Here is a 71,601-nt window from a genome sequence, read left to right on the forward strand (position 1 = left end):
CTAATAGTCGCACTTTCTCGACTCAACAAAGTACTCATCGATGACAGTAGTGGTCTCAACGTACTTTTCGCCAAAACCTTGAGGAAGATGAGCCTCGACGTTACGAATATGCTCACCCCGACAAACTCTCCGTTCTATGGGATCATCCCAGGCAATGCGGTCGTACCCCTTGGTCAAGTGGTTTTGCCAGTTACCTTCGGGACCAAAGAACACTACCGAAGAAAGTACATCCGGTTTAAGGTAGCTGATTTCGGAACTTCGTATCACACTATCCTTTGAAGACCTGCATTGGCCAAGTTCATGGCCATCCCGCATTATGTGTACCTAGTACTCAAAATGCCAGGACCCAAGGGAGTACTTTCCCTGCGCGGAGACTTGAAAAGATCCTATGACTGCGACACAGAAGCTGTGGAGTTGGCAGCAACTACTCAAGTGCCAAATTCCATGATGCAAGTCTTCGCCACCTTCAAGAAACTGTCTTCAACAGAACTCGAGATTCCAGAGAAGAAGTCGGGGACAACCAAGGTCAAGCCGACAAGTGAAGTCGATATCAAATCCATTAACCTTAAAATTGGTGATAGCTCCAATACAGCCCAGGGTTGGATCCCAAATAGGAAGCCGCGCTCGTCAGCTTCCTTCGAGCCAACCGAAACAAACTACTCAAGCGGCAAGATAAATTTCAGTGGACCGAGGAGGTAGATCAAGCCCTTCAACAGTTGAAGGACTTCCTATCAAAGCCACCAGTTCTCATGGTGCCTAATCCCAATGAAACCTTGCTACTCTACATCACCACGACTATAAATATCGTTAGCACGGCGATCGTGGTCGAAAGACCAGAACTAGGCCATGTATACAAAGTACACATGCCCATCTACTTCGTCAGTGAGGTGTTGTCGGAATCCAAATCTAGGTACCCGCCAGTTCAAAAGCTGTTATACGCAATATTACTCACCTCGCGGAAACTATGACACTACTTCTAGGAACATAACATCTCCATCGTCACGGACTTCCCCTTGGGAGAAATTCTCCACAATCGAGACGCAACAGGAAAAATCTCGAAGTGGGTAGTAGAACTTGGAGCCTTGTCCCTGGAATTCAAGTTAAGGACTGCCATCAAGTCGCAAGCACTAATCAATTTCATGGCAGAGTGCATGGGAAAACCAAGTACCAACACCGGCAGAACGCCCAGAGCAATAAGTCATGTACTTTGATGGGTCAATTAAGCTCGAGGACGCCGGTGCAGGAGTACTCTTAATCTTTCTTAAAGGTGAACAACTCAAATATGTCTTGCAAATCTTTTAGTAGGTGTCCAATAATGAAGCTAATACGAAGCGCTTCTGCATGAGCTCCGCCTGGTAGTCTCGCTGGGAATCAAGCGATTGTTAGTCTACGACGACTTACTAGTAGTCATCAATCAAGTTAACAACGAGTGGGATCGCCACAAGGACAACATGGATGCGTACTGCCTGGAAGTACGTAACCTAGAAAGCAAGTTCTCTAGTTTGGAGTTCCATCATGTGGCTTGTGATAACAACATAGCCGCATACGTCTTATCCAAGCTCGGATCTGCTCGTGCTCAAGTTCCAGCTGGGGTCTTTGTACATGAACTACACAAGCCATACATAGCAGAGCCGGCACCTCCAAAAACCACCGATCGAGGTCATGATGCACAAGACCAGAAGGTTATCATGATTGACGTAGATTGGAGAACCCCGTTCATTGACTACATCAAGGAGCACAAGTTACCTCCAAACAAGTCTAAAGCAGAGCAAGTCTCACGGTGTGGAAAGAACTACATTTTAGTTGGGGACAAGCTCTACAGACGAGGTGCATCATCAGGAGTACTCATGAAGTGCGTCTCACGGCAAGATGGCAAGGACATACTGGAGGAAATCCATAAAGGCATCTATGGCAACCACACATCCTCAAGAACGATCATGGGCAAGGCTTTCAAAGCAGGATTCTATTAGCCTACAGTTCTCGCTGACATCAAAGAACTAGTCCGCGATACCAAGGGTGTCAATTCTTCGCCAAGCAACAACACGTCCCTACCTACAAGTTGATAACCATACCAGTCTCTTGACCCTTCGCATGCTAGGGGCTAGACATGATTGACCCTCTGTCTACGGCGCCTGGGGGTTTCAACCAAGTACTCGTGATGATCGACAAGTTCACCAAGTGGATTGAGGTGAAGCCAGTAACCTGCCCCAAGGCAGACAGAGTACTCAACTTCCTCGATGAGATTGTCCATCGCTACGGCTTCCCCAACTGCATCATCACAGACTTGGGTTCGAATTTCAACAACCACGAGTTCTGGGAGTACTGTGAGAACAGCGGGATCGACGTCCGGTACATCTCTATCGCTCATCTGCGGGCCAACGGCCAGGTTGAGCACACCAACGGGATGTTACTGGAAGCTCTCAAGAAAAGACTACACGACATTGGAAACACCAAAGGGGGCAAGTGGCTCAAGAAGCTACCCAATGTCCTCTAAGGGCTTCGCACCTAGCCGTGCAAGCTTACAGGGTACTCACCCTATTTCCTGGTCTACGGATCAGAAGTCGTCCTCCTCGTCGACATTATGTGGAAATCTCTAGTAGTCGAGCAGTACGAGGAGGGTGCGGTAGAAGATACAAGGCGTCTAGACTTAGACAACCTCAAAGAAGCTCGCTGTGCAGCACTTGTCCAGTCAACAAGATACCTTGAAAGAATTCGCCACTATCATGATCGCAACGTCAAACAACGTTCGTTCAATAGAGGTGACATAATCCTTAAGCGTATTCAAGACACTAGGGGGCTGCACAAGGTGAATTCGCCATGGGAGGACCCTTTTATCATCTCCAAGGTCACGTGACCTAGGTCGTACAGGCTACAAACTCTCTCTGGTGAAGAAGTCAACAACTCGTGGAACATCAAATACTTATGTCGATTCTACCCATAGTTAATATATTCATGTAAATTAGCCATCGGTCTTAGTTGTATAATTACAATTCAATAAAGCAAATTTATTTTCGTCGTAAAATGACTACTTCTGCCTAATTATGACTTGCAAAAGGTAAGTTTTCTGAGCTATTCAGCTCCCCGGGTACTATCACCCAACTCGCGACTTGTATTTACAAATCTGCATAAAAGATATTTTCTTATTATCCAACTCGTTTAACAAAATTATCCATATGTGGCTTGTAATAATAAATCTGCACACATATTTTTCGAGTTATTCAACTGGTTGGGTAGCAGCAACTTGCAAAAAGCAAACCTGCGCATAAGATAGTCAGCTCCTTTGGATAAGTCTGTTCATCAACGGAGTTACTCGTACTATCCGATTTCTTATCTAGACTAGTTTGTCTAGCTGTAGCTTATAATAATACATCTGTAATCTCATGCCTTGGAAGCACAGTACTCGAGCAACCCAGATACGTTGTAAGGGTAGGCTCCACCAGACGAAACCCTACCCCTCGGCTCTCTTCCCCTCGTCACTCCCTCTCTCCCCGCAGATCCACCCGCACCTGGTCGACTACGGCGACTACGGCGCCAACCCCCATCCCCGCCCCCTCCGGCGTCCTCCTCCCCTTCCTCCTCGGCGTCGTCGACCCCGGCATGCTTCTCCTCGCCCACCGCCGCCACCCGCAATGGGACATTGGCTTCCGCATTGACCTCGGCTAGTCCGCGAGGGACGACAAGGACCAGGTTGTCAGCCCCAGCTCATGGTCGCGCTGCCCCCGCCCCACGACGCCGTCTCCGTCGACTTGACCCCGATGGACGGCGGGGAGGAAGTGGTGCGGATCGAGATGCGGGTGGTTCGGAGGCGAGAGGCACTGCGGTCGGTGCGCGTGTCGCGCACCCCCGGGTCCGTGCTGGGGAGGGCGACGGCGGCCGCGCCCGCGCCCGCGCCAGCCGTGGACAGACCTACCGCCGCCGGCGAGTCCGTTTTTCTCTCCCTAGCTTCCACCGACGACCTCTTCCTCATGGAGAAGTAGGCGGCCGGGGACGTCCTGGTGGTCGCCATCATGAGCGCCGCGGGGCCCATCCTTCCTACCTACGTCCGCATTGGTTGGTCCAACGGCTGGCCGAGATGCAGTCTCGGCAGGGCTGATGGTATTGGTTGCAATCACAGTTTCTTTGTAATTACCATTCTTAGCAGTCGGATTTGATCACGGTGTCTATTATTGGTTGCCTTGTGGTCATATGTGAATCTGTTATATCTGAGAATGACAATTGCAATTTTGCCTGCACATTCTAATGCGGATGTTTCAAGCTCAGCTATCAGTGAATTTGTAGATTTCCATAACTTGAGTAACGTAGAAAGTGCATCCTGCATACAAATAGAGTATATGTATCTGACTTGCCATGGATCCATATACTTCCATAGCCCTGCAGAGCTTGTGTGTGTCCATTACCATTGACCTGCAGACTGTCTCTATATATGTGAAGTGTAGTATCATGGCCTGAATTTTGATGTGAAAATCGCGTTGTGTCCTTGAACTTGTGTCCTTTTCTGTCTGAAACTTTGGATGCTGCTGAACTTAGACTCAACATGTGTAATGTATTTTCTGTCCACTTGGGTTCTTTCTTCCTTCTGTGATTGGAAGTGCTGCTTGAATACCTGCTGCCTTTAACATTGAATACCTTCTGCCCTGAATTGCATCATTGAATATTGTGTGATTGCTCATTTGCAGGAAGCCGCTGCCTTGCATAGGCCCCAAACAGTCCGACCACAAGCAAACCCTGGACATTCATGTTAAATTAGCACTTGTGTACTTGAGGTACTGAAATGTCTGATTTCTCGACCACTACAAATTAGTACATGTGTAGTCGACCACTACAAATTAGTACATGCGTAATCGACCACTACAAATGTACAATTTGTTGCCAGTCTACTTGTACAGATGTTTTGCTCCTGCCAAATGTTACTTTATCTAAATTGACGCTTTTCTTTTCCACTGTTTTCGTTGTGTTCTCAGATTTGATATAGTTATATTACTCTGTTCAACATGCATTTGAGTAGATGCTGGCAGATGTCATGGACGGCTATATTTGTTTTCCATATGCATGCTTTAGAGAAGATTTCACAATTAAAGTTTATTGTCAGAGTCCTTTGTCATTTTACAGTTCAGTAGTGAGCCGTTCAGTCTATCAGTTAGCTTCAGGCTGATTTGGACTGGGTCACTTGTTCTCCAGATCGTGTCTCCCATCATTCTAAATACAACTATGCACTAACGAATACATTGATGTCTAATGTCTTGAATGCTCTTCACCTTGTCATTTTCTGTTGATTGAATTGCTACCTACACATATCAATCTGTCTATCATTTCCATAAAAAAATTATTCTGTTTAAAGCATTGCCCAGGTCAGTATAAAGCATTATGTTTAAAGCATTGTTGAGACCTAATTAATTTCAAGCTGCTAGAGTTTGGTGTTTAGCCTAATACAGTCATACTTCACACTTGAAATTGTTTCTAAATTCAGTGACCATGGTGAATTCTTACCCTGGTTTCAAATGATGGGATTTTTCTGGTCTCGTCGATTACTTTCTTACCCTGGTTGCTTTCTAGGTGCTTTGTTATCCTAGCTGACAACACTTAAACTTTATTTTTGAAGGTTTAATTTTACTCTGTATAATCAAGGTGCACTTTGATTGCCAATACTCTTACAAGTTTCTTATAGCTCTGATTCTGAAATGTGTTCAAGTGAAACATATCTGTAGCATTACACATGTTTGTCATAAGAATGCTATTACAACATAGAGAAATATTTTGTTTTGTGTGATTTGGACTGATTTTGCTTCCTAGAATTGATAGGTGTGATGGCTCGAGGGATGTTTGCGGGATAATTATAATTACCAAAATATTGTGTTGAATGTTTATGATGCAAGCATTGTAGTACTTTCAATTGCAAATACTGATAATATTTTCTGACGTGTGCTTTTCAGGTTGAGGACTAGATGCAGCAAGGAACAATCAGTTAGAAGAGATTGGTTGAGGATAAGATGCTAGACAGAAACAAGCAGAAGGAAGAAGAGATTTTTGTTGATCATAGCTTCTTTTTGGTACCTTTCTAATTCATAATGAAATGTATATGGTCTCTTGTTTGGTGTGCTTTGTAGCAATGTTCTAGCGTTCTCTGTGTGTCTGGTAGCTCAAAAGAGATTTTGCTGCCTATTTTCATTTTAGAATATTTTAATATATATTTACTTTGGGCTGTTAATGGTTTGGGCCATACGATCTGTTAAAATGGGCTAGAATTGGATGGCCTGTAAATTTATGGGCCACACAAAGATTCAGCATATTGGGTTGTTCCTAAAAATGGACCACGTGAAAAAAAAATCTAACATGGGCTAAGCCCATAAATAAATGGGCCTGCAACTACGTTGGCAACCATGTCAGTAGCCACGTTAGTAGTCACATCGCATTGATTTACCTAGTAGTGATGTGGCCATTCAATCCGTGATGATTATTTTCGTCACTAATTTTGGGCTTGGAATCCGTGATGATTATTTTCGTCACTAATTTTGGGCTTGGTTGGGTTGCGCGGGCTCAAGGTTAGTTTATGATGGTATAGAAACATCACAGATTGAGTCAATCTATGATGATTTTGTAGAAATGCCACACATGTTAATCTGTGATGCTCAATTCATGACGTTATGAAAAATCGTCGCAGATGTTGTTTTATGATGATTTTTTGATGATTTGTGATGAAATTTGTCTGTCATAGATTACAGGATTTCTTGTAGTGTTATTTAAGGTATGGTACCGCTATTTATGTTCATGAACAACTTAGATGCTATAGCCTCATTTAGCTCCGCTATTAGCTATTTTAGAGTGCTGCCTCTAAACCTTTTAGCCCACTATTTAAAACATTGGTTGAAACTATATTTTGCTAGGACCTTCATATACTGTATTTTGGTAAAGATCATCGCTATTTTTAAAAAATATATTCAATCGGTTGAGTTTATGCACAATGGATGCCTATTTGCAATAGAATTAAATAAGTGCGTGGGTATTTACAATAAAATGATTTACGAGGGCTAATGTTAAACTTGAAGTAGCTTACGTGAATGTTTATGTAATTTTATCAAAGTGATTGGACCTGCGCTTCTGACTTGTTTTGTGGAACCCCAACGGTTTTACGGCCACAGTCGGTCTGCACGGTTTCCACCCAGTCCCTGTGCATTTTTAACACGCGGCTCGTAGGATCCGTTCGGTACCACTAGGGAGCGTTGTGGAGGGGAACGTAGTAGTACATGCCAGCTATCAGGCGCACGGCCCTCGGAGTCGGACCTGACCATCGGTCGGGCACGGCAGCCATGGCAGCCTCACCGTACCGTACATGCTCCTCCTCCTCCACCCACAGGCTCGCTCTGCAGGGGGACCCCGCGCGGCGGATGAGCTCATGATCAAGAGCACCCGAGCGCGCGCGGTCCCCGGCGCCCGCCCCCGCGGCCAACCACGAGTCGACAGGGGCAGCGATGCGACCCGTACGCACGTACGTGGCCGGCTGGCCGGCGGCCTCTGCCATTAGCTCTCACTCCCTGGTCCGGCTCCGAGCCGAGTACCACGGCTCCACTGCGGGAACGCGCGGCGGGCAGCCGGGCACACCCGTCGTCGCGCGATCGGGGCGATGGGATCACGCTGCGCCAACTTATAGTACGGGCGTCGTGGTCCGGCCGGCCTGGCGCGCGCACCGGCCGGCGGGCGGTGGTCAGGCCCCCTCTGGCGCACGGCAACTCTGCTCCCGCCGGCCGGCCACCAGGCTCGCGCTCGCGCTCGCGCCTGGGTGCACGCACGGACGGCCTTGCAACCTTCGGTGCCCGGCGCGTGCCACCACCTCTTACGCTAGCTGATTCTGAAAAAGTAGTACCAATCCATGAGAAAGGTCGTAGTGCCTGCGTGCGTGCCAGCAGCATCAAGCTACCAACCAGACACAAATTTTGTGCTACAAAGTGCCTCAGGAATTCCATTCAAGCTCCGTTTGGATGTCGACATGCTTCCATACCAAATTAGCCCTGGTATTCAAATAGGCACAATTCAAATTCTACTGTCTGCATGACCATTGCATTGACTTATGGAATCTTATGAACCATTAGCTCGCCGCTCGGTGAGAAAGAGAAGGGGACGTTGCTGCCCTCGCCGTCCTCGATGTCGGCTCACCTCCCTGAGCAGAAGAAGGTAGGGGAAGAGACGGCGCGGCTCGTCAGCGGAGGGAGGCATGGGGCCGGCGCGACGTGCTGGCGGAGGGAGGACGGGGTGGCAGGCCTCACCAACGGAGGAAGAACGTGGACGGTGGGGCTCGCCGGCGGAGGAAGGACGAGGTGGTGCGTGGCTCACCGATGGAGAAAGGATGGGGGTGACGTGGCAAGACGATGGAGCGAGGTGCGGCACGGTATCGCGTAGAAGGGGATTGGAAGGGACGCGCGAGCGGATGATTCCCTCCAATACGAAGGGGGTTGGCTCGGTATCGGGAGCGAGGGGTTGATGGGGTGATGAATGCCGGTTGGTATTGAGGTTAGTTTCCAATTCTGAATTTCAGGCTATCCAAATATCAATTCCGAATTCTGAGGTCGAATATCTATATCCAAACATAGTGTCAGATTTGACTATTTGAGCAGCAGAGCATGCTATAATCTATCGTTACCTTGAATTTGAACTTGAATAAACATCTCCACAACACATGATGTACGTGAATATTTGTGTGAAGTGTATATAAATGGATTGGGTATACAATAATTTTACCTACCTTTAAATTTACATGTTGAACAACAATTCTCACCTCGTTCCCACCCTAACATCAACTCTCACCTCACCTCCATGCCATAACGGTGAGGGTGGAAGAGCTAGCGCTCAAGAGCAGATGAAAGCTACATTGTACTAAGCATGGATTTGTATTTTGCTTGGCCGAAAGATGCAAACAATTCTGCAATCTCTGGCCTCCTCGTCGTTCTCGACCTTGTCACGTGGTACCACTGAGAAGGAACCGGCCGGCCATTTCCAGAATCACAACGGCTCCACCCTTCATGCAGGAGCAGGACGCCACGGAGCAAGCGACGACGCAGTTGGCTGTTTTCCATGTAAGGAATCTCTCTGCTTGCTCCGGCGGGCGGCGGGCCTGACCTCGAAGGACGTGGTTTGGCTTGTGCTGCGCTCCTGCATCTGCAATTCTGTATGCGTTAATGTTACTCCTTTCCAAGCCAAGCACAGTGACACGATGAGTCGATGACTTTTCTCGTGCTGTACAGTGGTAACTGGTAAGCCCTGCCCAGGCTCCTCGTCCACGAGTGTCGTCCTGCACACACGCCGGAGACGATCACTATTCGCTGCACAAGTGTGGGGTGCCGTGGACTGCTCGTCAGATGTCCTGAATTCCCCTGCTGTTGTGTCTGAACGCCTGTAAATTGAAACATCGTCTGCTCACTCCATTTTAAATTATATACCATGCAAGACACAATCTTGTTTGACCAAAAAAAAAAGGCACAATCTTGTTACCGCGGGAAGGATACGTGTTATTCTACTGGATTTTGAAATTAGACTTATTTCATGAATCCTGGTAAATTTACAGTGGTTGCCGGCAGTCATGATGAGTGGACTAAAAAGACACTGGTACTGGTACATGTACTCCATAAATCTAGCTAGCAAGCATTAAACGTACCATGTAATTACTATGCCTGTGTTATTCCATACGTAAATTACTATTCGTTTTAGTTTTTCTAAACACATAGTTTTTATTCCGTATCTAAACATACATACATCTAGTTCCATAATAAAAACTATGTATCTTGAAAAGTCAAAACGAATACTCCCTCTGTCTGTAATACAGCTCGTTTAGATTTTTTCAAAGTCAAACTTTTTCAACTTTAACCGTAAATAGCGAAATAATCATAGAGACTACTAACATAAAAATGATGATAGTAGATTTATCATGAAACCAACTATCACAATATAATATGTAATCTTCTCAATTTAAAATAAATTATTTTTAAAATATTGTTGATCAAAATTAAAAGGATTTGATTTAAAAAAAATAAATGTAACTATATTCTAATACGGAGAGAGTAGTAATTTGGATGGAGGAAGTACAAGATAGCTCTAGCGTGATCGAACCAATGCAAGACGTAACCTTATGCATTTTCTTTGATTACTTGTGCCCATATGAATGAAAGATGATGTAACGTAGGAATACCCACCATGGGGCATGTAAGGCCTACAGTTACCCCAAACTTCCAACTTTAGCACTATGCAAAAAGAAGATTCCTCATCACATCAAACTTGCGGTACATGTATGGAGTACTAAATGTAGACGAAATCAAAAACTAATTGCATAGTTTTGTTGTACTTTGCGAGACGAATCTTTTGAGCCTAATTAGTCAATGTTTGGACAATAATTCACAACTACAAACGAAATACTACACTTGCGCATTTATGGCAAAATCCAACTTTGACAATCCCAAATTGGGAACTAAACAAGGTCTAAAAGGAGAAGAACCGACAAGATCTGACAGCTCAGCACTACATCACAGTTCTAATAGACATCACTTAAAAAAATGTACTCTCTTCGTCCCCATATAAGGATTTGAACAGTAAATAGTAATAGGGGTGTTTGTTCTTTAGTCCCTCCTAAAATTCCTATCACATCAAATGTTTGATACTAATTAGAAGTATTAAACATAGATTAATTACAAAATTAATTGCACAGACGAAGACTAATTTGTGAGATGAATCTATTAAGCCTAATTAGTCCATGATTTGACAATGTGATGCTACAGTAAACATGTGCTAATGATAGATTAGTTAGGCTTAATAGATTCGTCTCGTGAATTAGCCTCCATCTGTGTAATTAGTTTTATAATTAGCTCATGTTTAATCCTCCTAATTAGCCTTCGAATATTCTGACATGAATTTTAGTCCGGACTAAAGATCCAAAATACCCCAAAGTATCCATAGGAAATGGCATTATTGTACCTGTCTAAGGAAAATAGAGAGTCCAAAGCGCTTCAGCAGTTCACTCATATCCCTTCGGTGCTTTAAATATTTTTTTTTACAAATAGAACCCACATGTACTCATGCATACGCTGGACTGATGATCACTTCATGCGTTTAATTTGGGATATTTTTGAGCCTTAGAAATGCAGTCAAATGCAGTTCCCGAATATTAAAAGAATATTTAAGTTTTGCCACATTTCGACTGTATCAAGAAACCACATGAACCTTAGAAAATGTAATGTCCAAGGAGATATCGACAGATAGTGCTATATGCAAAACGGCCAGGTTAAAAAGAAAATCTATAGAGTATATTTATAATTAGAGATGACAAATACTTTGAAATGTAATGGTCAAATAATGTATTGACTGATAGTGCTATATCCAAAGGGCCAGGTAGAAAAGGAAATGGATAGAGTATATTATAATTTTATGTTACTCCCCTTCCGTTTCAAAAAAAAAATGTTACTCCCCTTCACTTACAAATAAATTAAATTAAGCAATGTTTAGATATCAATGCGGCCTCTAAATAAAACATATTTACTATTGCTTTTGGCAAAACATATTTATAAAGGAAAAAGTAGTATATTATTACAATGTTACAATTAGTGACACATAATAAAGTAATTTATAACCAGACTTTACAATAATTAACTTAAAAGATAAATATAAAATGAGAAAAAAAGCTGTGTGACCGGAGCACTATATATATCCCTTCTAGTGCCAAATAAATCTAGCATAAGCCTTCTCTTTCCATTCCATTTAATCTAACATGTCAAAAGCTATCGTTGTTAGTCAAAGATGAGATTTGACAGAAACGAAGAAAGGTAAGTTTTAAAATGCCCTTCCGACCTATGGCGACGAGTTGCGGCACGGACCGAATTGAACGACATGGCCGAGGCCGACGTGCCGCAAGAAACGCAGATCGATACCGCAAGCGGCGGCAGGCAAACCAACGGCCGAAACGTCATCGGCCCAGGCCGAGAGGACGATGCCCCTGCCCCCCTCGCCGTCCTTGGAGCACTGCCTGCTTTCTGCGCCCGGGGGGATGGATCAATGGATGGATGGGCTTGTTACTGCTCCCCTGGCAACCTGATTAGCACGCCGTCACTGCATTAGCACTGCTCCAAGCTCTCGCTGATCCTGATCACTGCTCTCGGCGTGCTTAATAAATAAAATAATCCCGGAGCGGCCTCACTCCCCTCAAGCTCAGCTGCGGAGCTGCTCAGCTTTAGCTTAAGCGAGCCCAGGTAGAACTAGTACAAGGCCCCGTCCCATCTACCAGGCCGTCGTCACCCACCCTCCACTCTCTTGGTTCTTCCTCCTCCTGCTCCAACTACGGCCGCCGCCGATGCTCACCGGATCCAAGAAGAACGGCCGACCGATCGATCGACTCGCCTCCCTGCCAATTGCTTGCTCCTCCGTGCATGTGCCTTCTGCATCTGTTGTCATCTGGTTGTTACAGGAGAAGACACAGGCGTGAGTGAGATTAAGAGGCCCTGAAGAGATTGACAGAAGAGAGCGAGCACCCGGCGCGGCGGCCGGCATGGAGCGCATGCCGTCCCCGCCGCGTGCTCGCTCCTCTTTCTGTCAGCCTCTCTCTCGTCCTGGCCGGGCCGAGGCTCCCTCTGATCTGGGCCGCCATGCCACGCCACGCTGGCGAGGAGGCGACAGAAGAATTGGGGCGCGGTGGATGGATCGGGAACCGTGCCGCCACGCAGAGATGGATGGGGGCGACACGCATGCTGCGCGAGGACGACGGCTTTCGCAGGCTGCGCCAGGCGGCAAGGACATGTCACTTCAATTATCTTCTAGAGATACGCATGGATTTCGAGTATTTTTTGCTCTCGATTTGATCCCTTTCGGTCAGGCTGCTGTCGCGGGGCTACTACCGAGGAAGAGGATGAGGATGCTCCTGCTGATGCTGCTGATACCGATGGCACGGCCACGGCGCGGAGATGGGTTCAAAGAGTACTTTGCTTCCATGCCTCGCACTGCTCGCAGGCGGCGAGCTTGTTCGTGGTGGGTTTTGCAGTACACTGAAAAATGATTGGTAGTTTCGCCGTCTGATTTTCTGAGGATTTTCCTTCTCTCTCCCACTCTCCAGACTTGCTGCCTGCCTTGGGAGCTGAATCGGGGATGCTGACAGTACACTGCGGCACTGTAAGGATTTAACAGAACAAAGACTACTGCAAAACTGCATCGTCTCTCCCTCTCTCTCCCTTCCCTTTCCCATGGTGCAGCTAGAGCTAGCTCATCTTCTCTCATGGGCACTGTAGCCATTATTCATGCGCTGTCTCTTCTCTTTCTTTGCTGAGGCTGCTCTTGTTGTCCTGGAGTTCTTGGGGTCCTCCTGCGGCCATGGCGATGCAGGTGGCTCATGGCTGTGCACCTGTGCTGCTGCTGAGCTCCTGTGTTGGTTCAAAAATGGGGCATGGAGGGCACCATGTGATGATCCATATTTGGCAAAGACCGTGGACTCTCACATTGCTTTTTGCCAGATCTGGTTTGCATCAAGGTACGTTCTTGTATCTCTCTCACACACAAGTCACGCATTTGGCCTTTCATGGTTTTTGGCTGGCCCCCTTCTTCATTCTTCATGATTTTTCATCTCCTCTTTCTACTCTATCATCATATCCTCGTCTCCCTTCCTGATCTCTTGGAGACACGCAGGGAGAGAATGGAGACCACGCTGCTGGTCTTTACAGGGTTGCTGGTGAAGATGGTTGGTAAGAACCACTTCACTTTTGTTTCATTGGTTTCATGGCTTCAGGGTGGACTGCTTTATCATGCATTATCTAGTGGTCCTCCATAGGACTGTATGAGTGACCCATTTGCTGTTGCTGTTTTCTTTCCTTTCGTTCTTTCAGGATGTGGGCGTCATGAATTCATGGGCAACACAATTTGCAATTTTTTCTTATGACCAAGGTATGTACAGACCTTTTTCTTATGACCAATGTGCATCCACCATGTTGAATTTGGATGCACATTTATGGGTTCTATTGATATTGGATCTTTCAAAGTTTTGATATGTTCCAATGTTTCGTTTAAAAGTTTATGTGCTACTGTGAAAACTAGCTAGGAGTTGATTTGTTGGAAATTTGGAATGCAAAGACCATTTCATGAGATAAGAGCCCACATTTTCTTTGCATCCCTTGCTGAGTACACAAACTGGATGGGCTGGGTTAGAAGTTACTGTCATCTCAGGGAACCTGTTAAGTCAAAACGAGGTGTATGGTTTTTTAGTTGTGTTATTAGTTAACCATATCTTAAGAAATCAAGATGATGGGAGCATGTAATCAAGGTTAAGTGACGATAACTTAATCTTTGTCCTAGCTAGTGGAGCACCTTTTTGTATTGCCTTTCTCCACTCCAAGAGAGAGGATACGTCGTATATGCAGAGAATGAACCATCATATGAGTTACATCTTAATTGAAGTGTGCAGCAGTTTGTTTGCGATTGCAAGTGTGTGGAATTGGTTTGGATAGATGATTAAAAATTGAAAGTTAGACCATGCAAGCTCATTTATAGTTTTATGTTTTTTTTTGTCGTAGCATGCCGGTGTTGATTTAAGCCAAGCCATTTATTTAACCTCAGATAAGAAAGAAAGGCAGACTTCTTCTGATGAGAGAAAAAAAAACATGGAGAGGAAAAACTGTCATGTAACCATACATGCACTCTTAGTTTCTTATTTTTGAAAGAAATGTTCTCTTTAATTACTCTCTTTGTAATATTTTTCTATTATTTTTTTAAATTTTGTCTGTGTGTAGTGTATACTATGATGCTGCTTGCTATGCATGCATGTTTTCTACATTGAACCCAGCAACATATGATGAACCAATACCACCGTATGTAAGCATACAGTTGCACACCTGTCTAAAATTTACCGACTATGGTTGCACAAATAAAATGCTTCTGTTCATCTTGGTTTTCTTGCTGTTCTGTTAGCTTACTTACTGACTGCACCGGTGAAAAGACGATATCTCAGATTAAAATTTGTGATATAGTATGGTATCTATGCTCTACATATGTAACCTCACTTAAAAATACCATGGTGAGTGTGCAAATATGAGTCGCAATAGATTTATATGGGGGGTAAGGTGTATTTTCCTTTACTTGAATGGCTGACTTGCTTTACTAGTTAATAAAATATATAGAAACATCACACTGATTACATTATTGTTACTTTGTAGCGACTCGTGTATCGTTGAACTGAATTTGACTGTTGAATTGGATGCACCATCTAGCAAGTGCATTCCTTCAATTTTCAAGCATGTATCCAAATTGTATACGATAGATCATGGCTAGGAATCCTAGCTACAAAGATTCTCATGAGTTGGAAAGGGGAACTCCGGTGAGGAGTAGGTCAAACTAGTAATTTATATTTGAGGGCCTTTGGACAAAAATGTGATGCTTCCTCCTAGAAGGGTGCTTTATATTTATAAGTAAGTGGTTATTGAAATTAAATCATTGCTTTAGGTGGGACAACCATATGAGGAGTATGTCATGATTGTTATCTCTAGGTTTGATTGCAATGAAAATCCTCTAGCATTGATGTATTTAACTGGTTGAAGTTGGGTCTCACCTCTCTCGTGATTAATCCGGTGAAGAAATCAAAAAAACTCATTGCACGTTCCATAAGGTGTTTAAAATAGGATTTCTAAAACTAAGTTGATCAGCCCATATAGAAAGCATGTCCAATTTATTTCTAAATGTGCTCTAGGGTTTTCTAGGTTTCTGCTCTATGGGAAGATTCATTTTTTACTAGGAACCAGACATCAATTCTAAGAGAGGCAAATTGCAATGTTGAAAGTGAATTAAATGAATATGTCATATAAAAGGGTGTACGGAGATGCAAACTTGACTAATCAACTTTTTCCCAAGGTATTAGAGGGTCACCGCTCTTTATTCGTGGATCATCTATGAGCAAAAGCTTTTGCAAGATCAATGATATCGACTAGAGGGGGGTGAATAGGCGAGTTTTCAACTAAAATCACAACACTAAATAGTTGCAGTTAGTATCAAAAAATAAATTTACTAATGCTTCACTAGATAAGCTAGGTGAAGGTTTTTGCTACCTAGGGTGTCAAGATACAATTCAATCTCTAGGAATGTAAATTGCTCTGAGTAAATTGCATAAATGTAAATTTGAGCTCAAGGAGAAACGAAACATGAGAGACAAATTTTATCCCATGGTATCGAGTGATTTAAAGGTCACCCCTAGTCCATGCTGAGGTGGATTCAATGCAAGGTAGCAAATCGCGGGCTATCGTATTTAGTGGTGTCCATCTCTAGCTGCTATGGCAGCTATAGCGCCGGTAAGCAATTTAGCGCTTCAATTAAACCTGCAGCTTACAGCACAAAACATCCTCTACTGTGTGGGACCCACCTGCCACTACCCATCCTTATCTTACCTACCTCCTCCTTCAGCTAGCTCGGTCCTCTGTGTAGCCGCTAATGCTGCTTGTACCACCAATGGGTCACCATCTACCCGCGCTTGGGTGACTCTAAGCTCGAAGGCAACCCTCGTGCCGGGATTGTGGCTGTAGCTCGTCTCCCCAGTTGGAGCTCGCTATGGGAGCGCACCAGGAGCTTGCCGCTCCACCTACCTCGAACAACGCCGAGCATCGTCGCCTTGACCGCTGCCGTCGGCACCCGTGCTCACCACTCCCTGCCTCTCCTCATAGCAAGCTGCCTTTGCTTACCTCCCCTTCCATTTGAGCACTGAAGCATAATTTGGGCCTGCTCGATGAGTAGAACAAAATGGCGGGGCTAAAATCCTATCGCCGCTACAGCAATTAGCGTCGCTAAATCCCGCTAAAGCGCACATAGCTGCGATAGCGGAAGAATATGCCATTGTGTAGCGGGGGTGGCCTCCAGAAGCTATAGCTATAGCCCTCTATTTTCTACATTGATTCAATGTGCCAACAGCTTGTTTGTATGTCACCGTTTAATCTTGAGCTAGCTTTAGAGCCTTTCCATGCCACACGTCCACTAGGGTTTCTCACCACTCTGGTGAGGTGAGTACTACACCTCTCACAAGCACAAGGACTCCAAGTCATCTAGATGGTAGCAACCTCAAAGAGTGACAAGCTAATGATGCTTGCATTTCTTGAAGTCTCATTAATACTACAAAACTCAAAACCCTTGATGCAATGCACCAGAATGTTCTCACTCTCACAAGAATAATACAATATCTAAGCAAACTATGGGTAAGGAGGAAGACCAAAGGCTCAAGTATGCCAAGAAGCTTTTCAAGTGGCCAAGGGGCATCCCACATGCATGGTGGGGAGGTCTGTATAGAGCTCCCCTTGGATTCTAGCCGTTATAGTGACAAACTCGTGAACATAGCGTTTTCTTGGTCTAACTACAGCTTATTCTAAATGTTGAAGCGCATACTTTGTTTAACCGCCACCTCTAGTGGTTTAACCACCGTTCATTGTTCAAGTCGATGTTGTCGGTTTACCCACTACCTTGGCCGTGGTTTAACCGCCATTGCCGCCAATTAAACTGCATCACAAAGTCGACACTCACTAGAGCCTCTAAACGTCTTTGAGTTGAGGCAAGTTAAGTTGCGCCTATGGTCGGTTTTAATCGCCACATGTATTTTTGTCATCATATTCAGTGTTTACTCATCATCTCTCTTGAACTAATAAGTTATACCTTGCTCCCTCCGTCCTGAAATACAAGGCATACTAGAGATTTTAGGACATTAGTAGGAGTAGCAAAAGATGCATGTACCCCTGAGTTAATGGTAGTTGCAAATAACAAGAAACTTATTTTTAAGTAATAATCCACAAATCAGTCGCCCTTATCTTATTAATTATAGAAAGAATTAAATGTCAATCATCCAAATGTGCCTACAATGCCTTGTATTTGAGGACAAATTTTGAACGCTTGGATGCCTTATATTACAGGACGGAGGGAGTATATATACAATGCAAGTTTGAAGAAAGTAGGAACTATAGAATCATAAATGAATGAACACCAATCCCCTATTAATATTACCGATCATTCCTCATCCTCTAATTATCTCATGACATATAAAACTAAAAGCTGTATATACCTTTGCCTTGAGCTCATGTACGGTATTAAAAGTCGTACATCAAGTTTTCATCCTTGTAGCTCAAATTTAGTCTCCGGGACTAACCTATCTGTCAGTGTTTTATACCCGGCAACCTACCGAGGGGTATCCCGACCCGAGGTAGTAGATTGGTTGGTGGGGGATCGCCGGACCTGGAACTCGATGGTAAAAACGAGGACACAAAACATAGATTTATACAAGTTCGGGCCGTCAGAGTAGCGTAATACCCTACATCCTGTTTGGGGTGTTGTATACTGCGCTTGGGTGTTGTTTGGTGTTGAGGATTTGATCCTCTGTTTTGGTTCTATGAGGTCTTCGCCTACCAATCTAGGGACCTCTGCGTTCCTTTATATACTCCATGGGGTGGGATTACTAGTCAGTTAGAAGGAGGAGTCCCAGTAGGATTACAGGAGAATCCTAGGAGAGTCTGTCTTCTTCCTTCCTTGCGGGGACCAGGGATCTATCCCCGACACTATTTCAATTCTTAAATAGAATTGTTTGTCCACATAAAGAATTGTCATTAATACCAAGAACCCAAATTAGGAGCCTAGACACTTCAACTTATTTTTCCGACCATATGCCACTCAACTCACTCTAGAAATCTACTCCAAACTACTCATAAAATGGCTTTGCAGATGCTTTATAATCTGCTTTGGTGGATCACAAGATCAACGCTGATAAGCCATCCATGTTTTGCCGAGTAACAAAGAGTAACTCAGTTTGTCTAGCTGGCTGATCACCTTTGTTGGATGTGAATTAACACTAATCAATTCTTAATCTTTTACTAACTACCTTGGCCTTCGATTATCTCTACTTGGGTGGCAAGAGCTCTCAAATATATGTAGGAGATTCCCTCTAGCCCCAACAACCTTCAAATGATCGGATGTCAGGGTATATATCTTCTCTGTACCATATCATTACGTTGCCCACCAGAACATTGGTGAACCTCGACCCTTTCTAAGGGTCATAAATTCAACTATTTGGGCCTATAATAAAGAACCTCACTGTACTATATCTAGGTTTCCAGCTGCATCGTTGCCACTCTTAGATGTGCTTTGGTTAGATTGCTAATGCACTGTACCATCCTACCATATGATATGGTGACTTGAGCTAGTAAGGAACCTAACTTGCAAACTTTCTCTTTCTAGTCAAATGATGCTCCTATGTATAACACGGTTACCCTACATATGATCTGGTGGCCCTAAAAAATTGTCTATGCCTTCAATCTACTTGCATTTTATCATAACCTGTTACGTTGTGTGCTTATCCATACAGTGTCATATGCTTGAATTTTCTTTCATTCTAGGACTAATTCCTCCATCCACCACACATGCATGAACTGTCGGTCACTCTTGTAGAATCAATGTCCTTTTCCACTTACATTTTCTGGAGATCTCTATGTTCATATACATTCTTGAAGACCATTTGCATGTTAAAGTGTATTATCGATTTCGTGGCAATTTCACCTTACTGGACGTTTTCTGTTCAAGACAGTTGTTCTTGACTCTTTATTTGCACATATACACGAATATACATCTTCAACCACAGGCAGACTTGTTCTTGCATCATTTCAAAATTGTGGCCAATTTTCCTAGGACATTGCAGGATTACATCATGAATCTTGAAATGGGTCATTTGTTCTGGGGTTCCTTTGTGCAATTTTTCTCATATTATTCACATTTCACTATCAAATTTTGAGAAAAAAAAATAGAGGAACATTTTCCTACTTTTTCATGAATCTGAAACCATTGCACATTTTTTTTAAAAAAAACATTGAACAAATGTCATTATGCATATATGCTCATACTTACATTACATACTTACGCACATGTTTATGTGAATTATTACGCTTGTCTAGAAAAGTCATTAAGATCCTATTGACGACCTTTCAGGATTACCCTTCAATGGTTGTACTACCCCAGCTGGTATCTGCAGATTACATTGACACGGTTGTACCATCGCAAGATTGAATTACAATTGAAAGAAAGCTGAGACTTGAATTAATGATTTAACTCCACAATACTGTTGTTAATGTTTGTATTAGGTTATTTTCATTTAAATTTTGAACTTTGGGGGGTCGGCCTTTGTGGTAGTATGATTGGCTTTAACAAGTCTAAAAGAATATAAATTTGCCACAGTTTTCTAAATGAAACAGAGTTATTTATTTTGAGTGATTAGGAAGTTCTTTTCCTGAGAACATGAGTGGTTAAACACTTAAAGCTGCCTTTTGCCAGGCTGGAAAACTAATATATACAGCCAAATGCATTATGAGTGCAAGTAATAGGTACAGTAGTGAGCGGGACAGAATGAGGCTAGCCATAAGTCATGCATCTTTGAAGTACCTTCTAGAATATATTTCAGATGAATGGCTTTCTTGCCACAAGATGACAAGAATGACTACATTCTGGCGTGTGGCATGTTTTCAAGCATACCGTAACAGCTGCTTGTTTTTTTCTGGAAACAAAATAAATGAATCATTACTACAATGTCCCTGTCCTTTCTGCTTTCATACAAAAAAAAATCAAGAAATATGTTGCAACTTTAATTAGAGATACAAATGAAGTACAAAATAAATTACTCATCACTATGATATGCCTGTCCTTTCCATTTCCTAGAAAAACTTGAATTAATATGCATGAAATAAAACTCTTCTAGTGCTACTTTATACATTTTAATGAAAGTGCAGAATGCAGAATGCATGCATTGTTTTATGAACGATAGGCGTTTTAATATTGTTGTGTAGAAGAAGCCCAGATACTTGTGATTTTTACCGCCTCACATGGCAGTGAACTTACAACCAATTTTCAGCAGAATTGTCTGTTTGTTGTTCCTACTCTTAAGCATGTATTTCATTAAGAGAAAAATAGTTTACAAACGACCACATCGCTGAATCAAGATGAACTTGATTGGCTGAATTACATAAAGGCTACTATCGCGGTATAGCTCATGACCCAGGACCTACTATGTAAACAAAACAAAAGGTTACTACTCGCAGGGTTTGAGTGAAGTATAAATGTATAATAGCAGATGATTCTCAGTACTGTGCGTTAGTGCATGAAATTGGCAAATACAATGGGTGCTCAAATGATGTGCATTACTGTATATATGGAATTAGAGATTCGAGTGGATGTCTTGTAGTGGTACCTCTTCTCGCTGAGCCTCCTTTGTCGATATTTTGCCGGAAGCACTACAGTACTGCTGCAGTTTGTCACTTCGTTGCCACTATTTGCCTACCATATTCTGGCATTAACATTACATTACATGTTTTCTATTCCTCATTTCTGAATAGGCATAAGGTTGCTTATAATCTGGGACAAGATAAGTACAATGATACCAAATTTCCATGTTAAGAGAAAATGGCCATCGTACTATTGCAAGGATCTAAGGAACTGCTACAATCCCTGAACCTAGTTCCCAACGTTGAAGGTGTTGATTGGTGGCGCCTGATAAAGGAACAGAGAAACGTGAATTGCTACGGAGCAGGTACCGCTGACTTGCTTTCTTCCCTAGTGCCCTAGTGGACCTGGTTCGTTGTATTGTAATGTCACTACAACAAACTCTATTAGACTATTCCATCTTTTTTTTAAACGAATATTAGATTATCCATCAATCTCTTCCTTTCTTTCGCTGTCAGGTTACCGCAAACAGGAAGGTAAACGGCAACGGTGAACGCTGAAAACTGAAGATTTTGAAGGCACAGCATGTGGGTAAAACCTTTTCCCATGGATTCCTCGTATGAAAATTTCAGCAAATGATACTGAAACTGGCCGCCACCATTTTCGCCGTAGTGATCGCTTCTTGTTTTTCCAGCTCATCTGGCAGACAGTGAAGGTGAAAGCTCTCGCTATTCCTGATGAATTGACGATATCTTCTGTTTCAACCAATGCAAGGCGTTCAGTGCCCATGAATCCAACCACCAAGAGTCCCAAGTCACACAATCTTGCTGCCTCCTTATCCTAGATTCACTATTCAGAGTGTCGCTTTCAGGATGTTTTACCTACTGAACAGTGAAATGTTGCTGTTCGATCAGTTGCGACTACTCGCAGACCTCCAGCCTTTCTTGGAGGGACGTCAGGCTCCAGATTCGTTGAGGCCTTGAGGTCAAAACATGCGAGTGCTTAGCTGCCAATGCAAGGTTCAAACGAGCTGGACAGGTCCCCGTCAATCCGTCATGTGTCCAGGTCCAATAACTGGTTGCCCAAAGAAATCGATGCAGTACGCGAGTATACGAGCTCCTCTAGCACCAGTGTGGTAAATGTATTGTGGTACTACCCGAAATCTAGTTCGGTGCTTGGTGGTTGTCATCTTGTAAAGTCTGCAAGATTGCAACTTTTCTCAGGCTCTCTAATGCATATCCCCTAGCCAGGCTTCTAATGCAAGATTGTACTAACTCCTGAGCACATTCGTCAATGCAATTTGCAACCATATGAGATCTGCAGGTCAGACTAAATTTAAATTTCTTTGTAAAAAACTACACCTAAAAAGTGACTGCAACTCTGTGTCTCTGTGTAAACTAACTGTAACATGGGGATATAAACGAAAATCAAGTGTTAGGATGTAATGAAGCATCTGAATTTTTTTTTCTTACCTCATATATACTCAGGAACCATAGAGTACAGGTTTTTGGCACAGATGTGAGTGTAATTGTGATGTTGAATATTGTATGTAGGCTAAATTTAAATTTCTTGTAAACAACTACACCTGAAAAGTGATTGCAACTCTGTGTAAACTAATTGTAACAAGGGGATATAAACGAAAATCAAGTGTTAGGATGTAATGAAGCATCTGTTTTTTTTTCTTACCATACTCGTCAGCCATAGAGTACAGATTTTTGGCACAAACGTGAGTGGAATTCTGATGTTGAATATTGTATGTATGGCGAATCTACTGTAAGAGGGTCGTATGCATGTATTGCATACGAAGCATTTCTAATCGTATAGATTTGACAGATTTAGGAAACAATTCAATAACCTGAAAACCGAAATCAAACATTCTCTTTTCCTTAAAAACCCAAGAGTATAAACAGGGGCTCAAAGTACGAATCATTTCGCACGGTTCGTAGCACGGCATGATACATTTTGGACCGTAGGATCTCCGCGCGATACTGTGGCGCATCATCTAATTGAGTTATATGGCAATAGAGGCAGATTTACACGAAACGGGGGCACGTCATCTTACCAAGTTTATCACAATAGAGGCAACTCTCTCTATCTCTTTCAGTTTTTATACCTCCTATTGTGTTCATTTCTCCTCTACTCATCCCTTCGTTTCTTCTTGTGCTGTCGCTGTTTGCTCCTACCATTTTTTCAACAAGAAGAACGAGGCCACATGCTCACAACCCACTAAAATGTGGGTGGGTCCCATTAGGCACCAACGGAAAGCCGCGCAGTGGAACGAAATCGAACGAACCCACCCGGAAGGAACCGCTTCCTTTCCTTCCTTCTCCCTTCCCATCCTCCCCGCCCCGAGGAACTCGCCGCCGCCTCCGCGCCGCGTGATCGCCCGCCTACCACATGCCACCGCCCCGCCTCGACGTCCCCTTCCCCTGACCGCGCGCGCGCCCACGCCGATCGCGCCGCGCCGCGCCGCGCCTGCCCGCCATGGCTCCCGCGGCCTTCGTCGCGATCCTCTGCCTCGCCGGGGCGGCGGCGGCGTCGGCCGCGGAGGCGGGGTGCGGCGCGAACACGAGCCTGGCGGGGTACCGTGCGGACCTGCGCATGTCGCAGCACCAGCTCCGCGGCCGCGTGGAGGTGCTGGACGGCTGCTCGTTCCGCGTCGCGGCGCTCGACCTCCTCCCGGGCTCCGCGTCCGCGCGGTGGTGGCGCGCGGACGGGACCGACCTCGACGCCCTCGCGCGCGGCGAGCCCGCCGCCGCCGACCCGCTGGACCGCACCTTCCGTTCCGAGTCCCTCGTGTTCCGCCTCCTCCCGGGCCTCTCCTGGCCGCTCGTCCCCGTCCTCGCCGCCTACGACCCCCTCACCTCCTCCCTCTTCGGCTTCGTCCGCCTCCCCGGCGCCAACGCCTCCTCCGATCCCTCCTCCTCCTCCGCGGCGCCCACCATGCTCGACTCCTGCGCGCACCTCTCCCCGCGCTTCCGCGTGCGGTGGACGCTCCACGAGGCCAACAACTCCGTCGACATCGGCCTCGAGGCTGCCGTCGGGTCCGAGTACTACATGGCGTTCGGGTGGGCGGAGCCCGGCGCGGCCGAGCCGCCGTCCGTGATCGGCGCCGACCTCGTTGTCGCCGGCTTCACCGAGGACGGCCTCCCGTTCGCCGACGACTACTACGTCACCAAGTACAGCGAGTGCCTGCTCCGCGACGACGGCTCCGTCGAGGGCGTCTGCCCGGACACCATCTACGGCCGCAACCACTCCTCCTCCTCCGCCTCCGCCGGGCTCGTCAACGGCACCCGCCTGGTCTACGGCCACCGCCGCGACGGCGTCTCCTTCGTGCGCTTCTCGCGCCCGCTGGCGCCCAAGGACAGCAAGTACGACGTCGCCGTGAACGCCACCCGGAACATGACCGTGGTCTGGGCGATCGGGCTGCTCCGGCCGCCGGACTCGCTCCGGCCCTACTACCTGCCGTTGATGAGCCGCAGCGGCGCGTTCTCCTTTGCCAAGCTCAACTTGTCGGACGCCAGCGGCGGGTGCGTCGGGCCGCTGGACGCCGAGGACAAGGAGGACCAGGCCAGGATCACGGCGGAGCGCAAGACGCCGCTGGTGGTGACGGTGGGCCCCGCGCTGCACTACCCCAACCCGCCCAACTACGACAAGGTGCTCTACATCAACAAGAAGGAGGCGCCCCTGCTCAAGGTGGAGCGCGGCGTGCCGGTCACCTTCTCCGTCGAGGCCGGGCACGACGTGCCCCTGTACATCACGTCCGATCCCGTGGGCGGCAACGCCACGGCCAGGAACACGCCGGAGGTCATCTACGCCGGCGGGCCGGAGGCGGAGGGCGTGCGGGCGACGCCGACGGAGCTCGTCTGGCTGCCCGACCGCAACACGCCGGACCTGGTGTACTACCAATCCTTGTACGATCAGAAGATGGGCTGGAAAATTCAGGTCGTTGATGGAGGCCTCAGCGACATGTACAACAACAGCGTGCTCCTGGACGATCAGCAGGTGACGTTCTTTTGGACTCTCTCTGGTGACTCCATTAACATTGCTGCCCGAGGCGAGAAGAAGAGCGGTTACCTTGCGATCGGCTTCGGTAGCGCAATGGTGAATAGCTATGCTTATGTCGGGTGGGTCGATGGCAATGGCAAGGGGCATGTCAAGTCTTACTGGATCGACGGGAAGGATGGGATGAGTGTGCACGAAACACATGAGAATGTTACACACAAGAGGTGCCGATCGGAAAATGGTGCGATCGTGTTTGAGTTCACCCGTCCATTGACACCTTCGTGCAGTGGAAGGGTGGAGTGCAAGAACATAATCGACCCGACGACTCCTCTGAAGGTCATTTGGGCAATGGGTGCTCAGTGGTCATCAGGCCCCTTGAGCTTGAAGAACATGCATTCGGACACAAGCAACCGTCCTATCAGGATTCTTCTGCTGAGCGGCTTGGCTGAAGCAGTGGAGGACCTGCGCCCGGTGCTTGCTGTTCATGGGTTTATGATGTTTGTGGCATGGGCTATTTTTCTCCCAGGGGGGATCATGGCTGCGAGATATCTGAAACATCTGAAAGGCGATCTCTGGTTCCAGGCTCACACCTATCTGCAGTATTCAAGCATTGCTGTTATGCTCTTGGGCGTTCTGTTTGCAGTTGCTGAGCTCCGAGGTTTCTCTTTCAAATCCAGACATGCTAGAATTGGTGCGGTAGCATTTACATTCGCATGTGTGCAACCAATAAACGCGTATCTTCGACCGCATAAGACGGAGGATAGAGAACCATCATCAGGAAATAGGACAGTTTGGGAGTATCTGCATCATTTTACCGGGAGGTCTGCTGCGCTTGCTGGTATCGTGGCTCTCTTTACTGGCTTGCAGCATCTTGGGCACAGGTATGGCAGTAAGAACATCAAGGGGCTTACATGTGGGCTAATCTTATGGTTTTTAAGCGTTGCTTTGGTAACGGCTTATTTTGAGTACATGGCTATTAAGCGAAGAAGAGATGGTGCTGATGGCCTTTCAGGAAAATGGGTGCTTGGCAACACCGAGGAAGACGATACAGTTGATCTTTTGCAATCGGACAGGGTAGTCAGTAAAATGGAGTCTAATTCATCACCTGAGCCAATGGAAGTACAGCTTGAGCCACTTAAAGGATGATACACTTTTTTCAGTATACATATAAAAAAAGAATTTAGTTCAAATTCTTTATAGATATAACAAGCGGGTGATATACGTCTCAGGATAAAAGAGGGTTCGGTTCATATTCTTTTTTGATTTAAGGAAATGGTGAGATTCCCATCTTTTACTTCTAGAGAGGTACATACCAATTACCACAAGGTGTAGATTAGTTTTTTCTTGTCTTTTGGAGCTTAGGCCCTCCTGTCTTTAATCTCCTAACTTCTTAGGGATCATGTATGTATATCTGTACAATTTTGGTATAGTTAAAACTCAAAGAGGATACAATTCTTTTCGGAAAAATTTCGTGAGAATTCTGTGAAACATTTCTGTAGATGGAATTTTTTTACATTTTATAGATGATATTGTTATTTGTTATGTGCTATATTATTATGAGTCAGTATACATTACATTACTTGGAACTAGAAATAACTGTCCAGTGAAATCATAGGACCCCTGCCTGTTGTGGAAACAGTGATCCACATTTTATTTGTGCCTGCTGATGTCTTTGTGCTATTTCTCACCTTCTTAATCATAAGATTCATGGCAATATATGCCAACCTGATGCTTTGGTGCTTTTTTGTTATCTATTCAAATTGCCCAAATGTTAGGCTGATGATCAGCACCGTGATGCACCTATTTACTGATTCTATGATATGTCATCGCAAATTACCAGAAATGCATTTATTTCCAAACTACGTACTCATACCCACCCTCTTTTATCGGCCAAACACGGATTTCTCTTTTGCCATCGTGACACGCAGGTCTGTTCGAAAGTAGTTGCCCACTTGTCTTGCATTCCATTCCAGTAACGTGCTGCGGTTTGTTGACCCTGAAGATCGTCCACTACAACCATGAGTTGGCCTCAATCTTCTTCAAGGAAAATAGAGCAGGTACCTACTTACTATTCTCCCTTTTGCTGTTATGCTGTATTATATTGTGTTGGGTGGTATTGACGTTCAACCTGCATGTTAGGTCCATATTGTTCCAGTTAGAGTTAGGTGTTGGCACGCAGTCAGATCTGGATCCCTCCTGTTTGTTCGCTTGCCACCTTGTTAAGAAACCAGGGTTAGGTGATGTCTGGTGAGGGGGCAAAATCAACAGCATGTTATACATGAGTCCCCTTTGTTCTTTAGGGTCTCTTCTCTTGTCTTTGCCATGAAGCCTAGTGGCCAACACGTTGCAGTTACACAAGTTCAGGCATTGCTGAGTTTTTTTTTATGGCCCAACAATGAACAGGAAAGTTCTTCTGGTTTAGGTGGATGCAGCTGCCGTGCTGGAGTTTGGGTCTCTGGAGTCTAAAACTGTTGGTAGCATTATTTGAGAAACAGAGCCCAGGATTAGCATTGTAAGGACTGGACCAGATAAAGGGAGGCTAAGGCTATCCTCTGATGGGCTTCCATGCTTGAACAATACATGTCATAAACCTAAGGGATATGCATGTCAGAGCCTTGAATCAGTGGCAGCAACTCAGTTCAAGCCTGGAATCAGTTGTAACCATGGTTCAAGGGAGGGAAACTGTACATGTGTGTTTTGGGATCTAGTAATGGTTCTAAGGGAAATGACAATCCCAGTCATAAAAGGCCATCAGCGTTGGGGTAAAGTGACTCTGAAATCTTATTTTCCTATGATATACTGCAATGTTTTACCCTTGACTGCTGTTACCTGTATTTGTGAATGGCAGATGATAAGACTCGTAACTCCTGCCATCTACTGCATCCTGGACAGTATCATTGTGGTACGAGATTTCTGAACTGGAGACTGGAGTGGCAAAAAATGGGTAGCCTGCCCCAGATCTAATATGTTATTGGACGGGGCCCATTCTGATCACTTTTGACCCGGCCATGTTTTCTACCGATCCTGGCTTTTGCTGACGAAATGGACCTGCATTTCAGTTTGTCTGATGTCTGAATCATCATCTCCTCCACTGCCATGATTGCTGAGTCCACTCCGGCCCTCTGCCTAATTCGATGGAGATGGTCCCTGCAATGGGAACGAGATCCTCTAACTTTGAGGTCTTTATCTTTGAGTCATCGACACGTGGGCTCCACTGCGTTTGGACCCGCATGTCAGTGACCTGCAATGCACTGGCAATATAATGCATGGTCTGTGGACCTGGCAACACGAATGCCCGATGCATTGCGGCATATCTGGTGAGGACACCCTGCTTATGCTTATTTGTTCCAATACTGTCCGTAGTTGATATGATCTTTTGATTTAATTCATAAATTAGTGATGAGGTTGTACCTGAATGCATACCCTGCAATTCTGATACTATTACTCATGAGCATGCTATGCAGAATTGCAAAGTGAAGTACGACAGGATTGTAAGAGTAATTTGTATTGCCGCGAACTGTCTGCCAGTGCGTGGACAGAATAACGATAACGACACATCGAACAAACGACAACACAGGACGCGCGAGTTCAACAGACAGTTTATGTGTAGGCCGCTTGTGAGCTATGTTCCAGAATCTGAGCTTGTCTTTCCACAATCTCAGCTTGTTACTCCTGAGTTCTTACTTCCCTCTGTCCCAAATTATAGGTCGTTTTGACTTTTCTAGGTTAAAAAGTCAAAACGACCTATAATTTGGAACGGAGGGAGTACTGCACAAGTGAATCAGTGAATCTTTCCTGTTTTTAAAATGGACAAGCAGCCTAAATCTTTGGCATGAAGCAGACCTATCCCCAAGGCTGCTTGTCCTCATTCCTCACAAGACATCCTGCAGCCCTGAATGCATAACTGCCTCCATGGTTAGGTTCCTGAGCCCCCGTGAAATTAATCCCATATCAATAATCTCTGGTCCACCTGCTTAAATGTGCCCTGCAGCAAGCAGCCGCAGGGAATCCAATTGTGATGAATGCGACCCAAATCATAATAAGCCACCAAAGAAATCCCTCTATGCAACCAGACAGAATTTCTGATGAACAGCAATGATCAGGAGAAAACTGCTGAATGATCCACAGTGATAATTTCACAGTTTTAGGATCAGTAAATAAAGGCCACCATCCTTCGCTTCGCTAACATTCAATGTACAATAGAGTGGCATTACCAACAGAAGTGATTTTTACACAAGTCCTAACCTCAATTCAAGGATAACCTAGCACACTGTCTAACATAGAGATAACACAAGTTCAGTAGCTGCACTGTTATTCCAATTTCTTATGGTGCTATGAAACGATAAGCGCATCAATCGTCCTCGGCATCTCTGCGTTAGTGCCAACCTCCTCACAACATATCTTTGTTGTCATCTCGTCTTTCTTCAGATCTGCCTTCATGTTTGCCTTGTTGATGTCTCTCGTGCAAAGAGTTGGAGTGGCATTGCATTCTTCGAACCGGAAGCAACTGACCAGGTGATCATTTGTTAGCCCTGCAGCCTGCATGAAGGAATATATGACAGTTGGGCCCACACCACGAAATCCCCTTCGCATCATGTCTTTGCTGATTATATCTGCCTTGGGACTCTTGACAGGAACTTGTCTTGGATAGCGGAACTTGCTTACTATAGGCTTGTGGTTCAGAAAACCCCAGCAGTATCGATCAAAGGACCCAAATTCATCAGCAATCTGCATCAGTTCGCACAAACTTGTAGTTTCAGGCAAAAGTCATACCAACGGAGGCACCAATTTGGTGGTATGATCAAGCAGGCATTACAAACCTTTAGTATCTGGCGAGCATTCTCAAGGACAGCTCGGAGCTTTTGCTCTGACAAAAGAGAAAGGGCAACACTTCCAGGTGCCACAAGCTTCTTCTCATTTATTTTAGAGACGGCAGGAGGGTCGAAGTCCATGAAAATTTCCCTGAAAGATTCAGCATGGATGTGACAGAATAAACCATGAAGAATACGTTTATATCTTTTCAACAGTACAGAACCAATACCTAAAAAGTTGCCTCCTCTTGAGAATTTCGGGCCATGTAAGCTCAGCCAATGCACAAGATAGTACAAGTAGCTCAAACAATCTCCTGCAAAATGGTCATGATCAAATATCCTCTGACTGTTCAATTCCTTCTAACAGAAGATAAATAGCAAAGATGGATATAGCAATTTGCACTTCGCATACCTGTCATCATGTACAGGAACCCCCCATTCCTCATCATGGAAAGTGACATAGAAAGGATCTGATCAGTAGAAAACATGACGAATCAGCTTTGCTCGTAAAAATAATTCATAACTTAAGAAACACTTCATCGGTAAGGCCTAGAAAAGGCACAGGACAACCATAGCATGTGATGTGTCAAATAAAGCAAGCACTGTACCTTACACTTTGATTGTTTGGTTTTCTTGATGGTATGGATGGAGTTATTAACAGTGTAACACTGCTTGTCTGTTAGTTTCTGGTTGATAAAGTAACCGTCCCTTTTGCCAAATTTATGGTTTCAAGCAGTTACAGTGGGGGGTTGCTGTAGCAGGATCAAAATCAAAGGACACATGGAACAGAATAGCACAGATTGATTGAATGGGCAGCTGTTAAGTTGTGATTCAAAACTACTATAGTCAATTCCAGATGTTGATGTTAAATTGTGAGGGTCTAACCAATCCGTTATATGAAGGAAATAAGAATAAAAGGGAAACTTTAAAAAAAAGGGAAATATGTTCTTTGCACTTTTTAGTTAATTTTAAAGGAGGAATGCTAACTTTATCCAATGTAGGAAGAGCGAGTTTAGCAAGTTATGACTATGATAGACGAGGTATCATCATTTTTGTTAGCAACTCTGCAATATGATAGCTGCTCTTGAGGAAAAGGCTAGAAGGAAATATATAGCATAGTTTTAATACATCATATGAGCAAGTATGATAAATAGTGCCTGGCTAAGGATACTACATTGTGTAAGTTATTATGAATTGCAACACATGAATGAACTGATTAGTGAGTTCATAAATTACGCACCCTATCCATATTCAGTAACCAAAAACATAAAGCAACAAGAATAGTAATTCGTCACAATTCTTATAGCAAACTAAGATTTTAACAAAAAGAACAGAAGAAGCTCACCGGTGGTTGGAGTCGCCCATGCGCATCTCCTCTTCCCTTCCACAGCCTCTGGCGTTACCGGAGCAACAAAATCCACACCGGCCGACTTGCTCTCTGCCACCTTACCCACAGCCTTCCCTTGCTTTGGCGCAGCCGTCGACCAAGACCGGCTCTTCTCCACCTTCCCAGTGAAAGCCCGGGTGCGGACCAACTCCGCGGAGGCGTCCGAGGAGCAAGACGAGCTGAGCGGCAAGCTCGGCTGCAGCAGCGGCGCGTCGTTCCTCCTCGGCGGCGGCCCCGGCGGCGTGCGCCGTGGCGAAGGCACAGGGGACGCACCCTTGGGCGCGCCACCTCCGCCCCCACCTACGGCATTCCTCTTGGCGCCCTCCTCCTCCTTGGCCGCGGCGGCCGCAGGCTTCTCCGGCGGCCCCGCCGCCGCCGGCTCCGCCTTCCGCAGCGGCTTGGGCGACGGTTTCCGGGCGTTCGCCGGGCCCGACCTGGCCTTGTTGCCTCCCGGCACCAGCACCGGCCTCGCCTCCACCTCCGGCGCCGCGATGTTCAGGGACCGGACCCTCGGCGCCCCGGCCATGGAAGCCATTTCCGCCCAGCTCTCGGAGCTTTTACCGCCCAAAAATTCAAACTTTACCGGGTTCCCCACTCGAGCTCCTCAGGAATCGAGCAGAAGAGGGAAAACAAAAGGCAATTACTCAAAGAAAATCACCCTCCTCGTAGAGCTAAAAACCCTCCACGAACGCAAGATTCCCCTTTCCCGAGACAAGCACGGCACCAAGAACTCCTCGAAATCCGGGCCCTTTTCCCTCCATCAACCTTCAAAGAATTCAAAGAACGAGAGCTCCGGGCCAAGAACCCTAACCCCAGCCAGGGCTAGTCACGTCATTGCACAGACAAGCTCAAGAACCCCGGCAAAGCCAGATGCCCAGCCGCGGCGGCGGCCGGCGCTCAGAGGAGAGCCTCCCGAAGCGGCCCGGCGGCGGCGGACAGTGAAATCCGGGGCGGGAAAGGCGCGGCGGGGAATCGGGAAGACCTAGGCGGCAGCGGCGGTGGGGAGGGGAGGGGGGAGAGGCGCAGGGACTGCAACTGCTGCAACAGCTCCGAGGACGCAGGAAGAGTGGAATCCAAGGAGAGAGGGGGGGGGGGGGGGGGGGGGGGGGGGGGGGCGGGCAGCAAGCGTTTGGTAGAGAGGGGGAGAGGGACACTGCACTACTAGGTACTAGCTCGCTAGCTAATGGCGGGACTCTGCCGTTTATTTGACAACTGTTTTTTATTTCGGGAGGGGGTGGATTGCGAAAGTTTTAACTTTTATGTGCTTGCGGGGAGAAGAGTTGGTCGTATCTGTGCCCCTGGACCGCTGTTGGTGGGCCCGGCAGCTTCTTGCTGTCTGACGGTGTACTTTTCCGGAATGGCCCACCTATTTTACACTAATCGAAATCCTGTATAACGGCCGGCTGGTCTGATTTCTCTCGTGGTATTTTCTTTTTTAGAAAAAGGGGGAAATGGTTTTCTCACGTGTCCGCGCACCATCGTCACTGTCCATTATAAATTATTTTTCTATGTTTTGTAATACATTTTTGAAAAAAAATTGAAAAGTATTTGAAATTTTTCCTAAAACTATTACTAGTGGAGAACTGCCTCCTCACCTAAACTTTTATTCATCCATATGCCGCAATCGTAGGGTAACAAAGGACAGGTAACACAAATACAACGAAATAGATCAAATGAGCATCCATGGTGAAATATTAAGTTGCGCTACAATTGGTGAATGAAAGTTCAAATATGCAATCAATCGATGCTTGCCCTTATGGAATGTTGGGGGTAGATGATCGGTGTGGACATGAAGGGCCATGAGCCTTGCCGAGTCTTGCGAATCATACACAATGAGGGTTGGGAACACAAGGGTCATAGCAGAGAGCAGAAAAAACCATCAAGGATATGACCATGTCATAGCACAAATGACAAAGTCAAGTTTGTGACATCATAGTTAGTCCACGTTATGGATTCATCCGTTATCACACATATGTAATAGTCACTAATAATTTCCATGCAATATCCTCATCCAATAGCAGCCATAACCCATTTTGAGAAAGAGAGATAGTAGAGATGAGGGAGGGAGGAAACGGAAGCGTCGGCCGCCGCAACGATAACACACGCATGCGGTGGTGTTGGACCGTTGGTGTGGTCTTTTCCAAGTATTAAAAGAAAATAGGTATAATAATTCTTTTCCTCAATTTACCTTTTTAATTCTCAGTTTTTTTCTTTACTTTATGAAATCGAGGAACTTCCTCAATTTCTACGATGTTGCTTAACACCAGAGGGGCCAAAGAGTAACTGCTGCGCTGCTCGCCGGCGGTTATTACCGGCGGGCCGGGCGGGCGATGGTCCATCGGTCTCACTCTCCAGGACAAACCAGACAAACCAGCGCAGACCCGCGGGCCGCGGGTGAGGTGGACACGGTCGGGCCAGTTCGAGGGAGTACGGCCCAGCGCGGGAGTACGGCGACCACGGACCCACGCTGCAGTGTCTGGCTGGCTGTCTTCCTCCGCAGGGAGCCGTTGGGAAAGCCGGCAACCAACCGCTGGCCCGTTCCGTTCGTTTCCCGTGACCTTCGGGACAGGGGCCGCCCGGAACCTCCGTTTCTGGAGCCTTCTTCCGTCGTCCCCCGCACTGTGTGGCACGGGCTGGATATTCAGCGTCTACGGACTCTTTTTGTTGATTTTTTTCTAGAATCTCCAGCCGCTATATGTTTCTTCATAGAGTGATAAAGAAGACACCCAACACGTCGTGGTGCCCTGTACCCAAAGTACGTACGTACCATCGGTGTTTAAATCTGGCAACCTACCAAAAGGGTGCTTGAGGTAGTATTTTATGCGTAGGGCTCGCCGATATCAGGAACTCGAAGATGAACTCGAATATACGATTTAGACATGTTTGGACCACTTAGATTGCGTAATACCCTACGCCTTGTGTGTTGGTTGTATTGTATTGATTGAACATGTTTGGAGAGGATCCCTGTCTCGCCTTATATTGCCGGGGGCAGGGTTATAGGTCGGTTGTTTACAGAAATACTAGTCGGATTCGACTAGAGAGTTCTACTCTATTTGCTACGAGTAGTTTCCTAATCCTCGACTAGTTCTTATCCTCCACGTAGACCACGCCGTCCTGCATCGTAGTCTCCATATCTAACATGTCTCGGTGTACAGCCCCATATCTAGGACTGTCCAAACCTTTCGGTGGGCTCATAGATGTATGGACGACAAGCTCCCAAGTACTTTTTAGTCAAATGTAGTAGCCCCCGAATACTTTTTAGTTAAATGTAGGAGTCCCAAATACTTTTTAGTCATCTCCGACTTGTTTGTGGTGTTCTTCGAGTACTCCACCAGATTGAGCCTTCGAATGTACTCAAGTACTGCCATGTGGCTAGAACGTGCTCAAGCCTCATTTAACTTAGTCTTGAATCTTGAATTTTAAATTTTATATGGAAGTGTGATAAAAATCGCACTCCATATGGAGTAGCCCCCGAGCCTTAGGTTGAATCGAAAAATCAGGCTGAGGGTCAATCTTGTAATTTCACATCTCTTTTTCTTAAAACCTAAAGAAAAAACTTTTTAGCCGATGGGCACGTGGCACACAGCCCCCGAGCCATTGCACGACTAGTTTGGGTATAAGAGTCAACCACTGGTCAGCGTGACCGTTCGCCAACAGTAACCTTATCTCTTTTCAAAAAAATTGGAAACTATCAAGCGATAACTTCAGGCGTTTTAAAAATGAAATATTCTCGTTAATCTCGCCTCTGTTTTAAATGTGCCGCGGTTATAAATAACAGAGGAAATCATCCCTTCTGTTTCACTCAAGCCATCTGCTCTTTCAACTTCCACACTGTAGCTTTAGCGCCGCCACTGCCCGATCCTTGAGCTCGAGCGCCACCATCCCCCACTGCTTAGCCCCTGAGCACATGCGCAAGAAGACCCTTGGGGCAACATGAATGGAGAAGAAGGTGATATCCAATAAGGCAGTGGAGAGCAAGAAAAAGAAGGCTGAGAAGAAAAAGGAGATCCAGTTGCCAGCGCCGAAGTGCGGCAAGGCTGATCAAACAGTTCCGCCAACTCAAGCGTGCGCCTGGAAGAAATCCGTGTTGAAAGAGGCGGACATCCAGACATTGGTGGATGCCAATCTTCTCCAAGACCAAGAGTTTATCAACTGGAGAGAAGCCTGCGGCAACCCCTAGCCAATGGAGAACTACACCCATGAGACGGTAATCTTCATGCATTTCATTGAGCATGGTTTGGCTTTGCCCACATCAGACTTCTTCCGCGGGCTTCTGAATTATTACAAGTTGGAGTTAGTCCACCTCAACCCCAACTTGATTCTGCACATAGCGATTTTCGTGCATCTTTGCGAAGCATTTCTCGGAATCCAACTGCATTTCCAACTCTTCCGCAAGTTCTTCAGAGTCAAGCCCCAGCCCAGGATGGACCATACCGAAGTAGTTGGGGAAGGGGGCAGGCATTCAATTGCGGGAGAAGGTCAAAGGCTTGTACTTGGATTACGAGCTAATTGACTCCCATTCTGGCTGGAAGGAGAGGCAGTGTTACATCGAGAATCATGAGCCCGACTACCCAAGGTGACAGGCCACCACCCAGTTTGGAACAACTAGTGGTTGGACGAGCCTACCCATGGAGATAGCCTTCAGCTACCCGAGCTTCTAGAGAAGATCGCCATACTCAAGCATGAAGGGCTGATCAGAGTTGGGGTAGCCTTCAGTTTTATGAGGAGGCAGATATAACCACTGCAACTGCAGTGCACCTAGGGATACGACTACTCGGGCCCCGATGATCCATCCCGGATGACATCAGACGACTTGTCCATGGATGAAGTTATAGCGCGATTGAGGCACCTGTTCAAGCACGCGAGAGTGATCCTGACTATTGTTCGGGAGTTCTGCACCGCGAACACGCCATGTAGTGTAAGTACCCATGGCCTTAGCCCCAGAGTACTAATTTTTGTACTTGTTGATTTTCTAACTTGTATTCTCATGTAGGGGGAAGTTCACTTATTTTGCTCCGCCCCTCCTCCACCTGGATCGGATGGTTTTGATGCCACTCCGCGAGTACACAGGACTGCCAATGTACATAAGGTAGTCAAGAAGGAGGAGGAGGAGGAGGGTTTCTCTTCGTTCAGCAGCTCTAACTCAGAGGCTGCTGAAGAACTTGTTATCAAGTCCCGACCATCGGACAAGGTGGGGTCTTCATCCGGGACAGCCAAGCGTGAAGCTGAAGATGACCTAGAGGTCGGACTAGCGCCGCCACCGAAGAAGAGGCGCAATGTCGCTGCCAAGCATGCATCGAACAAGCCGTTCACCATCGAGGATGTCCTCCTTCGGTAATAACATTCGAAGAAGGACAAGATTCTGAGGACCAAGTACTCGTAAGTCAATTCCTTACCGCCATTGCTACTTAGTATGACATTGGTGGATTGCAGGTAGTTGGGGAGGAAATAGAAGCGGAGAAAATGATTGCGGAAGTCATGCAGCAGGAGCTACCAACGATCAAGGAGGTCATCGAACTTGATGATGATGAAGAGCCTCCTGTTGCTAGGGCCAACCCCGTCGGCGCGCAAACTACTCAAGTGGTGGAGATGGCGGCTAAGGTTAGTGAGGATCCAGTTGCGATCCAACAAGCCGCACCGAAGAAGCTGTCTCCCATTGTCAAGCGCATGCGCCTAGCGGGAGAGCCCTCTTTGAAAATAAAGAGGTCCACCAAGTAAGTACTAGAATGTTATCCGAGTACTGATTGTATCTCGATTGTGCCTTGCAGTGTGTTTTGAGACTAGCCATTTTTAGGAAATCCGCCAGCGTGGATATTGGAGGCCCGAGCCCGAGGTCTGCAACCGATGGCAGCAACCGCTCGGCCCAAGGCCTCATCCCAGCGCCCACAATTCCGCCGCTGGAGGAGCAACCTGCACGAGAAGTAGCTCCAGATGTTGTTTCCCTTATTGCTGCACTTATGCATGATGTTATTGCGTCACTGAATGTCACTGTAGTGCCAACCCCTGAGCTGCCGATAGGCGAGCCCATCGTAGCGACTACTTCCGAAGTTGTGGCTACATTTGTAGCCCCCAAGCTGGAGGAGGGCACTAAAGCTGAGGTGGCGACTACTTCTGGATCTGTGCCTATGCTTGTAGCCCCCGAGCCAGAAGTGGAGACTAAAGCCACTGGAGCTAGCCAAGTTTTGGCATCCATTCCGCCTCCTGAGGCGGGTCCATCAACCAGCCGCGCATTGGTTCCTCTTGGTGCGCCAATCGCTGAAGAGCACGAGGAACCTTGGATAGCTGAGGGGGTGAACCTGGAGGATATCCAGTTCCTTGCTGACCCTCTCACCACCATAGAGATGGTGACCACAATCAAGGAGATGCACCACCGTGTAGGCGAATACACAGTGGTAAGTTTCTCTTCTGCGTTTGTCTTCAACTTGAAATCGGTACTCGTTCCTTATACGAGTACTTGCTCTGTTTTGCAAAAATTGATCGAACGCTCCTGTCGGAAGTTGGAGATGATCCAGGGCTATAGAAACTAGCTCAAGCACTTGAGCGCGAGTTTGCCAAGGAGCGACAGTACTCCTCCCGGCTACTCATGAAGTATGATGGCCAAGCTATCAAGTACCGCAACCTCATCCAGAAAGTCGTGGAGGAGAAGGACCGCCTTCGGAAGTGCAACAAGATGTTGAAGCATCAGTTGGGAGGTAACTTGTTTGCTCTTGTTGGTCTTCGAGTACCAATTGCAATTGGTGATTCTGAACTACTCCTTGTGTTGTTCTAGCAGAGGTTCAGAAGGTCAAAGAAGATCTCTAAGGCCATGTCACTGACTGGCAGAACTTGTACTACAGAGTGACGGAGCAACATGACAAGTTATTCGCTCTGTACGAGAATCTGGAGCACCACCTAGAAGGAGCGAAAGATGCGCTCCGACGGGGAAGTCAATCTTGTAAACGCCATGAGGAGCATCTAAGAGCACGAGGCTGATTTGGCAGCCACAAAACTTACTTTGAAGGAGCTAACAAAAGCCGCTCATCCCATTACTGACATGGTGGAGGCCCCTACGGAAGGCGTGGAGCCCCGTCCTTTGGTGGAAGTACTCAAGGAGGTGCCTACGAAGATCACTGGCTACATCCAGAAGATGGCAAGTCCGTCTCGAAGCAGCTGTTGGCCATGGTGAAGTCCTTCTACTCGCAAACTGACTTGGCTCCAGTTGCGGAGGTGATTGTACAAGACTGCTCTGATGAGCAGTTTCAACAGTATCTGCAAGAGGTGGCTCCTATTGCTAAGGAGGTAGCCAGTCAGATAGACCTTGAGCAGTTGTATGTAAAGACAATATGTCATTGTAATATAAACATGAAATGAATCAAAATGTAAATTATTTGAAGTCTTGTTGTAAATTTTATTACTTGTCGACTTGTTTGAATTCTTTGGTTTAGTGCATCTCCCAAACTACCCTGATAGTTGCTCGTATGGTAGTCGTGAGTGTCTACGCACAAGACTATTCTTGTGAGCCTCTTGAGATACACAATGTAGAGCACATTTAGGATGCAACCTCTTTCTACGGAGTGCAAGTACTCAGGTATCTGGGTAGTCAGACTCTTTAGGCGAGTAGACTATTCAGGATTTCGTCGATTGGAGCCTACCTTTGCAACCTCTCTGGGTTGTTCGGGTGTTGTGCTTCGAAGACTTGGCACTACAGACTTGTTATTATAAGCTGCGACTAGACAAACTTGTCTAGATAATAACTCGTGTAGTATAGATAACTCCCAAGTTACTGACGGCTACTTTTTTTTTGAGGCCACCGATGGACAGACTTGTCCAGGGAGCTGACTAGCTCATAAACTTGTGTGCGCAGACTTGTCTTTGCAAGTCGCTGCTGGATAGTTTCATCCAACGAGTTGAATAACTTGAAAAATGTGTGCAGGCTTGTTATTACAAGCCACATGTGGACAATTTTGTCCAAGGAGTTGAATAACTCGAAAAAATCATTTTGCAGGCTTGTGACTACAAGTCGCGGGTTGGGCGATAGTACCCGGGGAGTTGAACAGCTCTGCGAACCTGATTTTGGAAGCCGCAATCAGGCAGAGACGAGTCATTTTACGACAAAAAATAACTCTACTTTAATAAATTGTAATTGTACAACTAAGGCCGATGGCCAATTTACATGAATTTGTAAACTATGGGTAGAATCGACACAGGTGCTTGATGTTTCACGAGTTGTCAACTTCTTCACCAGAGAGAGTTTGTAGCCTGTACGACCCAGGTCCTGTGACCTTGGAGACGATGAAAGGACCCTCTCATGGCGAATTCAGCCTGTGCAGCCCCTTAGTGTCTTGAATACGCTTGAGGACCATGTCGTGTGTGTTGAACAAACATTCTTTAACATTTCAATCATGATAGTAGCGAATTCCTTCAAGGTATCTTGCTTACTGGACGAGTGTTGCACAGCAAGCTTCTTCGAGGCTGTCTAAGTCTAGACGCCTTGTTTCTTCTATCGCGCCCTTTTCGTACTGCTCGACTACTGGAGATTTCCACATGACGTCGGCGGGGAGAACGACTTCTAATCCATAGACCAGGAAGTAGGATGAGTACCCTGTAGGCTTGCACGACTGGGTGCGAAGCCCCCAGAGGATATTGGGTAGTTCCTCGAGCCACTTTTCCCCTTTGGTGTTTTCACTGTCATGTAGACTTTTCTTGAGAGCCTCCAATACCATCCCATTGGCGCGCTCAACCTAGCCGTTGGCCCATGGATGAGCGGTAGAGACATACTGCACATCAATCCTGCTATTCTCATAGTACTCCCAGAACTCGTGATTATTGAAATTTGAGCTCAGGTCTGTGATGATGTGATTGGGGAAGCCGTAGCGATGGACAATTTTGTCGAGGAAGTCAAGTACTCTGTCAGCCTTGGGGCAGGTTACTGGCTTCACCTCGATCCTCAGGCACCGTATGCAGAGGGCCAATCATGTCTAGCCCCCAGCATGCGAAAGGCAGGAGGGTGGTATGGTAACCAACTTGTAGGGAGGGACGTGTTGTTGCTTGGTGATGAATTGACACCCTTGGCATCGATGAACTAGTTCTTCAGCGTCAGCGAGAGCTATAGGCCAATGGAATTCTGCTCTGAAAGCCTTGCTCATGATCGTTCTCGATGATGCGTGGTTGCTGCAGATACCTTCGTGGATTTCCTCCAATATGTCCTTGCCATCTTGCCGTGAGACGCACTTCATGAGTACTCTTGATGATGCGCCCCATCTATAGAGCTTGTCCCTGACTAGAACATAGTTCTTGCTGTGCCGCGAGACTTGCTCTGCTTCTATCTTGTCTGCAGGTAACTTGTGCTCCTTAATGTAGTCGATGAAGGGGGTTCGCCAGTCTACATCGATCATCATAACCTCCTGGTCTGGTGCATCATGGCCTCGATCGGTGGTTTTTGAAGGCGTCGGCTCTGCTATGGATGACTTGTGTAGTTCATGGACGAAGACCCTAGCTGGAACTTAAGCACAAGTAGATCCAAGCTTTGATAGGACGTCTGCAGCTACGTTGTTGACGTGGACGATGTGATGGAACTCCAGACTAGAGAACTTGTTCTCTAGCTTGTGTACTTCGAGGAAGTATGCATCCATGTTATCCTTGTGGCAATCCCACTCATCGTTGACTTGATTAATGACTATCAGTGAGTTGCAGTAGAGCAACAATCGTTTCATTCCCAGCGAGAATGCTAGACGGAGCTCGTGCAGAAGCGCTTCATATTCAGCTTCATTATTGGATACCTCCCAGATGATTTGCAAGACATATTTGAGTTGTTCGCCTTTGGAAGAGATTAAGAGTACTCCTGTGTTGGCACCCTCGAGCTTGAGTGATCCATCAAAGTACATGACCCAATGCTCAGGGCGTTCTGCCAGTGTTGGTACTTGATTTTCCCGCCATTTTGCCATGAAATCGAGTAGTGCTTGCGACTTGATGGCAGCCCTTGACTTGAATTCTGGGAACAGTGCTCCGAGTTCTACTGCCCACTTGGAGATTTTTTGTGTCGCATCTCGATTGTGGAGGATTTCTCCCAAGGGGATGTCTGTGACGACGGAGATGTTGTTTTCCTGGAAGTAGTATTGTAGCTTCCGCGAGATGAGTAGTATTGCGTATAGCAGCTTTTGAACTGGTGGGTACCTGACTTTGGAATCCGACAACACCTCGCTGATGAAGTAGACGGTCCTCTGTACTTTGTATACATGGTCTGATTCTGGTCGTACGACCACGATCGCCGTTTTGACAATATTAGTAGTCGCGGAGATGTAGAGCAGTAAGTCTTCATTGGGAGTAGGCATTGTGAGAACTGGTGGCTTTGATAGGAAGTCCTTCAACTATTGAAGGGCTTCATCTGCCTACCCAGTCCACTAGAATTTATCTTGCCGCTTGAGTAGTTTGAAGAAGGGTGGTTCCTGCTCTCCAAGCCTTAAGATGAATCTGTTCAGGGCCGCCATGCATCCAGTCAGCTTCTGAATGTCCTTGATGCATGATGGGGTGTGCAAATTGGTGATGGCGGTGATCTTCTCAGGGTTAGCCTCAATTCCTCAATGACTAATGATGAACCTGAGTAGTTTTTCGGAGGGTACACTGAACACGCACTTAGTTGGGTTTAGATTCCACCGGAACTCTTGCAAGCTTGCGAAAGTTTCTTTCAGATCCGCAATCAAGGCATCGGGATTTGTGGTCTTTACAACTATGTCATCCATGTACACCTGTATGCTGCGGTGTAGTTGTTTGTTGAAGCACTCCTGGATTTCCCGTTCATAGGTGGCACCTGCGTTCTTCAACCCGAAGGACATTGTGGTGTATCAGAAAGCTCCGTAAGGGGTAATGAACACAGTCTTGATTTGGTCTTCTTCCATGAGAGCTATGCGGTGATACCCCGAGTAGCAATCAAGGAAACAAAGTAGAGCGCATCCAGCCATTGAGTCGATGACTTGATCAATCCTAGGGAGCCCAAAGGGATCCTTTGGACAGTGCTTGTTGAGGTCTGTGTAGTTGACATACATCCTCTACTCGTTGTTATTTTTCTTCTGCACCAAGACGGGATTGGCCAGCCACTCTAGATGATAGACTTATTTTATGAAGCCAACCATGAATAGTTTGGCCAACTCTTTTTTGGTTGCCTCTCTTCTGTCTTGAGCGAATCGGCGTAGTCATTGCCGTTTTGGTGTAGCTTTGGGATCCACATTTAGTGAGTGCTTGATCAACTCCCTGGGAATCCCCAGCATATTTGATGGCTGTCGGCCATACGTCTATGGGTCCACCGGAAGGTTTCGACAGTCCTACAATATGGGGCTATACATCGAGATGTGTCAGATATGGAGACTAGTCAAGGATTAGAAAACTACTCGTAGCAATTAGAGCAGAACTCTCTAGTCGAGTGCGACTAGTACTCTTGTAAAGAACCGACTTGTAACCCTGCCCTCGGCAATATAAGGTGAGGCAGGGACCCCCTTTAAACAAGATCAATCACTACAATTCAACCAACACACAGGATGTAGGGTATTATGCGACATAAGCGACCGGAACCTATCTAAATCATGTGTTCGAGTTCACCTTCAAGTTCCTGATCTTGACGAGCCCCACTGAAGAGTATCTTAGCCCCCTTAAGTGACTTTTGGTGATTTAATGACGTAAGCTTAAGAATCTAACAAAGTTTCAAGTGCATAAGCAGGTTTAAAAGATTATTGGTCATGAAGCACTTGTCATGAACTCATCAAAAGGAAATGAATAAATAAACAGCATACCTTGAAGACTAAATTTATTTTCGGTTGGAATTTGAGTATAGGAATGCCGCACTATTAAAAGGGATGCGAAATCTCTGATCTTTACGTTGAAAAAGGTGCTCAAGATGACGTAACAAACCTATGAGAGACACCTTTGCACCTGCACATCACTTAAGGTTACTTAGAATGGTGCTAACTTGAGCATTCCAGAATTTTCCGAAAAATCTTCCGGAATATTCCTGAAGTTACAGAGTTTCCGGAGAAGTTCCGGAGGTCTGAATTTTTCCGGAAAGTTTGTCGGAAGAATCCGAGGGTTCCAGAAGTTTCCAGAGAAAGTTCCGAAAAATTCTGGAATTTAGCGCCCAACAGGTAGTTTTGGGGTGAAGGGGTATAAATACCCCCTCGCCCCCTACCAGAGAAGTTCTCTTGTCTTCCCAGTGTGCTGAACTTCAGAAAAGCTTCTAACTCCTCTCTTTGCTCCCCTTTGGCATTCTTTGTGAGATTTGGTGGGGATTTAAGGAGGGATTTAAGAGAGAGCAAGGGAGAGTTCTAGTAAGCTGAATCTCCATCTCTTGAGCACCTTGTTCTTCATCAAGCCGGTGGTTCCGCGTTTGCTACTCTTGGAGCTTCAAGCTCCTAGCCGGCTAGGCGTTGCTCGTCGAGCATCCAAGGATTGTAGCTTCCTCGAGAAGTTTGTGTTACCCCGACAATTGAGTAAGTGACTCTAGCTTGATCTTTGCGGTCGCTAGAGGGTGGAAAGTGGCTTAGGAGTGAAAAGCCTACCCTTCATGGGTCCTGAACGGAGACGTAGGCTTCAAGGTGTGAAGCTGAACTCCAAAAAACAAATCCTTGTGTCTCTTGTGCTTATTGTTCTTACATTCGTTCATATTCAAGCATAGAACATATTTCTAGGATTTGAGCTCGATCTACTTTTCTAGCAAGTTTTCAGCTGTGCAATCTTGTGCCAAAAGTTTAGAATAGCCTGGTGAATAACTTATATTCATTGATTTACTTTTCAACGAGTTTTTCTTAAGATTGTAGTTCAAATCTTTCAATCTTCGGAAAAATCCGAAGATTTCTCCGGAAATTCCGAAAGTTTGGAATTTCGAGAACAATCTCCGGAAATTTCCAGAAGTCGATGATAAACTTGTTCGAAGTTGTAAAAAATTTCCAGGTTCGACATTCACCTCCCCCTCTAGTCAACATCCTAGATCTTTTCAATTAGTATCAGAGCCTTGGTCTCCGAATTAAAGCTTAACCACTTGGAGTATCGAGATGTCGACGCCGGAAAATCAAGAGGTGCCTCTAGGAGGTGATGTCTCTAACCCAAACATCACTCAACAACCCGTGGTGCTACAAGGAGCACAAATAAGTGCTCAAGGAGGACATGTCGGTGGAGCAAGCAAAAGTGCAAGGTGGCATCAAGAAAGTGATGACTCCTCTGACGACAACTTCGAGTATGACGATGCAAGATCAACTCGCTCTGGACATCGTGGTCAACGAAGGGAGTATCACCAAATCTCGTTCAATTATAATCGCTTAAGTTTTAACACCTCATCCGGGTCTATCAACATGGGAGAGCCACCTCATTTTGATGGGATAAGCTATTCCAAGTGGAAAAACTCGATGAGGAACTATTTGATAGCGATCAACCCCGCACTTTGGGATGTTGTTGAAGTAGGTATAGCATTTCCATTTGAAGATGCCACTCTCACACAAGACCAAGCACTTGACATTCAACGCAACTATCAAGCTTTGCATCTTATCAAGAGTTCATTGTGTACCGAAGAGTTTGATAAGGTTGATGGGTTGCAATCTGCCAAGGAAGTGTGGGACACTCTCTTTATCAACCATCAAGGCAAAAGAAGGGTTAGAGAAGGAAGAATAAGAGCCTTGGAAAGTAAAATCAACCGCTTCATCATTATGGAAAATGAAATACCTCAAGAGATGTACAATAGGTTGAACAAGATCATTAACAAGATAAGATCTCTTGGAAGTGATAAATGGGGAAGAAGAGAAGTGGTGGACAAGATTCTCTCGGCCTACATGGCTAGAGATGTTCAACTTTCTATCTTGATTAGGGAGAAGAGAGGATTCAAGAAATTCACTCCGGCGGATGTGATCGGAAGAATTAAAGAACATCCCATCATCATCAAAGAATCCAAGCTATCCCAAGAAATGTCCAAGATTCATGAGCAAATTGAAAAAAATAATGGGGTAGCTCTCAAGGCAAGCCACAAGAACAAAGAGAAAGAAGCAAGCACATCATCCAAGGCAACTACCAAGAAGGAGAGTGATGATAGTGATAGCGAGAGCATGGATGAGAAAGAAATGGCCTTGTTCATGAAAAGAATAAGGAAAGTGATGAAGAGGGGTGGTTTTTTTTTGACAAGAACAAGGACAAAGACAAGAACAAGAGGAAGTCAAAGAGGCCATGCTTTGCATGTGGCAAGGAGGGTAACTTCATTGCTAATTGCCTGGAAGTCAAGATCAAGAGGAATGACTCATCCGAGTTTGACAAGAGCAAGCATAAGAAGAAGGTTGGTGAAGCTCACTTGGGTCAAGAGTGGGATTCAAATGAAGAAAGCTCAGACTCCGATGAGGAAGTGGGTGTAGCATCAATGTCTCTTGAAGCATCAATTTCTAAGTCATCTTTATTTGAAGATCTCACTGATGATAAAGATGACTTCACCCATAGTTGCTTCATGGCTAGAGGGCCTAAGGTAGATTCTACAACTCCCTCTCATGATGATGATGATTATGTTGATAGTGATGATGAGAAAGTACTAAAAGGTTTAGGCAAAGGTGCTCCTAAAAGAATAATGAAATTAATGATGGTAACCGCACCAAAAACACTTTGATCAAAATGAGTGTGTGGGTGCCCAAGGTTCTTGTGACTAACACTCTAGGACCCAAATTTCTTTGGGTACCTAAAACACAAGCCTAATTTGTTTTGTAGGTTTACTCCGCTGATGGAACTAAATAGGTGATTGATAGTGGATGTACAAATCATATGACCGGCGAGAAAAAGATGTTCTCCACATGTGAGATGAAGAAAAATCCAAAGAAGAAGATAGTATTTGGTGATAATAGTGAAGGAAACATTATTGGTTTAGGTAATGTTGCCATTTCAACCGAGCATTCAATTTCCAGTGTTTATTTGGTTGAATCTTTGGACTACAATTTATTATCCATGTCACAACTTTGTGAGGTGGGTTATAATTATTTGTTCACTAATGAGGGTGTGATCGTCTTTAGAAGAAGCGATCACTCTGTTGCTTTTAAAGGTGAACTCAAGGGAAATCTTTATCTAGTGGACTTTATCTCTAATAAAGCTCAACTTGATACATGTTTAATGGCAAAGTCTAGCTTGAGTTGGCTTTGGCATCGCCGGCTAGCTCATGTTGGGATGAATAATCTCAACAAGCTTCTAAAGGGGGAACACATCTTAGGGCTAACAAATGTTCTTTTTGAGAAAAATAAAATTTGTAGTGCATGTCAAGCCGGCAAGCAAGTTGGTGCTCCTCATATTCTCACCACCACAAACCCTTGGAATTATTGCATATGGATATCTTTGGTCCCGTGGCTTATGTTAGCATTAGGGGGGAACAAGTATGGATTTGTCATTGTTCATGATTACTCTCGGTACACATAGGTGTTCTTTTTGCATGACAAATGTGAAGTTCAAGGAATATTCAAGAAATTTGCAACTAGAGCACAAAATGAGTTTGAAGTGAAGATCAAGAGAGTAAGAAGTGACAATGGCACCGAGTTCAAGAACACCAACATTGAAGAGTATCTTGACAAGATAGATATTGATCATGTATTCTCCATCCCATACACTCCACAACAAAATGGGATTATGGAGAGAAAGAATAGAACTCTCATTGATGCCGCAAGAACAATGCTTGATTAATACAAGACATCGGATCAATTTTGGGCGGAAGTGGTCAATACGGCATGCCATGCTATCAACCGTCTATTGTAACAACTCTACCTTAATTAGGTATAGTTAAACTTGAGCAAGTCATTAGTCACTAAGTAAAAGAGGTGAAATGTCCAAGTTGCCCCTAAAAAGCTCTTTTTGAAGTTAAATAGAAAACATGAGTTTTTATATACAAACTTAACATTTTGCCCAAATAAGAGTTGTAAAACTTTTAATTTCAAACAACTTTTATTAATAACACTTTGTCTAGTTCGGAGTGGGAGAAGGTCAAAAACAAGAATCAAATCAGGAGTATATTATAACCCTACAAATGAAAAGTCCTGGAATTCATATTTTTCCTCAACTTTGCAACCTGTTATCTCGCAATTCTATATCTAACCTCAAGTCAGACCCTTAATAGAAGTTGTAGTTCCTTGAGGGTGTTCCAACCTTGTTACACTGACCCAGGTCCAAATTGTAATCGAACCTACTTAAAAACTTGGTCAAAATTGTGTAAAATAGTCAACTCAGCCTTTTTGCATTCCAGAGTTCAAGTCTGGAAAACGTGCAGAGCACGCATCTTGGCGAGCTTGTTCCTCCAAAAATATGAACTGAACTCAAGAAAAGTCCTTAATAGAAGTTGGAGTCCTAAGACCGAAGAACTTTTCCTCCATTTACGCTATGGCCTGATTCAGACGGGAAGCTACTCAAAATCTAAGCCAAAGTTGGCCAAAATGCTAAAAAACAACAAAACCGAGATCTGCCTAAGTCCTTAGAAGCCGACGTTCTGCCAAACTTTGCAACTCCATAGTTTCAAATTCGTCTCATTTTCAAGCTAACTCCTTTTGTAAAGTTTGAAGCCGGATGTCAGGTCTACAAGTTTTACTTTTGGAGTTTCACGAGTTCTTTTGAAAAATTTGGAGAAAAAGGCCCCCAAAACGCCTTTTGGCTGCCCCAAGGAGCACCCCACTCAGCGCCCGCCCGGAACGTGCCCGGCATATACGCCTGAGCGCCGCCCGTTGGGTGGCTCTCGCCCACCGGCGAGCTCGCCGACGGCCAACCAACGGCCACGACGGGACAACTCGTTCGCCGGGACGCCCAATGACCACGCGACCCTATCCTCCCTCTGCCCGAGCATCTCCCACGTCCAATGCCGCACCGCGTCTATGCCGCTCCCCTCCGCCATGCCATGGCCGCTCGATGGCCGAGCTCCACCTCCCCAATCCGCCGCTCGACGGCGATAGGACAACCCCAGCTGGCCCTATCGCTCCGCCCGACAAAGAAGATCGTGCACCCCTCCTATCTCCCACGCCCAATCGCCGGAAGATCTTCGCGTGCGCCCGTGCCATTCATCCACCAGTGGGTGCCGCCAGCCAATGGCAGCACCCCGTTCTCCTCCCCCGCTCACCTCCAGCCACGTCCGCCTCTAGCATTGGCTCCGCCCTTGCCCTCCGCACCTCCCCAGCCCTATAAAAGGAGCCGATGCGCCGCCTGCGCAGCTCCCCACACTCGCAAAGCTCCGTTGCTCCCCTGTTCTCTGCGCTGCCGTACCACCCTCCCGTGGAGCCCCCACCTCCGCGCCACCCCGTGCCTCGCTGACACCACCACTCGCTCCGCCGCACCACTGCGCACGTCTCCGAGCGACTTGTTGCCCTCCCGGAGCTCCGCCATCGCTGGAACTTCACTGGGACCATGCCGCCGAAGCCGCTTCCGTCCCCAAGCCGTTTTGCCGCTGTCGAGCCTGCTCCGCCGCTCTAACCGCCGCCAATCGACCCTAGGTGAGCTGCGCTCGTCCCCGGTCACTTGTTGCCCTGGCCTAAGCCTCACCTCGCTGGAATCGGGTGAAGATTGCCGCTGGCCGCCGCGAGGACCTATCTATGTCGTTTACCTTCTTCCAGGGGCTTTAGCGCAAGAACTAGGGACCCCTGCGCAAATAAACCGTAGACACGGGGGTTAGTTTGTAAGTTGTTTTCGGTTTATTGTTTTAAATCGTCAGAAAATAGGGTAAACTTTGTAAATGCACCATAAATCATCGAAAAATCAGAAAAATGCCAAACCACTTTTGTTGAACTCAGTGAACTGTCTAGTTTCATACAAAAATAATCTTGCCCATGTTACTGTTGGTAATAATACCCTATGGTTTTATTTCTTGCTTAGGCCTTTTAAATCATAGTAAATCGAAGAAAAATGCTAAAAAGGTAAATCCAACTCTGTGGTGTATGTTTCAGTGAGTAGAAGCTCAAAAAAATACTTAGGGCCCTGGAGTAGAACTTAAAATCACTGTTTTAACATTATATTTGAAATCTAGGGTTAAATCTTCCTTTTTACCTAAGTTTTAATCCAGAGTTGAGAAAAATGTGAAACCACTTGGAGTAGCTTAGTTTTGAAGTGTAGTTTGTAGGAAAAATATGGAACCTTGTTAGGAACAGAAAGAAACCCACCTTCCTTTATAGAGCAAGATAAATAGGAGGAAAATATGGGAAATAGATGTCCTTCTTTAAAAAGCATGAAAAATTCACCAAAGTCTCAGTAACATGCCTTCAACCTACTGTTAAAATTTCACCCTCAGAATCACTGTAGGTTTTGAGATAAAAATGGTTAAGTGCATGCTATCCTTGGTGGTAAAATACTTTTAATTCTTTGTGGTAATCCAATGGACCCCAAATTTTTACAGTAACTCATTGATGGCATGAGTAAGGCACTGTAATTTTCTCAGTGCCTTATGTTACTGTTTGCTTGTGGAACCATGTTTTGGATAAGAAATCGGTTTAAGGGAATAAAGAGATATAAGTCCTAATACACCTAATGGGTAATTTTTGGAAGAGGTAAAAAAACATTTAGAAGTAAATAACTCTCCAAATGAACCCCAAACAACCCTAACAATGACCCCACCTTCCTTATGCAACTCTAAGTGTAAGAATCTTATATATGTACACAATCGCCATCAAAGTCAACCTCGAGTTTAAACCACAACCCACCTTAGTTCATAAAGTTAATAAGAGTTAGAACCTTGTTTAGGTGAATGTGGCCGAATTGCAACTTTCTTTCTAGCAATGAGTCATACCTTGCATCATTCGTACAAAGCATGGACAAATCTAAACTCTTTGCATGTGCATGTCGTGTAGAATCTAATATCGCCGACGGAACCTACGAGCTCCACCCTACGTTGGAAGAGGAAACCGTCGCGGACCTACACCACGCGGAAGTTGAGCCCGAGCTAGATCAAGACCCTGAAGACCCGCTAACTTTTCCTGAAGGCAAGCCCCAGTGCATGTTTCCCTGTTTTAAATTATGTAATATGTTGATGCTTATGATTGTGCATTTACGTTTGTAGGAGTTGATTGCAACCATAGATGCCTGAACTTAGTACCTTGATTTGAACACTAGTTGCTAAGGTCGAGTAGTTGCTGTGCTAAATAGAACTCGGTAAAAGTCGAGTGATTGTGTGTCACTCGCGAGTTATAGGAGTTGTTTGTTTACTCTTTCTACAACTATAAGGATGACGGACGGGACCGGGAATGGTTCCGATGTGGTGGTTTGCCCCGTCTGTCTAGTAATGAACTTGCTAAGGTTGAAACGTGTCGGCGTTCATGATCAAGTGTTTGAAAGTACTAATCTCATACCTAGTATGGTATAGGGAAGCTTAGTACCTGATTGAACTGGGATGTGTCATACCCCCTTGCTGTCCTTGGAACGTCGTTCCCATGGTGCATCATGTGGGTGCAAGTGCGGTCACAGTACGGTAGAGGCCGGGACTATGGAGCATTGCATGCCAAAGGAAGTTGGACTTGGCACGTGCCTAAGGGATCAATGGGGACGGCTGACAAATGAAGCGACCCTTCGTGGTGCGCGGATGTCGTGAGATTAGGTTCGCCATGCATGGTTAATAAATTCAAATCGATTCATTTGCCTCTCACAGTTTGGGACTGCTTGATCGCTATTCTGCACTGAGTAAAGATGGAACTTAAGGATGTTAAACTTGATGTTTGATCTCTAATTGTTTGGAAACAATGCTTGCTTAGTAAAAGCTGCTAATCTAGACTGGTTAATGAACTTAGAACTTGAGCTAAAATTTTGAAAGTAAGGACCAACTGTAGGCGCTTTTGGCAAAGCAAACCCACAGCCAAAAAGCCTTGCATGTCTAGGAGTTGGTTAATTAGTTATCACCTGTCGGGTTAGTCTTGCTGAGTATTAGTTGCTCAGCCTTATTGGTGGCTTAACTTTTCAGGTAATGTCGATAGTTTGGCTGCTGGCACCACTTGGCCTACCCAGCTCCCTTCGGGTTGGATAGTCGAGTGGGACCCCTCCTCGGACGGCAAGGGCAGGGATCATTGCTATCATGATCAGCTTCGTCATGATATCGTGTATCGACGTTTAGCTTCCGCTTGTTTTACTTCTTCATTGTTTACAACCTTGCAAACTCTGTTTGAGTTTCGAAAACTCTGATGTAATAAATTGTTGAACTATGTTAATGTGATGGGAATGTTGTAGTCTCTGTGCCCACTCACCTTCATGTGAGCAATGCTTCTCGATCCTGAGTAAGTGGTTTATCGGATGAAATCTGACGGACGACCAAGTTAGCTTGCTTAAAGTGCATGATCGCATGTTAGGCGACTTAAGTGCATTTTAGTCAGGTTAATTTGGGCGGTTCCGCCACATCTATATCTTCACAAGATGTTGCACAAGACTCTTTATGAACTCCTAACCGGTAAAAAGCCCAATGTGTCTTACTTTATAGTTTTTCGAAGTAAGTGCTTCATTCTCAAGAAGAAGCCCAAAAGCTCTAATTTTGCACCTAAAGTTGATGAAGGTTTTCTTCTTGCTTATGCCTCAAATGCTCATGGCTATCGTGTCTTCAACAAAGCCACCGGTTGTGTTGAAGTTGCGTGTGACGTGACATTTGATGAATCTAATGGCTCTCAAGTAGAGCCAGTTGCTTCACATGTTGTAGATAATGAAGAACCTCCATCACAAGCTATTGAGAAGATGGCCACAGGAGAAGTCAAGCATCAAGAGAAGGAAGATAATTGTGTCACAATTCATGGGCCAACAAATCAAGAAACCTATGCGAGCTCTGGAAATTCCGAAGAATCTTGCAAAAATTCCACAAGTTTCGGAAACTCCAGAGAAACTTCCATAAATTTTGGAACTCTGGAAAATTCCGGACAAACTTCCAGAAATTCCGGAAGTATTGATGAAGGTGCACAATATCAAGCCAAGAATGAGGATTTGATACAACCTCAAGCTTCCAACCCACATCCATGAGTTCATCAGAGTATTCAACGTGATCATCCTATGGATAATATTTTGGAAAGCATCCAAAGAGGGGTAACCACTCGTTCTCGTTTAGCAAATTTTTGTGAATATTACTCGTTTGTTTCCTCTTTGGAACCTCTTAAGAAAGATGAGGCATTGGACGATCCGGATTGGTTTGTACCATGAAAGAAGAGTTGAACAACTTCACTTAGAATGAAGTTTGGTCCTTAGTGGAATGCCCCAAGCAAAATGTCATTGGAACAAAATGGGTGTTTCGCAACAAGCAAGATGAAAATGGCGTCGTAACAAGAAACAAAGCAAGGTTGGTTGCTCAAGGGTTCATTCAAATTAAAGGATTGGATTTTGGAGAAACATATGCACTGGTGGCAAGATTTGAAGCTATCCGCATATTATTATCATATGCCGCCCATCATGACTTCAAGTTATATCAAATGGATGTCAAGAGTGCATTCTTGAACGGACCAATCTCCGAAGTGGTTTATGTTGAGCAACCACCGGGATTTGAAGATCCCAAGTTACCCAACCACGTCTACAAGCTCCATAAGGTGCTTTATGGGCTTAAGCAAGCTCTAAGAGCATGGTATGAATGCCTTAAAAATTTTCTCTTAAGGAAAGGCATTGAAATAGGCAAAGCTGATCCTACACTCTTCACTCGCAAAAAGGATAATGATTTATTTGTATGCCCAATATATGTCGATGACATAATATTTGGTTCTACTAATCAAGTGTGGGTTGATGAGTTTAGTAGGATCATGACTAAGAGATTTGAGATGTCCATTATGGGAGAGTTGAAGTTCTTTCTCGGTTTTCAAATCAAGCTACTCAAAGATGGCATATTCATTAGTCAAGCCAAGTACATTCAAGATATGCTCAAGAATTTTGACATGGAAAATGCCAAGCCCATCAAGACTCCTATGCCAACAAATGGACATCTTGATCTAAATGAAGATGGTAAGAGTGTGGATCAAAAGGTATATCAGTCTATGATTGGCTCTTTGCTTTATCTTTGTGCATCTAGACCTAATATTATGCTTAGTGTATGCATGTGTGCAAGGTTTCAAGCTAATCCTAAAGAATGTCATCTAATGGCCGTTAAGAGAATCTTAAGATATCTAGTACACACTCCTAACCTTAGCTTGTGGTATCCCAAAGGCTCCACTTTCAATCTACTTGGCTATTTCGATTTGGATTATGCTGGTTGCAAAGTAGATAGAAAGAGTACATCCGGGACTTGTCAATTCCTTGGTAGGTCCTTGGTGTCTTGGAGTTCCAAGAAACAAAACTCCATTGCCCTATCCACCGCCGAGGCCGAGTATGTTGCAGCCGGTGCTTGTTGTGCTCAACTACTATGGATGAGGCTCACCTTGAGAGACTTTAGTTGTGAGTTTATCAAAATTCCTCTCTTGTGTGACAATAAGAGTGCCATTAAACTAGCAAACAACCTCGTGAACCACTCTAGGAAAAAGCACATTGACATAAGATACTATTTCCTAAGAGATCATGAAGCCAAAGGAGATATCGCTCTTAGCCATGTGAGCACCGAAAAGCAACTAGCGGATATCTTCAAAAAGCCACTTGATGAGCAAAAATTTTATGCTTTGAGGAGTGAACTAAATATTTTGGATTCTCATAACATAGCTTGAAATCATGTGCATGTTTGAGTGACATAGGATATATTCCTTTCAAATGAAAAATCTTTCTCAAAATTGAATTGTGATTTTACTTTTATAAACATTTGGAGTTAACTTAGCTCTATCACTTGGATCATTGTTCTCATTGCTTGTTTGTTGGCTAATCTCAAGTGATAGAACTACTCATGCTCATATATATATTACTGCCATAGTCCTCCAAATCTATCCCAAATCAATTTCCACTCAAATCTAATGGCTATTAGCTAGGGGGAGCGAAATTCTCCAAAAATTTTCCGGAAACTTCCAAACGTGCGGAAAATTCCGAAACTTTTTCGGAAAATTCCGGAAGTTATGGAACATTTCGTAATTTTTTCCAAATTTTTTTGAAACTTAACGGGTATTTACTTTTACCCCGAGGATTTAACTGGTTCATTCTATCTTTTTACCCCACTGGCTTCTCCTCTCCTCCCTCTACTCCCTCCGCTGCCCCTAGGGAGATTTGGAGTTCCAACCACCAAAATTGCGCAAGATCAACAAGGAAGACTCCTTTTGCAAAGGGGATTCACGTGGTTTTGTTGGATTTGAAGTTTGAAGGCTCTCCTCTCCTCTCTCCAAAGGTATACAAAGTTCATCTCGCCCGATCTCTCAATGTGGGTTGTTCCTTAGGTTTTCTTTTGGTTAGAACTCGTCACTAGCATGTATAGGCTTAGGATCTTCAGTTCCATATCAATCCCATGACGGATTCATCATATATGAGGTATTAGGGTTTTGTCCTGCGAGTTCTGGAATATTCCAGAGAAGTTTCGGAAATTCCGAAAGTTGTGAAAATTTTCGGAATTATTTTGGAAATCTCCACAAGTTGTGAAAAAATTCGGACATTTTGCCGGAATAATCCGAAACTCACATCCCAAATCTCTTTTATCAAGTTCTCGTTGAAGTTTTCATGAATCTTTGCTTATCCTGGTCATATTCTTGGTTTTATCGTGATGAGGAGGCAAAGAGATCCTCGTGCTAGTGCCACTCAAAGGAGGATCAAAGCTAGACATGATCCGAATCCTCCTAGGGTGATGAGTGAAGAAGAGGAGGAGGAGGAGGAAGCGTATGAGCAGGAAGAATCCCTAGAGGAACATCAGTTTGTTGTTGGTCTACGGAGGAAGGGAAAAGAACCAGTTGTTGAGTCATCCCGTAGATCCTCCCATGGTCAAGCTCCCTCTATGATGCCTACCATGGCTGTTCAACACAAAATAGTCAAGAGGACTTGGGGAATAGCTCATGATGTCTGTCCCAATACTCCTGAGCATCTCACTGCCACTTTTGCTCAAGATCAAAGGTCTGAACATATTTGCCCCACTCTTCATCGCCTTGTATGTCCTATGGGTTATGCTCCAAGGTTGGGAAAGAATTACAACAAGTTGTCAATGGCACTTAAGGAAGAGAGGGATTTCAATCCTTTTAGATATATCAAGATGGAGGGTATTGATCCACGGTTTTGGAATAAGTTTTAGTTGGATTTCTATAGCTCTGTGGTGCTTCGCAAGCCAAACAAAGCCCCATTGTTCCTATGAGGTATGTTGATTGGGATTATTATGACAAGGAGGACAATGCCACTTTTTAGAGAATCATCGCAAAATGTAAGGCATATGGTCTTTATGAGCTTATGGGATTCAAGTATGATTGGAATGCTGAAATTCTCGGACAATTTCAGAGCTCTTACTATTTTGAAGCAAGCACAAACTCTATTCATTGGACCACCATGGGTGAGCATCACTTCATTGACTATATGACCTTTTCTCACCTCTTGGTTCTTGGATCTAAGGATGAAGAATGTGATCCAATTCATGTTGAGCTCACGGTCAAGCCCAAAGATGTCCCCTTCATGTATTACAATCCTATGGTGGCTATACATGGGAGGCAAATAACTTGATTCCATATTACTTTGTGCTCAATCAATTCTTCAGGAACACAATTGATCCAAAGGAAGGAGATGCCATGACACTTAGCTACTATGCGGGCAATCTTTTGAACCGCATGGCTCCCAAAGGACGACCCTTCTGCATCTTTGATTTCATATGGAATAAGATTTGTTGTGCCATGATAGATTCTAGAAAGAATCTCCCATATGCTCCATACATCATGTACATGATTGAGAGGATCACAAAGATCACCTTCCCCAAAGATTGTGCCCATGAGCCACTTCGTGTTCATCCTTGAGATGATGATTGCCATCACCCTTCACTCACTTCTCATCGTCGTGCAGGATCTTCTAGTCACGCTCCATGCCATGATGATGAGCCTAGTGCTTCCTCTCCTCCAAGGCACTCCCAACGACCAAAGGCTTCTATGGTCAAGAAGGTGCTTAGGAGCATATTCTCTATGTGCAAGCATATGGCTCATGAAGTTAATGAGAACCAGCATGACATCATTGAGCTCAAGGCCGCTGCAGAACTCCCTATTGATCCATATCATGAGTTGTCGGAGTTCGATGATCCTTTTGCCGAGTGGGATGCCTTGGATGCTGCCGAGGCCCGTGCTGCTACTCTTCTCCTCCACCACGTGCACTAGTTGGTTCTTCTCGCCCTTGCCGCTCCACACGTGCTCCTTCTTCTCCACATGAAGAAGAAGAGGATGACGAGGATGACAATGATGATGATGACGAGGAGGAGGACGATGACTACAATGACGAGGAGTAGCTGCTGCCACCTTGATGGTTTTCAATTCCTTTTTGGCTCTTGATGCCAAAGGGGGAGTGATTTGTAGATGGATTCCTGTATCAAAACTTATTTTTATGGTGTGCAAGACTATGTGAGCATGAGAACTTGTAATGGGTGACTTTGATTGCTTAGAACTGCTTTTATCTATCCAAGGTTGATGGTTGCTAGTGTGAAAAATTTCTGTGATGAATGTTTTTTGAGTTTGGAAGAATGTACGGAGAATTCCGGAAATTTCTTTGGAAAATTTTGGAACTCCGAAAAATTCCGGAGATTGTTTTAGAAATCTCGGGACATTCTACCACTTTTCTCTTTGATTATTTGTTGAAGTGGATATTCTATCATATGCATCACAGATGACTTGTTTCACACTTTCCATGCACCCCACTGTTGTCAAGGACATGTGCACCCTTCATATTTTTCACTTATATTGTGCCAAATGACATTTAAAAGGTCCTTTTGGAATTCAAGTCCTTATGGCACAAGTTAAGGGGGAGTTGCACATGTTCTTACTTATCATTTACGTTTTGATATATTATACTCTCTCTTGTAAGACTTAAGCATGTTGTCATCAATCACCAAAAAGGGGGAGATTGAATAGTATCTTAGCCCCCTTAAGTGGGTTTTGGTGATTTAATGACGCAAGCTTAAGTATCTAACAAAGTTTCAAGTGCATAAGCAGGTTTGAAAGGATTATTGGTCATGAAGCACTTGTGATGGACCTCTCAAAATGAAATGAATAAATAAACAGCATACCTTGAATACTAAATTTGTTTTCGGTTTGAATTTGAGTATAGTAATGTTACATTATTAAGAGGGAGGCGAAATCTCTGATCTTTACGTTGAAAAAGGTGCTCAAGATGACCTAACAAACCTATGAGAGACACCTTTGCACCTGCACATCACATGGGGTTACTTAGAATGGTGCTAACTTGAGAGTTCCGGAATTTTCCAGAAAATCTTTCAGAATATTCCAGAAGTTACAGAGTTTCCGGAGAAGTTCCAGAGGTCCGGATTTTTCTGAAAAGTTTTCTGGAAGAATTCGAAGGTTCCAGAAGTTAACAAAGAAAGTTTTGGAAAATTCTGGAACTTAACCCCCAATGGCTAGTTTCGGCGTGAAGGGGTATAAATACCTCCTCACCCCCTCCCACAGAAGCTCTCTTGACCTCTCACTGTGCTGAACTTCAGAAAAGCTTCTAACTCCCCTCTATGCTCCCCTTTGGCATTCTTTGTGAGCTTTGGTGGGGATTTGAGGAGGGATTCAAGAGAGAGCAAGGGAGAGTGCTAGTGAGCTGAATCTCCATCTCTTGAGCACCTTGTTCTTCGTCGAGCCGGTGATTCCGTGTTTGTTACCTTTGGAGCTTCAAGCTCCTAGCCGGCTAGGTGTTGCCCGTCGAGCATCAAAGGATTGTGGCTTCCCCGGGAAGTTTGTATTACCCCGACAATTGAGTAAGTGACTCTAGCTTGATCTTTGTGGTCGCTAGAGGGAGGAAAGTGGCTTAGGAGTGAAAATCCCACCCTTCATGGGTCCTGAACAGAGACGTAGGCTTCAAGGTGTGAAGCTGAACTCTGGGAAACAAATCCTTGTGTCTCTTATGCTTATTGTTCTTAAATTCATTCATATTCAAGCATAGAACATATTTCTAGGGTTTGAGCTCGATCTACTTTTCTAGCAAGTTTTCAGTTGTGCCATCTTGTGCCAAAGGTTTAGAATAACTTGGTGAATAACCTATATTCATCGATTTACTTTTCAGCAAGTTTTTCTTGAGGTTGTAGTTCAAATCTTTCAATCTCCGGAAAATCCAAAGATTTCTCCGAAAATTCCAAAAGTTTCGAAATTTCTGGAACAATTTTCGGAAATTTCCGGAAGTCGCCGATAAACTTGTTCGAAGTTGTAAAAAATTTTCAGGTTCGACTATTCACCCTCCTCTAGTCGACATCCTATATTCTTTCACCCAAGCATAAAATACTACCTCGGGTACCCCCTCAGTACGTTGCCGGGTCTAAAAACCGATAGCTGGAGCGTCAGGTTAGGGCTCTTGCTAAAGATCCATCGGTGAACTCAATGGCTCAAATCATCATCAAGCCCACTGTCACGTTCGAAGTAGGCACTACGTTCATCTTCAGCTCCTAGGTCTGCATCGCGGACAGCACTAGAAATTTCCACCACCACATCACACCAGCCCCGAAGGAGAAGCAGTATGATATCAACCTTCATTATCAAACTTTGGAGGATTTCGTTGAAAAATTCAACAAAATTTTCGACTTCTTCCGAGGTTCGATGGACAAGTCCATGTACAACTCAACTTCTCCCACCAGTCGAACTGGTTCCCACGAACTGGCGCTTAAGCCATCATGTGAATCGGTCTATGATACAAGTCGATTCCCGTTTGACTCCGAAACTCGGGTACTGTCTACCAAGCTACCCTGTCCAGATCTTAGTCCAACTCGGATTTGATTGAAGACCTCAACTACTAATCAGATCCAGACGAGGAAAACCCTTATTAGGTCCGCAGTAGGGCCTGGTAATCACATCTACTCCACAAGCCAGATTCGTCTACAGGACCATCATGAAGTCGCCAGCTCTCACCAAGTACGATGAGTCACGCCTGGTCGCCTATCATGACAACCTTCCATACTAGGAGGGAACTCCTCTATTGTCTATCTACGAAGAAGACGGCCCTACAGAGATCATCACGTCAAGGTCGGGTAGTTTCTCCCCAAAGCGAGAACTGCTCGCCATCATCGCTGCACAAGATGGTAGCAGTGAAGAACCACTAGAAAGGAATCCATGACACGAACGTCATCCAGACGATGTCTCGTAGGTGAACTCACCACCAATGTGCAAGGAGAAGAGACCGAGTCTCAAAGGAACCAACGACGAGCAAGAAACATTGCAAGGTTGGAGCATCGCCGCCACCTTGCAAATGAACTACCCATCATGAACTTGGATCACACGTTTGAAGCAGTTCAATCGCGTCATCATCACACTTCTCTCATCACCATTGCTTTCATTGACCTGATTACTCGAGCAATGCCACAAACTAAGTACACCAGGCAACTGGCTCTACTGGCGGAGCATGCACACTAGCAGCTCGATTAGCAGAATCCGATCAGCTCAGTTCGACGCACCTCTTCCCATCATGGCAGTAGCACTAGACCTAGTCGAAATGAGGATGCCAGGCCAAGTTGAAACGAAGTACCCAAAATCGAGCATCCCAGACCAAGTCAGCACAGGGCGGAAAGTAGTCAGGTAGAACCCTCAGGAGGCCGAGGCCACCGTGGGCCACATCCAGAACCTGAACGCGTAGTACATGACCTCCATCAAAAGCTCAATAACAACTGTGACACCCGTATAATCATTGAAGGGGACCACCACAAGCGCGACCAGGAAGCCGACTACTCGGGAGAACATTCTGATGGATTTCCCACCTTCTCAAAATGAGTACAAAAGACGGTCCTACATGACAAATTTAAACCTTCGGTTATTACCAAGTATGATGGCAAGCAACACCCAGTCCAATGGCTGAGGTGCTACTTGCTGTTAGTCTAGGCGGCGGGAAGAAGCGATGAGACTAAAGTCATCTACTTCCCCATCTGCATGGAGGCAGGGCCACTCACATGGCTCAAATTTCTAGAAGAGGGCTCCATTGACACATGGAGTTAACTAAAGGTGGAGTTCACAAACAACTTCACAGGGGCAATGCAACGCCCTGGAATCAGGATCAACTTGTCTCAAGTCAAACAACAACAAGACGAGACCCTGCATAGATATCTATGCCATTTCTTTGACAAGAAGGCCACTATCATGGACATCACGGAATGGGACGCCATAGATTGTTTCCAGAACGGTCTCTATGATCACCGAATGTTCCAAGACTTTGGCAGAAGACGCCCGGAAGATATCAAGTCTCTCAAGATTATGATACAAACCTGGGTAGATAAAGAAGACAAGGAGATCGAGCTATTCGAGTCTAGTTGTAACAGAGGCCAGAGCAACAACAACCAAAGTAATGGCCAACATAACAACAAGAATCGCAACGATCGCTCCAATGACAACCGAGGCAACTACTCGGGTGGTCAAAATCGCAAGAGGAAGCCAGATAATACTGTCATGGTGATGTCCTAGCCCTCCAAGAAAAGCGGCGGAAATCAAGAGAGGACTCCGTTTAAGGAGCTCCTGAAGAAGCAGTGCCCGTGGCACCCACGCTCCAAACACTCTGTGAGGGATTTTTATAGCCTTCATAGAGTCATGAAAGATCTGCTGGAATCTTCTGGAGCAAAGGACAAAGGCAAGGCCAAAGAATATGAAGACGACGATGACAACGGCAAGTTCCAGAACCCGTCCAATACCGTCAACGTTATCTACGGCGGCACACCGGGTATTGCCACAAAGCGGTCCTAGAAACTAGCCCTCTGGGAGATCATGTCCATTAAATCAGCAACGCCTACGTTCCTCAAGTGGTCCGAGGTGCCAATCACCTTTTCAAGAAAGGATCAGTGGACAAGCTTCTCTGACCCAAAATGCTACCCTCTCGTCCTGGATCCAATAGTCGCAGGCTCTAGACTCACAAAAGTACTCATCGATGGCAGCAGTGGCCTCAATGTGCTCTTTGCCAAAACTTTGAGAAAAATGAGCCTCGACGTTACGGATATACTCACCCCGACGAACTCTCCATTCTATGGGACTGTCCCAGGCAACGCAGTTGTACCCCTTGCTCAGGTGGTTTTGCCAGTTACCTTCAGGATAAAGGATCACTACCGAACCGAGTACATCCGGTTCGAGGTGGCTGATTTCGAAACATCGTATCATGCCATCCTCGGAAGACCAGCACTGGCCAAGTTCATGGTCATCCCGCATTATGTGTACCTAGTACTCAAAATGCTAGAACCCAAGGGAGTACTATCCCTGCGCGGAGACTTAGAATAGATCCTACGACTGCGACACAGAAGCCGTGGAGTTGGCAGCAGCTACTCAAGTGCCAAAGTCCATGATGCAAGTCTCTGCCACCTCCAAGAAACTGTCTCCAACAGAACTTAAGATTCTAGAAAAGAAGTCAGGGACAACCAAGGTCAAGTCGGCAAGTGAAGTCGATATCAAAGCCATTGACCTTGAGACTGGCGATAGCTCCAAAACAGTTCTGATTGGTTCATGGCTGGATCCTAAATAGGAAGACGCGCTCGTTAGCTATCTTCGAGCCAACCGAGACATCTTTGCTTGGAAACCATCTGATATGTCGGGGGTGCCTAGGGAGTTGATCGAGCACTCACTTAATGTGGATCCCAAAACTATGCCAAAGCGACAATGACTACGATGATTCGCCCAAGACAAAAGAGAAGCTATCAATAAAAGAGTTGGTCAAACTACTCGTGGCCGGCTTCATAAAAGAAGTCTATCATCCAGAGTGGCTGGCCAACCCCATCTTGGTGCAGAAGAAGAACAACAATGAGTGGAGAGTGTGTGTAGACTACACGGACTTGAACAAGCACAGTCCAAAGGATCCCTTCGGTGTCCCTAGGATTGATCAAGTCATTGACTCGACGGCTGGATGCGCTCTACTATGCTTTCTTGACTGCTACTCAGGGTATCACCAGATAGCTCATAAGGAAGAAGACTAGATCAAGATCGCATTCATCACCCTATATGGAGCTTTCTGCTATACTACAATGTCCTTCTTGTTGAAGAATGCAGGCGCCACGTATCAACGAGCCATCCAGGAGTGTTTTAAGAAATAACTACACCGCAATGTAGAAGCGTATGTGGATGACGTGGTCGTAAAGATCAGAAATCCCGATGACTTGATTGCAGATCTAAAAGAAACCTTTGCAAGATTGCGAGCATACCGGTGGAAACTGGACCCAACAAAATGCGTGTTCGGTGTATCCTCTGGAAAACTACTCAGGTTCATCATCAATCATCGAGGAATCAAGGCTAACCCTGAGAAGATTGCTGCCATCACCAACTTGCACGCTCCATCGTGCATCAAGGACGTCCAGAAGCTGACTGGATGCATTGCGGTCCTCAACAGATTCATCTCGAGACTTGGAGAATGGGGATTACCCTTTTTCAAACTACTCAAGCGGCAAGAAAAATTCTAGTGGACCGAGGAGGCAGAACAAGCCCTTCATTAGCTGAAGGACTTCTTATCAAAACCACCGATCCTCACAGCGCCTACTCCTAATGAATACTTGTTGCTCTACATCACCATGACTACTATTATCGTCAGCACGACGATTGTAGTTGAAAGACTAGATCCAGGCCATGTATACAAAGTACAGAGGCCCATATACTTCATCAGCGAGGTGTTGTCAGATTCAAAAACTAGGTACCCGCCGGTTCAGAAGTTGCTATACGCAATACTACTCACCTCGCTACGGCTTCCCCAATCGCATCATCACAGACCTCAGCTCTAATTTCAACAACCACGAGTTCTGGGAATACTACAAGAACAGCGGGATCGATGTCCGGTATGTCTTTGTTGCTCATCCGTGGGCCAACGGCTAGGTTGAGCGTGCCAACAGGATGTTACTGGAACCTCTCAAGAAAAGACTACACGACATTAGTAACACAAAAGGAGGAAAGTGTCTCAAGGAGCTACCCATTGTCCTCTGGGGGCTTCGCACACAACTGTGTAAGCCTACAGGTACTCACCCTACTTCTTGGTCTACGGATCAGAAACCGTCCTTCAAGCCGACGTCATGTGGAAATCTCCTATAGTCAAGCAGTACGAGGAAGGTGCGACTGAAGAAACAAGGCGTCTAGACTTAGACAGCCTCGAAAAAGCTCGTTGTGCAGCCCTCATCCAGACAGCAAGATACCTTGAAGGAATTCGCCGCTATCATGATCGCAACGTCAAAGAATGTTCGTTCAACACAGGTGGCATGGTCCTCAAGCGTATTCAAGACACCAAGGGGCTGCACAAGCTGAACTCGCCTTGGGAGGGTCCTTTCATCGTCTCCAAGGTCACTGGACCTGGATCGTATAGGCTCCAAACTCTCACTAGCGAAGAAGTCGACAACTCGTGCAACATTGAACACTTGTGTCGATTCTAACCATAGTTCACACACTCATGTAAATTGGCCACCAACATCAATTGCATAATTACAATTCAGTAAAGCAGAGTTATTTTTTGTCACAAACGACTAGTCTCTGCCTATTTGCAGCTTGCAAAAAGCAAAGTTCACCGAACTGTTCAGCTCCTCCGGTTACTATTACCCAACTCACGGCTTGTATTCACAATTCTACACACATATCTATCAAGTTAATTAACATGTTGGATAGTAGCAACTAGCAAAAAAGCAAGCGTGCACATAAAATTCCTGAGCTAGTCAGCTCCTCAGACAAGTCTATCCAATGATGGTCTTCGCAAAAAGAAGTCGTTAGCGACTTGGGAGTTATCTAGGCTACCTGAGTTCTTATCTAGACAAATCCATCTAGTCACAGCTTATAATAAACAAGACTGTAGTTCCAGGCCTTCGGAGCACAACACCCAAACAACCTAGAGAGGTTGCAAAGCCAGGCTCTAGATCACAAAGTCCTGAAGAGTCTACTCACCTAAAGAGTTTGACTACCCAGATACTCAAGTACTTGCACTACTACATTTTAGGGCTATTGCCACGTCCATCATCCCATCAACTCAAATTTCGTTGCAACAGGGAGGGGTTATTGCAACGATTTTGTGTTTTCGTTGCAACCGGTAGGCATTATTGCCACCATTTGAAAATTCGTTGCAATAGGTAGGCGATATTGCCACGTCTATTTTTTGTTGCAATAATTAATTGTTTTCGTTGCAATATCGACGGGTTATTGCCACGAAATACGCAATGTTGCAAGGCTTTGACATTTTTGCAACGAATTTGTCACGTTGCCACATAGCCCAAGGCAACAACAGAAAATCTGTTGCAATAGATGGGTGTTGTCGCAATGAGTGGAAGATGGTTGCGAGTTGCTGAACAAATTGCCACGGTTTTTTTGCGTTGTTATAAAGTTTTGTTTTGCGTTGCAATATGTAAGGGTTATTGCCACGAAATACGTAATGTTGCAAGTAGGAAGCAATATTGCAATGAATTTGTTACGTTGCCACATAGCCCATGGCAACAACAAGTAATTTGTTGCAATAGATTGGTGTTGTCGCCACGAGTTGAAAAATGATTGCGAGTTTTACTTAATGGAAAAATTAAAAGATGCGCAATGAGGGAATCGAACCAGGGTCTCCGGAGTTTGGACTCGAGCACCTCACCACCACGCTACACAATAGTTGGGTGATGGATAGGAGCCGAAGTAAAAGAAATAAATTTTATGTTAGTTACAGAAATAAATTCTATGAAAATTCGTTGCAATAGGTAGGCAATGTTGCAAGGCTTTGACAGTTACTCCAGTAACCTGATTCAATCAGTAATTTAATACTGTAAATGTATTTGTCAGCTAGACCAACAGATTGATGAAATGTAACATGACAGATGGGGATCATAGCAAAGACATTGATCAAAATGAGGCTTATCAAGCAACGTTTTTCCACCATGCACACAGGCAGTCCAAAAGAACATGACAGATGAGGATCATAGCACTAGAGGTTATGTTACAGACGAAACTAAACACTTTGCGAACCAAGACCTACTTAATGTCTACCTTCTTTTTGCCAAGCCTCTTAACTGCTGCAACTAATGTTTTTGCCTTCTCTTTAGTTATGTCAAGCTTCTTGGCAAGGTCATGGCGCTCCCGCACCACTTTGTTGTACTTTTCGTTGGCATGATTCGCGTACTTCTTGAAAGCAGATTTCAACTCATCAAAATCAGTCTGCAATACATCAAACAATTAAATAAAATCAGTCTGCAATACATTCTGACATTCAATGTTCAGATTATTTTAATGTTCAATGACTAATGTTTCAGGGGTTTATGCATGACCGACAATCAGACATAGATACATAGGTAAAAACATAGACATTCCCCTGTTCACATTCCTATCATGTTTTTTTGAAGAAACAGTCATTCCTGTCATGTTCAATGACTATCTTAATCATCTTTGAATTGTAGTACAAATGAGGGATACATAGATAAAAACATATAAGAAAGTAAGAACATTACGATTTCATCGATGCACTGCTCGCACATGTGGTAAATATCGTCATCCATCTCTGTGTCGGACTCAGTTTCGTAGTCGGAGTCGGCAGTTATCTTTACCTGAAAAGATTTCCCCAGGATAAACCCCCTCAAAATCGACCGCGTGGTAGGTCGCCTGTTGACGCCGCTGTGTAATTGTTGACGACGTGAGGAAGAAGTGTCGCCACGGCGGCCCCGACCTCCCACGGTGCGGGCCTTCGACGACATCTCCAACTTTATGAGCTTGTTGCCTCGGGCAAAACGACCCCTAGTGTCACGATGGTACTCCATCATTGACCCGGGCGGTGCGGATGGGGAGCGGCGGGGACTTTGGAGGGGACCGGATCTAGGGGGAGGTGTGCGGATCTTGGCGGAGGATGACTGGAGGAGGATGGGGGAGGAGGTTTGGGCTCGACGAGAGGAGGCAGACTGGACGAGGATGGGAGGGGAGGCGTTGGAGGAAAAAACGGCTGGGTTGGGCTTTAGTTTTTTCACGGTGCTGGGCTTTGCTTAATCTTATTACCCTGGTCATTGCATTCGTGCCTAATATTTGGCATCGCTACCCTTGTCGTTGCCCTAGGGTAATTACAGGGCGGCGACGGCACTAGGGTCTGGTTGCGACGGCAGCAGGGCGGCGACGGCACCAGGGTCTGGTTGTGATGGCACCAGGTCTGGTTGCGGCGGCAGCAGGGCGGCGACGGCCGGACGTCGGACAATGTGGAGGTAATTATATATAGATGGAGAAAGCAGGGACTTATTAGCGTACTCATATGAGCAACTAACTGTATATGCAGGACTTTAATGTCGCATAATGTTGATCGGAGTTGGATGCGGCTGCCACAAGTATCAGATCAGTGGCAAAAAGGATTGAAGAAATTTATGGAGACTAGATTTGCAGGCACTTGTAAAGGAGATACGGTACCATGTCCATGTACAAGATGCCGTTCCATGTTATACAGAACAGTTGAAATTATAAATCATTTGCTTTTTAGGGGATTTTCTGAATGTTTCATACAAGGGGAAGGAGAAGAAAAGGATTCATATGCGAGCATCACTGAAGGAGTTGGCAATGATGGTGAATCAGGGGATGGTCCGTCTATAAATGATTTGGTTTCCTCACTAATCAGTGGTGCAATACATGGTGAAATCCGAACTGAAGAGCCAAATGAAAGCGCTAAGAAAGTCTTTAAGTTACTAACTAAGGCACAGAAAGAACTATATCCAGGTTGCAAGGAGGCTACTAAGGTCTCATTCATTGTTAGGCTATTTCAGATTAAGTGCATGTTTGGCCTCAGTAACAGTGCTCTGGAGGCTGTGCTTCAGCTATTCTCACTTGTGCTCACTGAAGGTCATTGTGTTCCAGATAGTTTGGATAAAGTGCAAAGGGTAGTTCGTGATCTTGGGTTGGACTACGAAAAGATACATGCATGTATCAATGATTGTGTTTTATTTAGAAAATAATATGCTGACTTGGATAAATGTCCAACATGTGGAGAGAGTAGATGGAAACCTGTTGGTTCAAGTGAGAAGGAGGTAGCTAGTGGTGATGCTGCACCTAAGAAGCGTGTTCCACAGAAAATCCTAAGGTATTTTCCAGTGACCCCTCATCTGCAAAGGTTATACATGAGAGCGACCACATCTGAATATATGCGTTGGCATAAGGAGGGACTTGTTCAAGATGGAAAAATGCGGCACCCTGCTAATTCCATGGCATGGAAACACGTGGATGAAATTTATAAGGAATTTGCTTTGGATCCTTGTAATGTTAGGATGGGTCTTGCATCTGATGGTTTCAATCCATTTGGGATGTTGAACGTGACATACACTACATGGCCTGTGATCCTAATCCCTTACAATTTGCCTCCTTGGTTGTGTTTAAAACAACCGTTCTGGATGATGTCAATGTTGATACCGAGGCCAAAATCTCCAGGAAATAACATTGATGTTTATTTGCAGCCCCTTATTGATGAGCTTAAAGATCTTTGGCTCAACGGTGTTCAGACATGGGATGCAAAGGTAAAGAAGAATTTCACTCTGCGTGCTGTTCTACTTTGGACAATTAATGACTTCCCAGCATACGGCATGCTATCTGGTTGAAGCACAAAAGGCAAGTTTGCATGTCCATACTGCCACAAGGATACTGACTATTTATGGCTGAAATTTGGTTCAAGCATTGCTACATGGGTCATCGCCGCTTTTTACCAATGGATCATAGGTGGCGCCGCAACAAGATTAGCTTTAACAACCAGGTGGAAAAGAGGGAGCCTCCAGTGCTACTGGATGGGGAAGGTGTGCTGGACCAGTATGAAAGCTTTGAGCAAGTGACATTTGGGAACACGACTAAAAAGAGGAAGCAGCGTGAAAAGGACACTAGATGGCACAATTGGAGGAAGAAGAGTATTTTTTTGAACTGTCTTACTGGGAAAAGTTGCTTGTAAGGCATAATTTGGATGTGATGCACATTGAAAAAAATATATGTGAGAGCATACTGGGGACCTTGCTTGACATGGCAGGAAAATCCAAGGATAGCGAGAAGGCTCGTCTAGACATGCAACATTTGGGCATGAGGAAGGATCAACATCCTTTGGTGATGAATGACAAATACACTTTGCCTCCAGCGTTGTACAGTTTGGGTCAAGATGACAAGGTATATCTATGCAAATTTCTACAAGGTGTCAAGATGCCTGATGGTTACGCGTCTAATATCAAGAGATGTGTGGATGTGCCCAAGTGTAAGCTCTCTGGACTTAAAACTCATGACTGCCATGTTATATTTCAGAAACTATTACCCATTGTGGTTCGTCACATACTGCCACAAGAGGTTGTTAAACCACTGATTGAGCTTAGTTGGTTCTTCAATGTAATATGTTTTAAGGAGTTGAGCACCGAAGAGTTAGAAAAATTGAACATTTTGATTAGAGAGACTCTTTGTCGTATGGAGATGATCTTCCCACCAGCTTTTTTTGATATCATGATGCATTTGCCAGTTCATCTTGCTGAAGAGGCTAAACTAGGAGGACCTGTATGCTATAGATGGATGTATCCAATAGAGAGGTATCTACGTACGTTGAAAGGCTATGTGCGGAACAAAGCCTATCCTGAAGGTTCAATAGTAGAGGGATATATACTAGAGGAGTGCATGACTTTTTGCTCTCGCTTTTTGGATGACGTGGACACAAAGATTAATCGTCCAGAGCGTCATGAAAGGGCTGCAGTGAATGAACCACCAGCAGGTTTAAGCGTATTCAGCAACATTGATTATACTAAGAAAGGATTTGCAATTGAGCAACTTACTAGGCTAGATATGCAGCGGATGAGGCACTGGATATTAACAAATTGTGATGAGGTTATTCCATGGGCCAAGTAAGTAGTAACTTTAATTTACTTACATTGGAGTATGCATCTACATGTTTTTTTTTTGACTTTGTATTCCCCCCTTTTGCCCGTTACTGTAGTATGCATAAGGATTTACTCAGAAAACAGTGTGTCAGGAATGTTGAACAACGTCATAGAGAACAATTTGTAGGCTGGTTCGAGCATAAGGTGAAGTACAATTTCCTCACAGGTTTTATTGCTTGCAGTGCTCAGGTACTCATACATTGTTCTTTTTATACTTTTTGCAGATGAACATACTTTATGCAGAAAGAAAAACAAGTGATGCCATGCATGCACTTTCTCAGGGACCAGACCATCGGGCACGTGTTTTCAATAGGTGTTTCATCAATGGATTTTTGTTCAGAGCTACTCATGTAGAGAAGAATCTGACTACACAAAATTCTGGTGTTGTTGTGAATGGTGATCCTAGTACTGGCAACATCGACTGGTATGGTGTGGTCAAAAAAATTTACGCACTAGATTTCCCGACACAAAAGGAAGTCATCCTGTTTCAATATGAATGGTATGATGTGCCTGCTACCAGTAGGAGCAAAGGTAGAGGATTTAACAAGGATCAGTATGGTATTATAGATATCGATACAACTTGATTGCGATATTTAAATGAACCTTACATTTTGGGGACACAGGCTCAACAAGTGTTTTATGTGAAAGGTTCAAAGAAACAAGATTGGAGCACTGTTATTAGAATGAACCCCAGAAATGTGTTCTTCATGCTCGAATTAGACAACCCGGAAGAAATTGATGTTGATTCAATCGATGTCGGAGTCGGAGATATGATCGAATTGGGCACACATGAAGATTTGACAAACTGGACTAGGACTGGCATTGAAGGTGTCACCGTGACGCATCTGTTATTGAAAAGGCTCTTGCTGAGTCTGTACCCGAACCAACAACTATTGACTTAGCAAATGAAGTTAAAGAAGATGACACGGACGACTACATCGATGATGGATACATTGCGCCTGTCAATTCTACTGTGGACGGAGCGGAAGATGTGTTTTTTGTTTAACTATCATAATTTGTAGTTCTTTGCAATTAACGGTGAATCTGACAATATAATAAACTGAAGATTTGGGATATGGTGACCTACCCATTCCCCGCCGGCTGGCAACCTACCCGTTGACCAGAAGGCGACGTCGAATCCCAAGTTCACCGGAAGGTGGCGCTTGATCTCGGTGCGGCGGAAGAGCGGTGGCTGGCGCAGAAGCTCGAGGCGGAGCGATTTGGGGCCTTATGTGGGAAGAAGTGATCGAGACGGGGGAACAGGGAAGAATTCGTAATGGGCCGGCCCACGTACGAAATCTGTTGCGCCAGAGTTCATGGCCACAACTTTTAGTACCACCTCGCTCATGAAGAAGCTCCTTGCCATACTTAAAAAGGGAGGCGCACAAGCATCATCGAAATCCTCCGACCTACCATCTGATACGCCACCTGATTCGCTACCTGATTGCTTGCTCTTCGTGGGCTCGGTTGGGCTCCCTGTGTGGTTGAGCCTTCTATTGGGCTCCCTATGAGGTTGAGCCTCATCGGGCCCCCTTCGGCAGTGGTCCTTTTTTTTACCTTTCATTTTTTTACTACATACATTGTGCATTTTTTTTAGATTAACGAACATTGTAGAACCTACCAAATTCCCAATAATTTTAGTTAAGACTTGTGAAACATATGATTACATGTCACTACGTATGATTTCATGCCACTGTCTCCGGGGTCTCTTCTTGTGTGTAGATGCGCATTTGGTTTTAAGCCGCTTGTGTAGATGTGCCATTTCAGCAGTACTTACAGGAGTAAGTGAGTACTACGTACGGAATAGAAGTGTTTTATGTGAAAATGGGCTGGGCGCGACGACTGATGTGACTTGATGTTGATCGCCACATTTACACTGCTGTGACATGATGTTGATCGTCGCCTACTTAAGTGAGTGTTGGACAACCGAAACAAGATAAAACTCCATGTTTTTAGGTTAATATGCTAACTGGTAACATTGGCAAAAACTCCAAGAACAAGATAAAACTACTAATAACTGGTTCACAATACCACTATCGTTAAAACATAAAAAGAACAACTTCGACAACTGAAACAAAAGACCAGTTCATTACATTGACAACATTTACATATAAACTAGTTCTGGTGCGCTTTCCGCTCCTTAACCGCCGCCGCCTCCTCCCGTTTATTCCTTGCAGCCACGCGCCAGCGGTGTTCCACCTCCATCACCACCCGTTGCTCCTCCCTCCGAGCGGCCTGCTCCGCTTCTGTGGTGGAGATCTCCAGTGTGCGCCTGAGGATGCAGTCCTCAGTCTCCTTTTGTGTGACGGCACGCAGGCGCCGGTCCTCCTCCTCCTGGCGCGCCGTCTCGAAGGAGTGGATGACAGCAACATCCTCCGGACATGGCCCCTGCTGAGCCATCGCCAAATCCTCCTCTTCCGAATCGGTCTCCCGATCCGGATCTT

The 71,601-nt window shown here is 45.1% G+C and overlaps 3 protein-coding genes and 2 long non-coding RNA genes across 13 annotated transcripts; 4 read left to right on the plus strand and 1 right to left on the minus strand.

Annotated features, from left to right (window-relative positions):
* Positions 1-3,368: 3,368 nt before the first annotated feature.
* Positions 3,369-6,205, plus strand: LOC117851487 (uncharacterized). The gene is made up of 3 exons (XR_004639553.2): positions 3,369-4,095; positions 4,677-4,763; positions 5,931-6,205. It is a non-coding gene; the product is annotated as an uncharacterized lncRNA (long non-coding RNA).
* Positions 6,206-12,031: 5,826 nt separating this feature from the next.
* On the plus strand, positions 12,032-21,338 carry LOC117852354 (uncharacterized). Its single transcript, XR_011898062.1, has 5 exons — positions 12,032-12,993; positions 13,079-13,489; positions 13,645-13,700; positions 13,842-13,899; positions 19,948-21,338. It is a non-coding gene; the product is annotated as an uncharacterized lncRNA (long non-coding RNA).
* Positions 21,339-23,457: 2,119 nt separating this feature from the next.
* LOC117852351 (cytochrome b561, DM13 and DOMON domain-containing protein At5g54830) lies at positions 23,458-28,859 on the plus strand. 9 transcript variants are annotated; one of them, XM_034734398.2, is made up of 4 exons: positions 23,458-27,233; positions 27,580-27,938; positions 28,025-28,493; positions 28,641-28,859. In XM_034734398.2, the coding sequence occupies exon 1, from the start codon at positions 23,656-23,658 to the stop codon at positions 26,320-26,322; it is 2,667 nt and encodes an 888-aa protein (XP_034590289.1). In that variant the 5' UTR covers positions 23,458-23,655; the 3' UTR covers positions 26,323-27,233; positions 27,580-27,938; positions 28,025-28,493; positions 28,641-28,859. The 9 variants fall into 9 exon arrangements, with proteins under 9 accessions (XP_034590289.1, XP_034590292.1, XP_034590294.1 ...); XM_034734401.2 differs by having other exon boundaries at positions 23,458-26,481; positions 27,105-27,233; positions 28,025-28,654; XM_034734403.2 differs by having other exon boundaries at positions 23,458-26,451; positions 27,105-27,233; positions 28,025-28,654.
* Positions 28,860-29,334: 475 nt separating this feature from the next.
* LOC117852353 (uncharacterized) lies at positions 29,335-32,458 on the minus strand. Its single transcript, XM_034734406.2, has 5 exons — positions 31,333-32,458; positions 30,400-30,457; positions 30,218-30,301; positions 29,997-30,138; positions 29,335-29,904 (listed from the first exon to the last, which is right to left on the minus strand). Exons 1-5 carry the CDS (start codon positions 31,907-31,909, stop codon positions 29,509-29,511), a joined length of 1,257 nt encoding a protein of 418 aa, XP_034590297.1. The 5' UTR covers positions 31,910-32,458; the 3' UTR covers positions 29,335-29,508.
* A 20,743-nt stretch (positions 32,459-53,201) lies between these two features.
* On the plus strand, positions 53,202-53,960 carry LOC140222647 (secreted RxLR effector protein 161-like). Its single transcript, XM_072293469.1, has one exon. The coding sequence runs from the start codon at positions 53,202-53,204 to the stop codon at positions 53,958-53,960; it is 759 nt and encodes a 252-aa protein (XP_072149570.1).
* Positions 53,961-71,601: the final 17,641 nt, after the last annotated feature.

The sequence above is a fragment of the Setaria viridis genome, chromosome 4 (genome assembly GCF_005286985.2).
Source record: "Setaria viridis chromosome 4, Setaria_viridis_v4.0, whole genome shotgun sequence".
Classification (NCBI taxonomy): Eukaryota; Viridiplantae; Streptophyta; class Magnoliopsida; order Poales; family Poaceae; genus Setaria; species Setaria viridis.

What these genes read in the sequence shown, in the direction of transcription:
- LOC117852351 (XM_034734398.2), top strand. Translation starts at nt 23,656, where the DNA reads ATGGCTCCCGCGGCCTTCGTCGCGATCCTCTGCCTCGCCGGGGCGGCG.
- LOC117852353 (XM_034734406.2), bottom strand. Translation starts at nt 31,909, where the DNA reads ATGGCTTCCATGGCCGGGGCGCCGAGGGTCCGGTCCCTGAACATCGCG. An exon ending in ATGGGCGACTCCAACCACCG is followed by an intron (nt 30,458 to 31,332) that starts GTGAGCTTCTTC and finishes TCTACTGATCAG; the next exon opens with ATCCTTTCTATGTCACTTTC. An exon ending in GTTCCTGTACATGATGACAG is followed by an intron (nt 30,302 to 30,399) that starts GTATGCGAAGTG and finishes ACCATTTTGCAG; the next exon opens with GAGATTGTTTGAGCTACTTG.
- LOC140222647 (XM_072293469.1), top strand. Translation starts at nt 53,202, where the DNA reads ATGGAAAATGCCAAGCCCATCAAGACTCCTATGCCAACAAATGGACAT.